Consider the following 70,853-nt stretch of genomic DNA (forward strand, 5'->3'; position numbering starts at 1 on the left):
CTCTTTGCTAATGATTCACATTTAAACTGATGGCAAATGTCATCAGTGCTTACACCTATCCAGCAAAAGATTTGTTTAAAATGAGTTAGGGCAATGCTGGTCTCAGTGTACCTAGTATGAATAAATGCACTCCTAGCAGTGCCTTGGAAAGTCCACTATATGGCAATCAAAGGATTTCTCATATGGCAATTTATACGTAGTTAAAATAGCCTGTCTTGAACAGGGAAAGGCTTATATAGATCGGGGCAGTCATTTGTGTGTGGCAAGATGTGATTTAATCCTGAGTCAGGATTTGAAAGTCTTCGGGAATTCCCTGACTTGAATATCTGAGCTGGGCCAATGCTTGTTTCCTCCCCCCCGCCAAATGAAATATAAATTAAAATATATAGAGCATCATCTGTTTGTGTTTGGTTTGTCACCTGATAGTCTAACCTGAATGTGTAAGGAACTGCGTTTCTAAGCTCCATTGGAGTAAGTGTCATAAGAGAACATGGTGCAGGGTTTTCCTTTCCCTCTCTGATATAACATGTTGACGGCAGCAAGACTCTGGAGCCAGAGCCATTCTTTGAGATCTGTTCCTTAAAGGATCTCAAAGCATTTCCCAGACATTAGTGAATCAACCTTAATACCTCAGAACAGAGTTGGTCAAAAAAATTCACCACCACTTTCACTGCAAAATGCTGTTAGTCAGATTCAATGTGTTAACTTTGACAACATTTGAGGGAAAAATTCAAAGTGGAGTATTTAATTTAGACATTTAATTTTGATTTTAAAAAATTAACTTTTTAAACTTCATTTTATAAAGTTTCAACCTTATTGGCTAGAGTGTTTTGACAAGGTCATTTTGATGTTTCTAAATCACATTATTTTAGAATTTCTTTTGTGGAATATTTCAAGATTTGACTTTGTCCTGATTTGGGATGAAAATAAATTTCAGAATGTCTGAATTTCCTGGGGGACAGAAATTCCATTTGCTGGCTAGCTCTGAGCTAGGAGAAGGTGGTCTCTCATTTTATTAATGGAATAAACGAAGCTCAGAGAGTTGAAGTGACTTGCTCCAAGGTCACACAGTAAGTCAATATTGCCAACCCTTGTGATTTGAGCTGGGACTGGAAGTTGTCTTGCCACAATTGTGAGAAGCTTCAGCCCTGCCTGGAGGGAAAACCTCTTCTGATTAGTTGCTTTCCGTTCCTGCCCACCTTCTGGGGAAGAGTAGCCAACCAGGACTGGTGTAGGAGTTAAGACACAAAAATTTAAGTCTCACAATTTGGGGGCCAATTATGGTTTTTGTTTTTTTTTTTTTGTCTGACATTTTTGAATTTGTGGCATGGGCATGGCTGAAGTTCCAGATAGCATAGAACTTTTGAGCTCAATTATTGCATCTATGCCATTCCCATTGACCTCTCTGGGAATTGTATGCATGCACCAGACAATAATGGGACCCCTGTAGTTCTGATTCCCAGGTTCCCATCCTAAACACTAGACCATGCCATCTCCTACAGAGGTTACAAAGAATAGCTCCTGTACTACTGTCGGTCCAGAGGTACTATAGAACAATAGCTGATGCCAAGCAGGCACTTGCCAGCACTGGTTTTAAATGATAGAAAATGAGTAGAGTGCACCAAGCAAACAAATTTAACTTGCAGCTGTTCAGAGAATATAGACACGTGGTCATAAATCTAGGGCTTCTGCAAATGCTTCTGACGCTAGTATGGCATAGCTATTACCTTGTATCCATCTATGTGCTTGTGTGCAAGCAATATTTTTACTATATAAGCTTGAAAGTGCTATTTTAAACAAACATTGGAGTGTGTTGAGGATCCCTGAAGTGCATCTTTGATCCTCAGGATAAATATTAATTTAACAACATTAAGTGTAACAGTCGAGTAACTTCTGTAATGATTCTGTGGCACAGCATAGAGTACACCACCTGAGAGACAGGCACAGTGGTTGCTGGCTAAGACCATCTTAATACTATTTTTGCCAGCTTGGCCAGATGGACACCATTCCGTCCTAGAGCTAATGCCCATGGACCATCAGGCTCCCATTTTGTGACTTGGATAATACCAGGCAGGACACATGGAGTCTAGGCACAGTGCCTTCCAAAAGAGGACTGCTTAGTGAGTGAACAGCTCATGTCACTGGTTCCCTCCGACCCCACCCTTTCTTTCTGCCTTATTTGGGAGCTCCAGCCATTGATCCTACACATGCACAGAAACTATGTAGCAGAGATAAATTTATCCATCCTCATACCACCCTTTGCACCTATGGATTATAAATCTTACTGCAAAGACCAACCTGGCCAGTTGGCATCATTAAGCTCTTTTATTGGCAGCCCTGTACAGATATCCATGTGCACCCATCGAATCTGAGCTAGCAACCATATACACACAGGGTTTGTAGGTCCTTGTGCAAATTGGTGGGAAAAGGGAGAGTGCAGCAAGCAGGAGCTCAGATACAGGATCTGCCCCTGCTTCTGCTGAAAGCAGTCCTTCAAGTTCTAGCTTCAGTGGGGAGATGATCAAACCCAACATTGGTAATACAACTTTGGTTCAAAAGTCCTTCTTGTTTTTGTTCATAGGCACTGCTAGTTACTGAAGATGGAAGCAGAAAGGAAAAACTCTCCAACACTGAGTAAAAGCAAACAGCCTGTGAAAACAGAATGGGGGTCTCAGAGTGTTGTATTTACTTACTTTCAAGGGGACCTTAACAGTGTGATAGATGAACACTTTTCTAGAGCGTTAAGCAATGCCAAGAACCCACAAGATCTGAGCACAAAGCACAAGAGTGAGGATGTTACCCTGAAGAATGGTGAGCAGTTTTCCATCAGTGTGTGTGTTTCAATGCAATGCTGCTGTTTAACTCACTAGAGAGTTTTGCTGGGACATTTAGACACTGAGGACCAAATTATCACATTTACTTCTATGTAACCCCACTTTCACAAAGGAGTCCAAATTCTGATCAAGAGTGAAATCATTCTTTCAAAGCCCTGAGCTTGTACCTAGGATTTCATGGGTAAGCCATTGGGCCCGCCTGTGTGGATTCCCAGTGAATCTCTGCATGGGTCCAAGTGCAGGATCAGGGCCCTACTTTATGAAGAAAGTCTCCACCTGTCTCCGATGTATTACATCATTTTAGATCATTTTTTTTAAATTAAGAGAGTCTATCTTGCCATGACACGAGAAGCTCCAGCCCTCCACCCAAATTTCTGCCCTGTCTGCAGGGAAACCTCCTCTGATTGCCTTCTCTTCCCCAGGAGGTGGGCAGGTAGAGAAGGCAGTTAATCAGAGCTGCTACAGGATTTAAGACAAAAAATTTCAGACATTGAGGAACCCTATGCCACCCACCCTTCAGAAAAAATGCCTGAGATGTTTCACGTTCACAGTTAGAGGTGGTAGTGACTTTCTAGGCTAGTCTATTTTAGTGTAGATTTGTTTTTTTAAAACTAGTATTGTAGTAAATAAGTCAACTATTGTAAGTTTCCTTTTATGTAATCTGGATGAAATTTTGCAGACTTTACTTAGGTAAAATTCCCATAAAAGTCAGTTGGAATTTGTCTTGGAAAAGTAAATAAGAACTTCAATAACGCTTCAAACACTCTTTTCTTTAAAACTAGATAGCCACATGTCTCCCCATCAGTGGAATTTCTCTTCTCATTGGACCAAGTCATATCAATCATCTCCTGCTACAAACACATCAAATTCTGATCCGAATTTGTCGGCTGCTGCTACAGACCACCATCAGGCATCAGTTTTGCGGAATCCTCCTATTCAGCCTGCAGATTTGTGGCACTTCCCTTCGATAGCTAATCCAAGTCTTACTGATTCAGGATATCCTCGCTCCTTGCCTGACCCTCAGATAGTGCAGGGACCAATGTCTGATGGGAAGTATGGTTCTCTTCTTGATTTTCTGCAACAGGAAAGGTGCCCAGCATCTAGCCAGGAATCTGTTGTGAAGCAAAGCTCTAGCTCAGCCTGTATTACTGGATCAGCTAGGTTACAAAATATGAGTCAAAGTTTAACTCCTGGGGGAGGTAAGAAAATATTTACTATTCCTTTAACTGTGATTTGCCCTTGTAAATGAAAAATAAAAATCTATGCCTGAAGGTGGTAAAAGCAGACTCATTCAGTCTAGCTCCTCTTCAATCCAGTTTATGCTGTAGCCTGATCAAATAATGAAACTATAAACCTATCCCACACTTACTGATTTTCACAGGTTCTTTCAAAAAAGTGGGCTATACAGAAGTTTCTCTCTCATTACAGGACTGACTTGATTTGCAAGCGAGATACACATATTCAGTTGACCCTTTACATAGAAACCACATAATTCTACTCATCAATATAAACCAAACAGCAGAAAGCCTTATACATAGCAACTACTTTTAAGCCATAAGATACGATAGCATACTTACAACACTTAGAGATAGAGATGAATACACAATGAGCAGAGCACTCCTGAAGGCCACGCGTTAGTTGACACCAGTCCAGGAAGCCAAAAACCAGGGAACAAGACTGGACTAGACTTTTATACCCAATCTTTGTGTGATGTATCGGACCATAACAAGATTAATACCAGTCTCTTATTCATATGTGGCATTCTGGATCTCTGTAAATTATGCTTTTAATCATTAATAAACATCTTTTCTTAATTCCTATGCATTAATGCAGTCTAACTGCCTAGTTACTGATTGCCAGAACTCCCTTACTGCAGAATTACTTTTATAATTCTGTGATGTATTGTACCATTGTGGTCACTTATCTCTCTCTCTCTCTCTCTCTCAGAATAAGAGTGCAGAATTAATGACCTAGGCTTAACTTCTTGGGCCTGCTAACTTCTAACTAAAACTCAGCCTTTAGCATAATTACTTCCACAAAGTCTCATACTAATAAAATCAGCCTTTAACCATAGCAAAGCCTAATAACCCAATTACTTGTGTTCTCCGACTTGCCCCCTTATGTTTAGCACAATAAGCAATACACAATCAATATCACACCCCAATAATGTCCCTTTTACAGCAAGCTAAAATGATACACGAGACAAGGGCATAAGTTAACAATTCAGAGCCCTTGGCTGGAAGTATTTTCAACAGAGCATCAATGATATGTACTGTAGTACTTGGGAATTGTGTGTTGGCTGCATAGTGTAGCACCATAATTGTTTCCTCTATAGTTTCTTGCACAGCTCTTTCCCCTCTGTTATGTTGCGGCGATACCGAATATGTAACTGAGCTACAATATATTCAGAACACACATAAATAATTGAGTGCCCCTAGCTCTTATATATCACTTTTCACCAGTAGATCTCAAAGTGGGTAACAAACAGCTGGGTGTGTGCTGGAAGCTCCGAGTATGGCTATAAATGGAGTGGAATGTTTAGATATTATTTGAGCAATCTGATTATACCGCGTATATAGTAACAAACCACAGCCCCCATAAAAAAAAATGTCCATGTGCCTAAGAGTTTTTCCCCCCTCCCCATTACAACAATAATTGGGGTAAAAGGCTGGTCCTCGAGCCATGCTCGTCTCCCAGCCAGACCCAGGAAACGGCACGAATATTCATTTCAAACACTACTGAATAAATATTTAACATGAGGTTCAGTAGACTCTATAGACAGCGTGTAATTCACGCTATGGCTATCCCTGTTCCTTTCCAAAAGGGGTTAAAGTAGTCCAGGGGTTAAGACGCTAGGATTTGGAAGACCTGGGTTCAAGTCCCTGCTCTGCCACAGCCTTCCTGTGTGACCTTGGACAAATCAGTTAGGGAACAGAGGGACAGGGAAGCGATCTGTAAAATGGGGTTGATAGTACTGCTATGCTCCCAGAGCTGACATGAGGATAAATACATTAAAGACTGTGAGGCGCTCCAATACTATGGTGATGGGGGCCAGAAACGTATGACAGAACAGCTTCAGACAAACTCGGTCACCAGGGAAATCTGGTAGTTAGTTATTTGTAACATGGTTGCACCCATAGGTGATCCCATTCGGATAGGCACCAGTCACCGAACAAAAAGATGGTCCCTGCCCTAAAGAGCTTAGTGACCAAAATTTACACCATTCAGGGACCCGTGAGAGAGGAGTTTAGTCCATTTCCCTTGCGCCCACATCACAAAGTCAGCCACTGCAGTTGGGACTAATTGGCACCATTATTAGTCTCAGACCCACCTAGGACTGAACAAATGTGGACATTAAAGCTCTCCCCTCAATGTCCCTCCAGGCTAGGTTGGACACACTGGTGGGGATGCTGGCACTGCTGCTGCCTATGCTATCCCTGTTCTCTGGGTTAATACAGGACTTCTCTAAGCAGGGCTCTCAATCTGGCCCCTTCTCCCCATTAATTTCACAAGAAAATGGTTTTTAAAACTCCTTAAAGAGACACTGGAGAATGTGTAGCACATCTGCTATGGGCCAGAAAGCGGAATGTCCATAGCAGGAAGGGGCAATGATATATTAACAAAGCAATTTAGAGTAGGGGGTGTTTTTAAAAATATCCAGCCATGAATATAAACTGGTGAACACTCAGCTTCCTGTCTGCCTGGACAGGCTGCCATCCCATCTCTGCAAGGGCTTCCATTATTACTAACATTAGTGGAGCTGGAAAGGAGAGATGAGATTCTCAAGTCAGACTGCAGAGTGTGTCTTTGTTCTCAGACCCCATATGGAAAACGCAGTGTTTATTTCTGCAACAGATTTTTTGCTTTAGGTCCATTAATAGATGGATTTAGCTTTGTGTTTACATTGCACATGTATTTCCTAGATTTCTCCTTGCAGGGTGTAATGTTTGCCATTGTTAATATTTGCAAATACTAAGTGATGTTCTTACTATATTAAAGATGCGCTCCGGATTTATAGGATTCTAATCAAGGCCTGGCAATGTGGGTCTGGGTATTAAAGCATATGGAACTCACTCTTACACTAGCAGGAAGCATTTCATGGAGGCTGGGTGAGTGAGCATAGGGCCAGGGCAGAGAAGCAATACTGCTAACACCAGAGCTGGTTGAAACTTTAAAAAATTCAAATTGTCAGGGAAAAACTGTTGGGGGAAAAAAACGGTTGCCATTCTCCAACTACTGTCTTCCCTTTGAGGATCTCAGGAGGCTTTAATATGTTTGAAAAACTCTAACAGCCCTGTGACATATACCACTGTGCAGATGGGCAATCTACAGCACAGAAAAATTAAGTTACTGGCTCAAGTTCACACCGTCATTACAGCTACTCCCCTTGCAGTCTATAATCAGGCCCTGGGAATTCTGACGTCTAGTTCTTGGCTCTAACCAAGAGAGGATACTTCTCAATGCACTAGGGCCTTTTGTATGGATCTGCTGATATTTACATTTCTAAAAGCACAGAACGCTGTGCAATGGTCCTGCAACATCTGTGCCAAAAGCTGGGTTGCAAAAGCACAATGTTTCACGTAAGAACTACTTTTAGTGTTGTACCACTCCAGCTTATCATGTTTTTTCCCCTTAAAATTAAGAAAGGAAAGCCAGCTCCTATCAAAACCCAGGAAACCCCAGCATCACTCTTGACAGTTCAGGTAGGTAATGGAACCAGCAGTTACATTAAAACAGTGTAAATGAAATTGGAATGAGCTCTTGTAATCTTCAACAAGGTGTAGTTCCAGGTGTGTTACATACTTCTAAGAATAGTCATGTTTCTTTGCGGAGACGGTGGTTTGCTATGCTAGTCGGGACACTTCATAGCTGTGTTTCTCAACTGTCTCCCTCTAGGGTAGATTTACTTTCATCCTACACAACTCTAGTTTGATCTCCTTGTTTTAGTAGAGAGGTTAGAAACACCACACCCTGCAGCAGCAGTTACAATGTTAGTGCTAGCAGAGCAATAATCCCCAGATCCTTCAGGCTTCCACTATTATTGCCTGTATCTCACCTTAGGTCGTTGTCCCACATTTGGGAGGTTGCTCTGGTCACATGGCTTCTTTATGCTTTCAGTGATGTGATTTATCTCAGAACTAAAATAGCCCCAATGAAATGACCACCAGGTGCCAAAAAAAGAAAATTTCTTTAAAACATTTTAAGAATTTATGTATGCTCGTGCTGTACTGACTACTTTCATATTGCTGTATTTTTCAGGTATCCAGTCTCAGGATAGAAGACGAGACTTATACTTTTAGCCAATGGACATTTCTGCTTTATTCCTAGAGAGTTCTTTCTGTGAACTTTTATAATTGTGAATCAGGAGGAAATAGACCACAGCCGTTCTGTGTTTTTTCATCAGCCAGTTGCATGACTACACATGCTAATATACTATTTTGTAAATGAGTGATTTACTTCTAAGTAAATAACTTCCAACCTGTGTGATTCTACCATAGTAGTTTGCCTTGTATAAATGAAATACATTTGACTAGAGAAGAGTTGCCCTTGGGCCCCCTAAAGACTCCTAGCACTTTAAAATCCCCCTACAACCAATTGTTTACCATCCTTTGGAAAGAATTACCATCCATTACCATTATGGAGGGATGCATTCAATGCCACAAGCTTTTATGTCCTCACACTGGCAAGTTCCCTGACTTGGCAGCTGGATTTGAACTTGTTTAAAATAGCTCAAGTGAGTCTGTTTACAAGGGGACTGAAAATGAGAAACAAGCCAACATAGCCAAGTTCATTTCTCCCCCGTCTTTAGAGATTTGGAAACATTAGGGATCCAATACTTGGATTCATACTTTCAATTCATCCATTGGAGACTCAAGGCTATACAGAGGCAATGCAGGGTCAATGGGCTATGCAGGGTCACGTACCCCCCCCCCCCCCCCACCGCCTCACTGAGTCCCGCGCAACGTGCGCAACACCACTGTAGACCCCTGCCCCCCCCACTGCCCCCCCCCATATCAGCAAGGATGGGTCATTTCTGAGGATATACTTGTCCCTTAGTGACCAATTCCGTCCTTGGTATATCTATGCAGCTCCTTTGGGCTTCAGTGAAGTAGCATTAGTGGATCTGGTAGGAATTTTGGATCTTTATTGGGCAAGATGAAAGTGTTCCACAGCGATAGACGTTAGAGCTGGGGATGGCCTATTAAGTCATTGGCCCAGTCTTCCTGTTGATAGTGACTTGTATCCTCCAGCGCTTTACGTGGTTTAATTTTAAAGCAACTTAAGTAATATGACTTCTGAGTAATTATTGCTGGGCAGGTGGCAGTACATGGTAATCCTCTGACCTTGGAGGGATCTTCTTTTCACAAGCATGTCCTATTCATGAATTCCCACCCCCCCCTCGCCCACTCCCCTGTGCTGCCTGCCCAGAAGACATACTGCATGTTGATATTACACACTCATCTCTTAACTTTCACACTGATCATCTCTAGCATACATGTCTGCTGCACTTACTGCATGGAAAAATCTCACTGGAACAGTGTTCAAGTTCACATGTGTAACTAGTGCAGTATCTCATGGCAGAAATACTGTACAGGAGCTCTTTCTACCCTTCATGGCATTTGAAAGAAGCCAACTCACTAATGTAGGGCAACTGGTAGTGCTTTCTACTGGCCTCCGAAAGTATTCAGGAAGTAAAGAGCCACAGTATCTTTTAATGTGTACATTTTCCTAATGATAGTCATGCCACTAATTTCTCCCATTCATAAGGTATCTTGAGCTGAATAAGCTCAGAGGACAGGGGACTGAAAATATTCAAAAGTTATGTGGACAAAAAGACGTGACCCAATACACAGGGCCCCTCGCACACTCCCCTGGGTGAGTGGTTCTTCTCATCCGTAATCCCCATTTGCTTCAATGGAATTCGTGAGCAACTACTCAGTAGCAGGAATAGGGAGGTCTTTAACTCTGACCCACTATAGTTGCTTAAGCTGCTGAATGGTAAATCATTGGGACTTTTATAAGCTAAGAAGCCCCTCACTTGTGGACATTTCCCCTCCTTCCCCCATATCTACTCTCTGCATTGAAAGATAACCCATTTAATGCACCCGAGGGATACTTCTTTCATGTGCCATCTCTACATAACCAATAAGCAAATTTTACACTTGAAAATCTAGAGTTTGCAACTGATAGGCCAGATCCTCAGCTCGTATAAATATGCCTAGCTCCATTTACACTAGATGACAATCTGGGCCATGGTCTTTAAGGCCTGCGCTACCCACAGTCATACCTATTTAACTAAGGGTTTTATTATATATTGATTTAGTTAAGAGTGTAACACACAAAAAGTTGTTCATCACTGTTTAATCCTGGTTTATAGCTGATTAGCTTGCACTAAATTTGCACTGAGCTAAAGACCAGTGACCGGTTTTAAATCCATAAGAATTTATACACAAAAGTTGCACCAGTTTGACTGATTTGTTATATCAGTGACACTGCTGTGCAAAGACAAAACACTGAAAACTAACACTTCATATTTAGTCAGAACTGTTTTTCTTCTTCTGATCCAGCATTAGGTGTAGCTTTCCAATAAGTTTCTTCTTTGATATTACTACTACTCTGGCCATTCCAGCTCACATTGCAATGAGTCTTTAGCATAGCCTTAAAACATATGAATGAAATCTACTCTGACTTCCTGTCTAACACAGGCCATAGAATTCCATCCAGTAATTCCTGCATCAAAGCTGATAGCAACTCAGATGAAGTTACAACTTTGAAATTGCAATAGTTAAAATGATTTTCCTTTAAAAAACTGAAGATATAAAGATGATATTATAAAACTGTGAATGTCAAGATTGAAAATAATTGTAAAAATATAAAAGGTTGTTATATTGCCACTGTCTAGCTTTTTATTTGTCACCAAAACATTTTTAAGGTGTGTATCTTTTACTGGGATGACATGAGGCATGCACCCCTCTCTCATATATATATTATATATATATATATACACACACACACACACACACACACACACACACACCCCATATCAGATACCCATCAACATCCCACTCAGTAAGAGGATATTTTAAGCACATACAAAGCAGTGCACAGAGTACCATAGCTATGTGAAAACACAGGGATTCAAGCAGAAAGCAAATTTCCAGGATACTGGGATTTTCTCTTTACTTGTATGTACAAGAACTCTGAGCACTTGTATTTATATCAGTAATGGGTAAGGATTGTAGTCTCCAACCTTTTAAAGCACAAGATCACTTTTTGAAGTTAAAGTACAACCCAGGATCTACTTCAAAGAAAATGTAGAAACAACATTAACCACACAAACACCCTTGCCCTGCCCCTTCTCCGAGGCCCCGCCCCACTCATTCCATTCCCCCTCCCTCCATCGCTTGCTTTGCCTGGGCTGGGACAGGATTGGGGTGTGCAAGGAGGTGTGGAGTCTGCAAGGGGCTCCAGGCTGAGCCCGGGGCAGGAGGGTGGGGTGCAGGGGGTTAGGGTGCAGGATGGAGTGTAGGGTGCTGGCTCCGGGAGGAGGCTCAGGCAGCAGGTTGGGGTGCAGGGTATAGGCTCTGGGAGGGGGTTGGGGTGCAGAAGGGGGTTCAGGGCTGGGGTGCAGGAGAGGTTCAGGGTGTGGGCTGCAGCTGGGCGCTGTTTACCTCAGGCAGCTCCCAGGCGGCAGCAGCGCAGTGGGGCTAAGACAGGCTCCCTGCGTGCCCTGGCTCCACGCCGCTCCCAGAAGCAGCCGGCATGCTCGGCAGCAGCTCCTGGGGTGGGGGGAGGGGCAGATGGCGCCACATGCTGCTCTCACCTACAGGCACCACCCCTGAAACTCCCATTGGCTGGGAACGGGGAATCTCAGCCAATGGGAGCTTCGGGGGTGGTACCTGCAGGTGAGGGCAGCGTGCGGCGGAGCCGCCTGCCCCACCCCCCGCCCCCAGGAGCCACTGCTGGACATGCTGGCTGCTTCTGGGAGTGGCACAGGGCCAGGACAGGCAGGGAGCCTGCCTTAGCCCCGCTGCTCTGTGGGACTGTTAGCGGCCAATCTCCCCGTTTGGCTGCAGGAGGGTTGGCAACCTTATCGTGATCGACTTGTCAATCGTGGAGCCTCTGACAGTCTCTCTCAGTCTCAGTGATTGCGATCTACCAGTTGGTGACCACTGCTCTAGGAGGAGGAATTTCTTCCCTTGGCCATCAGGGAGTTGTCAATACTTCTCCAGATTTGCCCCACGTTAGCTGGAGGTAGCATGCCTAGTTTTACTCTTCCTCTAAACAATGTTAGAGAGACAAGATGGGTGAGACAATATTGTTTATTGGACCAGCTTCTGTTGGTGAAAGAGAAGCTTTTGAGTTACACAGAACTCTTCCACAGATCTGGGAAAGGTACTCAGCTAAATATAAGGTTAAACAGCATAAGTATAAGCATTAGCGTAAGTACTTAGCACAGACTATGGGAACCATTCAAAGTGCAGTGGCCCATTGAACACTCCTGTAGTCATATGACAAACCAACAGAAGTTGGTCCAATAAAGGATAATACCTCACCCACTTTGCCTCTCTAATATCCTGGGACCCACACAGCTACAATGCCTCTGCATTTCAACAATGTTGGTGGTTGAGGGTAGAGTGCATTTTTTGCTGCTCCTTTTGACTTTTCATCCACAATTGTATTTCTGATTATACTGATGTACTGTTCCCTCTGGAGAGGATGTCTTCATTCCCATGCACTACATATCCTCTTCCTAACAAAGACCTGGCAAAATATTATACTGCATTCTGTAATTACCATCTGGTGCTTCCCACATTTCTGTTCAGTTTCAGCTCCAAATGATTAATCACCATGGTGATGAGAAGAGTACTGAGACATGTCCACTCCTATCTAATAATGGACATCAACCAATGACTTCTGATTTTCTTAAATACTAGTGCAACCTCTCTATTTCCTCTGCAGAAACTGTTCGGTGGGAGTGAGAAGGGGAAGTGGGGTCAGAAATGGAAATACTCTCGGCATTAAAGTCACAGGTAACATCTTGATCAGCACAATCTCAGTAGCAACCTCCCGTTTACTAAGGAAGTGACTTTTCCAAGTCAGAATATGCACAAAAACATTGATCCAGTCAGCAAAGCATATGGAAGACATGCCATATTGTTAGAAAGACAAGGTGGGAGAGGTGATTGTCACATACCACTCCACATGAGGTCTCATTAAAGTGTGGTCTACATTACAGAGTTTGTAAGCATCTATACTATGTTGCTCCTGCTAATGTAAGTTGCCCATTACCAGGGGCGGCTCTATGTATTTTGCCACCCCAAGCACGGCAGTCAGGCGGCTTTCAGCGGCACGCCTGCAGGAGGTCCGCTGGTAACGCGGATTCGGCGGCATGCCTGTGGGAGGTCCGCTGGTCCCGCGGCTTCGGCATACCCGCCCCAGAATTGCTGCCGAAGCCGCGGGACCAGCTGACCTCCCGCAGGCATGCTGCCGAATCCGCGTTACCAGCCGACCTCCCGCAGGCACACCGCCAAAGGCTCCCTGACTGCCGCCCCCACAGTGACTGGCAGGGCCCCCCCCGCAGCTTGCTGCCCCAGGCACGCGCTTGGTGCGCTGGTGCCTGGAGCCGCCCCTGCCCATTACACCGACTTAACTCCACCTCCACAAGAGGCATAGTGCTTAGGTTGATGTAGTTAGGTCAACGCAGTGTCAGTATGGACACCGTTACTTATATCAGACTGTCAGCCCCGGCCGGTGGTGGGGCTCTGGCTGTTAGTCCGCCCCCCACACTGACAGTTAAATCAGTGGAAGTTCTCCTGGGAGAGTGGGAGGATGTGCACTGCCAACAGAAGGAGCATAGTGTGGTCATGTAAAACCGATTCTGTGACTATACGTTGACATAACTTAAGTCAACTTAATTTTGTAGTTGAGACTTGCCCTTTACAATTACAATCCATACTCAATGGGGATCATATCCTGAAAGATTTATTTCATGAACCTCCACTTTTGGCCTTCAGACAACCCGCAAGCTCTCCAAGCACCATCAGAAGCAAGCTCCCTACCAATTCAAAGAGGCATTAGACCAGTGGTCTCCAACCTTTTTAGCTCAAGATCACTTTTCGAATCTAAGGGCAACCCAAGATCTACCCCGCCCTTCCCCAAAGCCCCACCCCTTCCCCAAAGCCCCGCCCACTCAATCCCCCATCTCCCTCACTCATTTTCACTAGGCTGAGGGTTGGGGTTCAGGAGTGGGTGCGGGCTCTGGGCTGGGGCCGAGGGGTTTGCCGTGTGGGAGGGGGCTCTGGGCTGAGCCTGGGGCAGGGGGTTGGGTGCAGGAGGGGGGTGAGGGATGCAACATGTAGGAGGGAGTTTGGGTGCAGGTGGGAGCTCCAGGCTGGGGCACAGTGTTGGGGTGCAGGAGGGGGTACAGGGTGCAGGCTCTGGGAGAGGGTCAGGGCTGGAGCAGAGTGTTGGGGTGCAGGAGGGGGTTTGGGGTGCAGGCTCCGGGAGGGGGCTCAGGGATGGGACTTGGGGTGCAGCCTCCCTCCGGGCAGCACTTACCTCCCGTGGCTCTCAGTCGGCGGCAGGCACAGCAAGGCTAAGGCAGGCTCCCTGCCTACCCCGGCCCTACGCCGCTCCCGGAAGGGAGCAACGCACCCCTGCGGCCCCTGGGCAGGGAGCACATGGCTCCGTGTGCTGCCCCTCTCTGCAAGCACCGACCCCACAGCTCTCCTGGCCAATGGGAGCTGTGGGGGTGGTGATTGCAGGCAGGAGCAGTGCACCGAGGGAGACACCTGCCCCCCTCATCCCCGGGGCCATGCTGGCTGCTTCCGGGAGCGGCATGGGGCCGGGATAGGCAGGGAGTCTGCCTTAGCAGCAACCACACTGTGCCGCCAGAGATCGCGATCGACTGGGAGATCCTCTAGAATCGACTACTTGGTGACCACTGCACTAGACCTTGCCATAACAGATGCAAAACCTGCTGACATATCTCCACTGCTATGATGATCAATACACCTTCCTACCCTGCAACACACCTTTCAAGATCCCTGGGTCCTGCACATGCCTATCATATGTGGTGTACCTCATCCAGTGCATCAAATGCCCCAAAAACTCTGTAGGTGAAATGAGAATCATTATGCTCTCGCATGAAGCACTCACAGAAAAGTGATGACAAAACTACCATATCACCCCATGGCAAACACTTTTCACAAAACAAATCACTGCATCTCTGACCTCTGTCCTTGTCCTCAAAGAACCTGTATGATATCTGCCAAAGATGATCCTAGGCACTTAATTCATAACTTTGCTAGATACTAAAAATCATGGACTTAGTAATGACACTGGATCAATGGCTCATTAGAACAATTTGTAACCTGCCTTTGTCTTATGACTGCAGTGGTGTTAACTGCCCACTTCACCTTGAATGGTCTCTTGCACTGCAACATGTGTTAACTCTTCATGATTAACACTCTGTTTCTCCTTGCATTTAGCGATGACACAGAGTACCTTTCCCAGAGCTGAAGAAGAACTTTTGTGTGGCTCGAAAGCTTCTCTCTTGCCAACAGAAGTTGGTCCAATGAGATATATTACCTCACCCACCTGGTCTTTCAAATATCCTGGGACCAACACAGATACAACTACACTGCAATCCACATCATTAGGTTTTCAGGCTCCTGTAAACTATCCCAGAAAGGAAATCCCTGCACTCAGTCTTTGGGGAAAAAAGAGAATGTAGTGATCTAAAATACCAGTTTGCTGAGTATTTGTGTTTATCAATTTACAAACTCTACATGATGAGGATCAGTGAAGATCAGATGAAGGCTCTCCATATTTATAAACGGACTTGTTATAAATTCTTATAAAGACTCATGACACAGTATTCCAGACAAGTTCTTACACACTGTGGCAAAGCGATCTGCTCTGCCAGCCCTATGAGAAGGCATCAAGTTGAAGAATTGTTAAATTATTCACAACTGTTTCATATGTAATCCCGGTGATCGCTGTATATGAAGCTACAATACACTCTTGCCAAATGATCAAATTAAAAGACTATATTACCAAAAAGTCTGAAATTTTCTTTTGCTTGTTTATATTTGTAGACAGGCAGGCAGATTTCTGACTCCTTCATGGGTGAGATGACTATGTTCCAACTCCTGCTGTTATGATGTGATAATTTTCATGGGTGACTGGAACCTGGTTCGATATTCCACCCCGTCTTCTAATCGCTTGTTAACAGTGTTAAAAATAGTCTCCTGCTGTAGTTGCAGATAGAGAGTCTCATTACTAGCAAAACAAGCTGAAAGCTTAAGGGGGAGGGGAATATGCTATTGGGTAAATGTGTCCCATTACAGCAAAAGCAACCAACTTTGACAGTGGGCTGTATTGGCAAATTTATTGCCTCTTATTACCACATACTGCCTAGTTTTTAAATTAGTGCACAGTTAGTCCTGTGCTGAAATTTACATTTCAATCCTTTCTTTCACATCGACTAGCACTTGTTTTAGTTTTGGCTCAAAGCCTCTTATGCTGTAGAACGCACTTGACAAAGCAAGCGGGCACTCACAGAATTATAGCCTCTTATACTGCTAATTCACTCATGCAGTAAGACTCTGGGCCTAATTCTGCTCTTCCACCAGTGTAAATCAGGAGTAGTTCCACTGAAAGCAATGGAGGAACAGCAGTGTAAAATGGAGGCAAACGAGATCAGAAGCAGCAAGCGCCTCAAACAGCTTTCAGGTCAACGATGTCTAGAGGCCCCACTCGATGGCACAGAAACCTAGCACAGAGAGAGCGAGCGCACTTTTGATCACAGGTTTGCTAAAACCAGTATCCATCTGCTTGATTGACATGGTCCTAATGTGCTGAAGCCAACAAAAATACTGCAATTTAAAGAGGAACAAACTGGGTGCTTGAGAGTTCAGATACAGTGTACTTTGCCACAAATTCTAGGTCCATCCATCCATCTTAAGTACTTATTTTTCTTGCCCTATTATAGCATCTGAGTGCCTCAATCTTTAGTGTAACCCCGCTGTGAGGTACAGGAGTGTGATCATCCCCCTTTTGCAGATGGTGAATGGAACGCCCATCTCCAAAGCCAAAGACTTGTGTCCTAACCACTGGACCAAAGAGTATCTAGAACCAGGCCCCTTTGATAAAGTATCTCAAGCTGGGCACACAAAGTCATTTGGTGCTTTGGAAACACTAAGGGCTTGATAGTCCAGATTAGCTATCACACACTAACTCCCCACATGGACACTCATTCTACACTGAGTGCCTTCGTCCAGTTTGGCTTAATCCACTTTGGAAGTGGATTACAGTAAACCACAGTGTGAAAAGAAATGTCCACATGGGGAGTTAGTGCAGGATAGCTGCTACGCATTTAAAAAAAAAAAAAAAAAACACTCATACCCCCCCCCCCTTGTTTCTCAATAGCTTCCCTGTGCAGGCAAGGCCTTAGCCCAAGTGCCCAGCAGGTGGTACCAACTATGTCAAGTTGCGCTCGTTTACCAAACAGCTTTACCTGCATTAGTTCCCAGCACCTCTTATTTCACTGTGCTGCTCTAACATATGTGGCATGGGATACGGCTTGGAGTAAGTTTTGTTCCCTCCTACGCAGGTCCAGGGACAGATAGGCGTTACTGCTTTTCTCTCCTGCTGAGATTGATCCAGCTACAGGTGAGAGTGAGATCCAGCTGGACCCTAGTCCTTCCCATCCATTACCAATGGAATTGTTAGCCAGGCTCCAACAGCACAAACTTTATCTTGAGATATACAGTTTAGATTGCAACCTATTTATAGGTGTGGCTGGTGACTAGGTATGAGATTTTTTTTTTTTTATTAGCTCATCACCTCAGCTCCAGGACACTAGGCTGAGCTTCTGAGGCTGGCTGTTTAGAAATTCATCATTTACACAAGCTTCTCAAGGCTTGGTCTACACTTAAAGCTTATATTGGCTTTGCTATGTCAGCCCCAGAGTCAATGCAGCCATGCTGACAGAGAAGTGCTTTTGTCGGCATAAACAACATAATTCAGGTGGTGGTGTTTCTTCACTGGTAGAAAAGCTCCTTCTGTCAGTGTAAACTGCATCTATGTCAGGGGATTATGGTGACATATCTATACCAACAGAGGCTGTGTAGCATAGATACAGCCCAAATCTGCTTTAGTGTCAGAGAATCAATAAAGATGGACACTCCTGACTAAACGTTTAGTCACTTTTCAGAGTATAACTGTCAAAGTTATCCGTAATAAATGAGAGACAAGGTGGGTGAGGTCATTTCTTTTACTGTTCCAACTTCTGTTGGTGAAAGAGATAAGCTTTCAAGCACCAGTAGAATTTGGTCCAATAAAAGATATTATTTCACCCACCTTGTCTCTAATATTCTGGGATCAACATGGCTACACCACCAGTGTAAACCCATAATCAATGTCATAAATGACCGCACAGTGCTTTGAAAATAAGTGGTATGTTATTGCTGAGTATTATTATTTCTAAGATTAATTCCCCCCCAGGATGCCTGATTTTTTTTTTAAATTAAAGAAAGTTAACTAAAAGGAAGCTGTGATTTGCCATAGATTTATTTTAAATCACTTTATGTAACCTGTTAAAAAGGCACATTCCCATTAACCTGTCCCTTATTTTAGTGCGGAGTATCAGATTTAAATGCCGATTACTACTCCCAGTAGTTGTCATGGTTGAACATGCAACCCATCAAGAACAGACGACCTTTAGCTAAAAAAGGAAATATTTTTTAAAAAAGAGGGATTGTTTATAAGGCAGGCAGTAGGCTTGACCGAACTACAAAAGTCAGCTAGGAAACGAAGTTATTATTATAATGCTCCCCTGTTTAACAAAATTAAATGTTTTTAAAAGGAATAGCCCCATTTTCATAAACATGCCATTTTTATGCTTCAATAGTCATTTGAATATCCTTTGTATCTGTCTGGAAATGACAACTGATGCATACAGCTAATTTAAATAGAAATTTACGATGCCCCAGGCTCTTTACAATGCCAGCTATTGGATACGTGCAATCTGCAGATTCTACTATCCTTCTTCAGAATGAGATAGTACTTTATTTTGCAGAAAGTCCCATTGAGGAATAAGATCAGGCCTTGGAAATAGCCAGTACCACATACCACCACTTCTATAAAGAGGTTTTTAATGGAGAATAAGATAACAAGTGTCTAGCTCTCATGGTTGTGAAGGAAAACCTCAAACGTGTGACCCGAGTATAAACAGATGCAGGGACATCTCAGAGTATGTCTTCACAACCGGCCGGCAGCGATTGATCCACCGGGGATTGATTTATTGTGTCTAGACTAGACGTGATAAATCGATCCCCGCTGGATCGATCACTGCCCACTGATCCAACTGGTAGTGAAGTCATATCCTCAGAGGTAAATGGCCCCATTCATTTCACTGAGGGCGTACCATATGTCTACACTGCATAAGCCTGGGCTCTGACTCAGGTTTGAGCCCAAACCTCCCTTCTGCCCACACACAAGTCAGGCTGACTCACATCAGCAAATGCTCAGGACGTGGGTCCTGGGACCCTGCTAGGGGATGGGTCAGAGCCCAAGTCTCCCTGTGACTCAGGTCCCAGCCCTGTCATTTTGCAGCAGGCACACAGGTCTGTGTAGTGCAGCATGGATTCATTAGCATGGCTGAGAGACCCAGGTTTACATTGTGGTGTGGATGCTCAAGTGAGGGCTTGGAAACACTGTGTCCACAAGCCTACGTCCCATAGACCTTGGCTTAGCGTGCAGCATAGACCCCCTCATTGGGCATGGGGTAATTTGAATGTCAGCATTGTTAACTATTTCATTCCTCAGGACGGGTCTATCCCAAAACTTAGGTCAACCTAGCTACATAGCTCAGGGCTGTAAAAAATTTCAAATCCTGCGCGATATAGGTCGAGCCAAACCCCACTGTAGATACAGCTGCTTGATAGAAGAAATCATCAATTGATTAGCTACCAACTCTCAAGGGGGTGGATTTACTATAACTATGGAAAGCCCATTTGGTCACTGTATTAAGTGCCATGTACACCAGATACACAGTAGATTTCAGGTCAAGTTTTTGTGCCAGATATGGACTACCAACAGAGCCTCTTTGTCAGACAGATACACTGGAGCCGTGTCTGCCAGGAGATCCTTTAATGTACTGCTCGATATGGCTGTTGTACGCAGTATTGCTGCAGTCATGTCGGTCCCAGGACATTAGAAAGACAAGGTGGGAGAGGTAATAGTGTTTATGGGACCAACTTCTGTTGGTGAGAGTTTAAGACGATTTTGACCTTAAGAAGAGCTCTGGGTGACTCAAAAGCTTCTCACCAAGAGAAGTTGGCCCAATAAATATTACTTCCCCCACTTTGTCTCTCTAGGAATGGCGGTTGTGAGCTTAAGTTGAATAGGTCAGTGGTTCTCAAACTTTTCTTTTCCGTGGACCACTTGAAAATTGTTGAGGCTCTTGGGGGACCACTTAATGATCTTTCCAAATGTTGTTTGTACCATTAGCTAACTATTGTAAAGCGCTTTGGATAAAAGTGCTATATATATATAAAAAACCAACAAAAAAACCCCACCTTAACTTGTTTTGTTCTATAAATAAAAACACACAACTCATTTTAATATCAGTAGTCTTACCTTTCTAATGCGATGGATGTGCCCTCTCTCCCCTGCCGCAGCAGCCCCCGAGCTGGGGCTAGGAAGGGGGGGGGGATGTCTCTCCCCCTCCACAGAGCTGAGGCTGGGAAGGAGGACCATCTCTCCCTGGCAGCCACAGCCCTGGAGCTGGGGAAAGTCGCCTCTTTCTCTGGCCGCCGCAGCCCTGCACATCCCAAATTCCCCCCACCCCCTCTTCACCCCACTGCCCCCTCCCATCTATCCGCTACTCCTCCCCAAGGCCACCACCTCACCTTACATGTGCATCTTCTCATGGGTCCAGGCACCTAATTAGTGGAGACACGCCTGCATGGCTCCACTAATTAGGTGGGTGGCCCTTCATTCTGTTGGCACGCACCTTAGAGGGAACTATCCGTGGACAGACCTGCGGGTGGCAATTTTGCAACAAAAAAAGCTTCAAAAACAGACTCCAACGAGAAACTGCTGAGCTTGAATTGATATGCAAATTAGATACAATCAACTTAGACTTAAATAGAGACTGGGAATGGCTGAGCCATTACAAACATTGAATCTATCTCCCCATGTAAGTATTCTCACACTTCTTATCAAATAGTCTGTACTATTATCACTTCAAAAGGTTTTTTCCTCTTACTTAATTGGCCTCTCAGAGTTGGTAAGACAACTCCCACCTTTTCAGGCTCTCTATGTGTATATATATCTCCTCAATATATGTTCCATTCTATGCATCCGAAGAAGTGGGCTGTAGCCCACGAAAGCTTATGCTCAAATAAATTTGTTAGTCTCTAAGGTGCCACAAATACTCCTGTTCTTTTTGCGGATACAGATTAACACGGCTGCTACTCTGAAACCTACACTCCAGCTGTGTTACTGTAGCACTTGTGCCTTAAATAAGAAAGGAGAGGGAGAATCACCAGTCTCATTTTGTTACCAGAAGTGGGTGGCACTGGGGAGATATCACCACATATTCCCTCTTTACCCCATGGGCATGATCATTCCACACTAAGTCTTAATGCATGTTATATATTGTAAACTACATACACTGAGCTCAAAATAGCATCAGTATGCCACATTGCCAAATGGAAAAATAAATTGAATTGTTGGAGGGAAGCTGGATGTACTAAATGTCTAAAGTACATCTCTTGTAATCAAGCAGAGTCAAAAATAATCCTGCCTGGATCAATTATTACAAGCCTTCATTTAGTTCTTGGAGAACTGTCAGTTAATGCATTGGTATAGACTAGTTATACAATGTTCAGTGCTCATTACCAAAATATGGATAATTTCACTTTTCATATTCGTGTTTTAAGTGTATTGAAAGCTAATTAATTATTTTTTAATCAAATTATACATTATATTCAATGCCCAGGGTTCTGCCCTGAGATCATACAGCAGTCACGGAGTTCATTGCCACAATCTCTGGTGGAAAAAAAAAGTTTCCTCCTTTTCCATCAGACTTTATTCAACTCAATTCTTTCCAGCTCTTGGGCCATTTCTTATCTTCATGACACCTGATCGTGGTCCTATCAGAGCTGTCACTCAACGCTGCAGATCACCTTAAAGTTTCTCACACACACACCCACCCCTCAACTGGAGGAATAGAGGGTTCAGATACAATTGGCAGTGGGCTAGGAGACTTCTGAATCGCATCTCTTTCTCTGATCCATTCCTAGACATGCAACTAAGCTTTTGCCTCTTACTCAGAGCTACTCCCATCTCTAAAATTGAGCTCGGTACATGGCAGCACAGTCTAGTTTGTAGAACAGTGTTGTGGGAGATGGAGACCTCTCACTGAGTTGCCATGTGACTTTAGGAAAGAAGCTCCTCGTCATGGTCTCCAATTCTCCTATGGAATGTGGATAAATCTACCCGTGTGATTGGCTTACACAGCAGATCTCAAAGAGCAAGTTATTTCAGAGGATGTGCTTAACAATGCTTTTTGTTCTTAAAAAAAAAAAAAAAAAAAAATAAAAAAAAAAAAATAAAAAATATTTTTTATAAAAAAAAAAAAAAAAAAAAAAGGCAGTTCTCACAGAAGCCGACCTCTTCTTCGTCCATTCATCCTGGTTTAAGCCAATCCTATATTCTAGCTGTGTCTATTTATAGTATAGGTGGCACAGGTAGTTCTGCGTATAGCTAAGGTTGCCTCAGACTTTCCATTATAAGACCCTGTTTTCAGTCATTTATAATTTTGCCAAACTTTAACCATCTGGGTGGAAGTTCTCCCATGCCAGGTATCTGCCTCTTGCTGAATTTTTTTTTTTTTGGGAAAGGTCAGCTAAATATGGCAGTGGCGCCTTGGTCAAAGAAACTACTCTGCTGTGGCTTCATTTCCCCACCAGTAGGTTGGGGCTCTCTAGTTTGCAGTGAGATCCTCTGAAGGTTTACCAGCACTAAAGTAGACTCCATTCCACATTCTGAAATGGAACCAGAGTCTCAACATCCCTTCGCTATCCAGGCAAATTAGACATTTCCTAACTTCTGAGTGCTTGACTTTGCCATCTTAATGTTCTTTACATTTAATTTTTTCCACCCCCAGTGTAATATGCATTTACTTGGTTTTTTTTAAACATATTAAAAGAAATCCATGAAACTCACAGCTCTTGGTGGTCTCATGCAAGTATAGACAGCTGTATCTGTAGTACAAGCACTTGGAATACAAACATCAACACCTGTTGTGCCACTGGCAAAAAGATAGATACCTCTAATTTCCTAACATCTCCCATGCAGCTGGTCACTTCCCTTTGTCACTTGAACAATGTATCCTTGTGAATAAAGCTCATCTTCTGTAACCCAATTTGAACCTGGTTAACGCAGCTGGGATCCAAACTGCACTATGTAACACATGTAACTAAGAGCTCTTTACCCCCTGCTCTGGGGTCTCTTAGTTAAATGAATGAGTGCACCAGGCACTGGGCACCCAATCCTCAGTTGCACCCCATAAGCAGTAGTGGGCACAGTTGTGGGGAAGCTGTCACTGCTGATTGCAGGATTGGTTCTATGCCAACCCTACACACCATGCCGTTTAGAACAAACTCCCAGGACAGTGGAGTGTGCTGGGTTTCTCTCCCTGGTCCATGCCAAACCAGTAGTGGGACATGTTGCATGCTGGCCTTTGAGGAACAGATGTCAGGATCTCTTTTAAAGCCCTGCTTCCCTAATAAGCTTGGATTTCACTTACTAAGGATCACCCCTCTTATCATTGCAGTGTCCCTTTTGTTTGCATATTGTTTCCAAGGGGAGAACAAGTCTGTGGGGATGTGATATATAGGAAGAATAGTTCAGGTGCCTCCCTTTCTTTTGTCAGGAGTTTGTATAATAAGAATCCTGAGCGTTACTGCTGAGCAGACACAATGCCAACAGACCTGTACTCACATCACGCGGACCCCTGTGGAGTCTTTGAGCATCTAATGAGAGAGACAGACACTGAATCCGTCCATCCATTATCATTAAATGTCTCCCCTGGAACTGATGCAGGGAGCCAGATTATTCAAAGACAAACTAAAAATAACTTTGTTCTAAGTTTTAACAAACATTAGTATTCCTGTTTACTAGAATTCTGCAGGGGCTGAGTAATGGGCATTGGGGTTCTAATGATTGAAAAAATTATAGATCTGGCACTTTATAAAGCATCACATTGGTGCTTAACCAAGCTGTGCTCTTTGAAGCACAATGTGGAATTTGGTTAATCAAAAGGTTAATACATGTCAGTTACAATCCCCCAGGTAAACCGAGTCTAGACTGCTAACCTCAGTCATATTTTCAACCCCACTACCTCTCAGATCAATGTAACGGGCTTGTTTGCACATGGGATATACTAAGAAAAGGGACAAGAAGAATTTTCTCAGAATTGAGAGAAGAGCATTAAATAGGTTTATTTGCTACAAAATCATAAAATACTTGTGTTTAAGAGGGAGATTTTCATAGGGCAGTTAAGTAACCAACTCCCATTGGGAGTTAAGCACCTGACTTAGGTTTGTGCCTTTGAAGAAATCTCCTACATTTTTCTACACTGTCTTATGGTTGTGACCTGAACGTGCTCAGAAGTGTTGGGATTTCAGAGCTCCACACATGCTCATTCTTTGCCCAAAGGATAGGGGTAGTAGGCTGCGGCTAGTTTACACGGAGAGCTGAGCAGGCCCCTGTCTGCATCACACTAGAAGGAACACAAAGATGGCTTGAAGCTACCTTTGCCTTCTCCCCCCACTTCTGTAACTGAGAAGTGGGCCCAGTTTCTTAATACAGAGCATGTGCAGGGACCTATGAATAATTGCAAAGAGGAAATTAGACCACATGCTAGTGTTGAACAAGCCATTCCAGTTGAGTAGTGAGATCTTAAGTCTAGACAAAAGTATTTCAAGTTTTACAGACAAATGCCCAGGATCCAAACACATCGATTGCTTGGCGGCATTGGGGTACAATTTGCTAATGGTTTGAGCAGAATAAACTGGGTACCACTTCAAGAGAGTCTGTAGTTATTATACTTGGGTTAGTAGCTACAGGTGGGTTGTTATTTGCAAACTATTTAAAATCCACTCTTCACTCATGGATAGTTTTGAAGTCTATTCAGGAAGTACTTTCTCACAGGCAATCGGACAGGCTGTGATGGTGAGTTGTGTTTGAAAACTCACAGCTAGGAAAGGGTGCATGAGACAAAAATCTTATGAATGGTTATTTCTGAGTTAAGGGGATATTGAGATCAGACTAAGCCAAGCTACTCAAGCCTATCTGCATTGTCAGTAAATTATAGTTTCTATCTACGTAACGGGGTACCTATATGACCACCTGTCACTGTACTATCTGGCCAGGTGACAGGCAGTTTGGCCAAACATTTGCAGAGGCCTTTGAACTGGATTGCCCCTTGATATAAATGAGAGGGTGCCTCTACTCTGCTGCAAAGCCCTATGGCTAGGGCCCTACCAAATTCACAGTCCATTATGGTCAATTTTACGGCCGTAGAAATTTACCAATTTTGCAAATCCATGTTTTCAGATGTTTAAATCTGAAATGTCATGGTGTTGTAACAGTGGGGGTCCCAACCCAACAGAGGACTGTGTGTGGGGGGGTGTTGCTGGACGCTGAAGGCAGCAACCGTGGAGCTTCCTGCAGCCACAGGAGGTTCCCGGAGGTGGGTCTGAGCCAGGGGCGGCTCCAGGCACCAGCGCCCCAAGCGCGTGGGGGGGCAAGCCGTGGGGGGGGGCACCCTGCCAGGTCGCTGCCAGGGCGGCAGTCAGGCAGCCTTCGGTGGCATGCCTGCAGGAGGTCCGCTGGTCCCGCGACTTTGGTGGTAATTTGGAGGCGGGTACGCCGAAGCCACGGGACCAGTGGACCTCCCACAGGCGTGCCGCCAAAGGCAGCCTGCCTGCCGTGCTTGGGGCGGCAAAATACATGGAGCCGCCCCTGGTCTGAGCTCCCCCCCCCCCCCCAGAGCAGCTGTGCAGGAGATGGACAAGTCGTGTCCCTTCTCAGCCCAGCGGGAGCTAGGAGCCCCCTGGCTGGGGTGCTCCTAGCAGCAGGGGGAGATCAGATTTCACAGGGAAGGGCTTATTTCACTGCGCATGATGTGATTTTTACATCTGTAAAATTGATAGGGCCTTACCTAGGGCCTTCATTCTACAGTGCCATGTGAACAGACCCCCAAGCCTGCCTGGATCTGACTGTGGCATCGGTATCTGGGGGCCTGTTTTTGTCAAGTGGTGCATAAATGTTTTCTCACAAACACATAGTAAACTAGTCAAGCCAACTTCCTGTTGGATTGTTTTCAAGGGGGGAGGGCAGGGCATGGATATTCTAGACCTGCCCAACTCTCTAGAATTGCCCAAATGAGAGACAAACCTCAGCAGCATATCAAGGATGCAATAGTAAGATGGGGTAGGTTTAACTCGGAATAACAGAGGGGTTAATAACACATTGGTCTCTTCTTCTCACAAGTACAACCTATCCGAAGTCAAGCACACTGGGCTGATACTTCGCCAGTCCATCTGTATACATATTCAAATTGCTTCATTGAAAAATATAAATGCTAATTAAAAACAATTACTGTAGACAATTAAAGTTAGTCCCTCGCTGGACCTTTCAACTTAAAACAAAACAAAACAAAACAGATTTTAATTAAGGTCTCTTGGCTTTAGTGCAACTACCAAAGAAAATACGATATTTCAGATGTATGGTGACATTGTAGTAGTTCTCCTTACCAGGCACCGTTTTATTGATGCTGGATTAGTGCCATGTTTTCAAAAAGCATTAGCATCAAAAGAGTCTTTTTTCCCCCCTAAGGTCTCAACAGTTATTGAGAATTGTAATTATGCAGAGGGCTGTATGTCCCAACTTCACTTCTGAACTATAAAATGTATTTTAAACAATAATTCAGTAGAGGATTGCATTTTTTCCATAGATTTTTAGTACTTTGAGCCTCGTTTGATATCAGCACTGTATTAATATAAAGCAATTTATTTCTGAGTAAATGACATATAGGGCCAGTCTTTGCAATCAGTGGAAAGATCCATTCTAGTCTACACAGGTTCTTATACCACTCTCTTCACTGAAGTATTGGAACACTTTCAAGTAGTGCTTTAAGCAAGGTGACTAACCTCTACGATGTGTTTGTTCTCTTTTTGTTTGGGTTTGCCCAAATAAGGGATCAATCAGGATCAAGATTACATGCACATTATACAGAATTTGTTCTGTTTCCTGTGATAAAATTAGCATTTGGTAGCCCAAGTTACAAAACTGGACACTAGCTTATAGATTTTAAGGGTACAAAAATGCAACACATGTACCATTTATGCAGTATTCCTATGCATGTTGAAAAGAAATTGTTTGTAGGAAAAGCACAAAGTAGCCAGCAAGTTTTTGTTTGGCACAGCACCCAGGAGTCAGACTTCACTTGAGTTTTAAGACTTGACTTAACTATAATCTAAGGTTAACGTTAAGTTTAATGGCTCCGCTTTCCCAAATTAGATCTAAATAACACACTTCATCTTCTTAACCTGCACACAGTGTGTTCTCCCTTTCTAAGAAAGGGCCTTCTTCCTATTGCTTGTGAATGCAGAGCAGTAATCATAGACAAAGTGTGACTAATTCCTAAACACAAGCTGTAGTTTGAAGCCAGTGCAGTTACTCCAGAGATTAATTTGGCCTAGTGAAAAAAGTTATTTTCATAAACAAAAAATGTGTTTTCCATTTGTCACTCGAGGCCTCTTTCAAAAGAGAGAATTGATTATTTGAATTGCAGTAACACCCACAATACAATGCATAGGATAGACACCTTCCAAACACATACAAAGAGACAGTCTGTAGAGAAGTGGACTCACCGCTGATTCAGCCCCTCATAGCTGGGCATAACATAGCAGGCTCTCTTCATCTAGCACCCCCTGCTGGCGGTCACTCCAGCCCTGCAGTGGTCTGCTTCCTCTCATGACTCACCCCTCCAACCAGGTCTCAGGCTCTCCACATCACCTTTTGCAGTGGCTGGTAGGGGAACCCAGGCCCTCTCTCTTCTCTGAGTTCCAGCCCAGAACCCCTGTAATAAACAGGCAAGATCTGGCTATTCAGGCCCTCTGCATCCTCTTCCTACCTCAGCTGGACTTCAGGTCTTTCACACAACCCCTCCCTGGGCTCACAGAGTACCAGGGTCAGGCTCCCTGAGGCCTCAGGTTTCACCTTTCCTTCAGGGCTGTGGGTCACAGGATTCCTCCCTGGAGTTCTCCAACAAACCCCAAACCAACAGCATAACCACAAACCACTTCCATCCCTCCCAGACTTGAACGCTAGTCCTCCCCAGTATGCAGCCCCTCACCTGAGCACCAGCACTCCAGGAGTGCCTCCCAAGAGTCATGCCCTATAGGAGCTCATTCTGCTTTCTCAAGCTTTTCCCCAAGTCTCCTGATTTCTGCCATCCCAGCCACAGCACACACACACAAACTTCCCCTCTCCTGGGTCTCCCCTCACTGAACTCTCTCAGGAAACCTGACTCCTTTCCAGGTGGACCTGCTAATCCACCTGCTTAGCACCCAAGTGCCAGCTGGTGGGTTGACTGAGCACTCAGGCTCCTGTTAACTCTCAGGACCAGCGTAGGCTTTGCACCACTTTGAGACTATAAGCAAGGGCTGTGCAAAGACAGAACTACAGATAACATCTAAGCAAAATATCACAGATAGAGTCTTCCCCCACCCCATTCATTTTCCCCCTGTTTCAAACAATAGATTGTGAGTCCTCTGCTGTTAGATCTCCACAACAGCAGCCCAAAATAAAGTAGCCCAAAAGCTGAGGCTAAATGAACACAGTCAACTTGAACTCCAGCCAGTTTTGAAAACAGAGTTAGAAGTAGTTTAAACGCCTCCTCCTGCCCCTGAGCCATCTGGCCTTGTGAGGGGGTGACCTGTGGTTTGAGGCTATGGTTATTAATGAAGTCCTGAACCTGCAGCTGACCACGTGATGGCACGCGAGCACAGCCCACGGCAGGATCAGCACCCAGTGTCGCCACTTTCCTGATCTGATCACAGGGGCTCCAGATCTAGGTTTTTCTTAAAGCCCCAGCTCCTGGAATTAGATTATTATTAATTATTTGTATTGCAGTGACACCGAGAAGTCCTGGTCAGTAGCCAGGACCCCATTGTGCTAGGCACTGCCCAAACACAGACCAAAAAAAAAAAATGATCCCTGCCCCTAAGAACTTAAGTTATTATGGGAAAACCTGGCTTTTTTTTTTGTTAAAGCAAAGCATTACTCACCTTCATAGCCGAGGAGAAAAGCTTGAAAAGGTGAACTCTAGAGGTACAAAACCAGAAGGCAAATCATCCTAACCCAAGATGTATTATTTAGAGTCTCCTAATGTTTCAGCCACTCTCATGGTTTTTTAAACACATGGGGTTGCGTGTGGACACAAACTAGGTTTAAAATCATTGCCACCAATGACCGATTGCAAAGTCAGTTAACATTTGAAGTGCAGGGACAGGGCTGGAGCAGGGAGCTGAGTGCAAGAGTCAATCAGGAGCTCTTGCTGCCTCAACGTAAGGTTTTACCCTGAACAATAGAAAGAAAATAGACCATCAGAACCCCCAAAGATGTGGAATGTGGTGTTACCACTCTCACTCGCATCATTGGATCTTCTTCAAACGGAGGGACACCACACAGGCAGCTGCACCTACCAACCCTCAGCTGGAGGAGTTCTCTGTCCCAGCATCGCAGGAGCCAATTAATTACAAAGAACATACTTTCTGCTGTGGAAACCATCCCATCTGTGACAAACAACACAGAGGAAATCTCTGCTAAATTTACTAACCTGAACACCGGGGGAAAACAAACAAGGGACTTAGCAACGTCAAATTAATGGAATGCCAGGTCTCTGAACAGGGCAGATTACTGGCCTAGTTGGGAGCAGGAAGCCTGCAGTAGGTCAAATGGAATAATAACCAGAGCTGACATTGGTGTTTTGTAGATGGTGGGGACTGGCCAGGTTTGGGAGTGACTTTCTTGCAGAAGGCCACCTCCTCCCTCTCTGACAGAACAATGCAAGGGAATCTCCACAATGCTACTTGCAGTTTCTCTCCCAAACAGTCCTGTCCTGACAATGTTGGGCCACAGCAATGAAGTGACTTGCAAGTAACCCAGAAAGTCTGTAACAGAACCAGGAAGGAAATCTCTTAACTCACAGCCACATACCTTAGGCACAAGACCAGCCTTTCTCCACCATCACTCCTGAGCTTTATTTGTCCTTTCTCCCCCCCAAATTGGTAATAGCTCTATTTAAGTGATTAGTGTCTAAATCAGATCTGTCTAACCACATGTATAGCATTCTTCTTTTTTCCTCCTACTCTTCTCATCTGTTTCTTTTACTCACTGCTTTTTGTAATTAAAGTGCCTGCAGCTAAGATCTGCACAGGTGTAACACAGCAAGATGTTCACCTGCTGCTCGGTACTTTTCTCTGGAGAAGATCTCTTTGCTCTCAAAACGCTTTGCTTTTGAAGCAGCAGGTACAATTGGGTTACAATAAGACTCGCTAAATGATCAAACATTGCTTTCAAAAGTATTCACATCAGATGTCACCCAGAGGTCAGCTCCCAGACAGCGATCGTCATTTTAATGATGGAAGGAAAGCGTAGCCTTCTCAGACACCTTTGGGACAATGGCAATAAAGGGATCTGACAATGACCATTTCCTGGGGATAACTGAACACCACACACATTGGGGGCTGGTGTATTTCCTACCATTGCTCCCCCTGAGGCAGCCCCACTGGGAACATGCAATGTGCCCCTCCCCGGGCTGAAGTGAAACAGTGGCCTGGCTCAGTGTGAGTGGGGGCATGTTTATAAGTGCTTACAACCTTAAAGCAGGCAGACTTTCCAAGAGTGTGTGATCATTCTAAGAAACTGACATGAGCCCTGACATACAACCTCATAACATCAATCTGGCTTCATCTAATCATCATAAAACCAGTCTGGCTCCTGTCACTCTCAAGAGACACAGGACGAGCTCCAGCTACTGCCTTAGCAACATGACCCATCTTTTGGAAGGGATGTTCTGTCAACCCCCCCCCCCCCAAATCATTCTGCACTTCCTCACTTGCAATCTTAAATCATATCGTGTCCTATTCTATACTATGCCCGGTTCCAGTATAGGAAAAAATGGGCACGAACTTTTGAAAGTCACAGTTCAAAAAAATGTATTCCCTTTGTCTCCCCCACTCAGCACTCCCCTGACCTCAGTCCCTGGTTGATCTCTAATGCTATCTTTCTTTCCCAGTCTACAGTGGAGTTTTGCCCTCGATAAAGCTAGTGAAAACATAACATAACTCTGCTGACTTCACTGGAGCTAACCCAGTGTACCAAAGTTTGGCTCCTAATTCTGAATCAAGCAAATGCAAAAATAGTGGCCTTGATTCTGCTCTCAAACTGGTTTTACACGGGGATAACGTCATTGGCTGGGATGGCATCACCCCTGATTTACACCAGAGTAACGGAGAGGAGAATCAGACAGACCCAGATTCCCTTTTCCCTACTCCCTCACTGCTCTGATAGCCTCACATACAATATCCTACAGGATAGAGAGAAGTATCTCTCTGGCCAGGCAGTGCTGACCCCACTGTAAACCCCAACATGTGAAGGGCAAAGAACTCGCACGTGGCACCTTCCCCTGAGTTCACCTTCCTGACCTCCAGGCTAAGGGAAACCCCAGAATACATTACACTTTACATTTCACCAAAAATGCGCTGGTTTATTTCACGCTCCGATCTGCTCAAGTTACTAGTTAAGATCCCAATCGTGCAAACAGTTTAATAACCTTGCACACACGAGTAGTGCCCTGGACTCAGTGTGTGTAAAGTTGCTAAGCTCTTTCCCTCTGCCAGGGAAACTCTGGGAATCTCAAGCCCCACGGATCGCCTGCCTGCCCGCCCCGGGGAGAGCTCCCAAGGAACCCCACATCCGCCAGCGAAAGCCGGCTGAACGCTCCAAGCTCCACTCGCTCCATACTGGCAGCGCAGACTGGTGTCCGCATGTGTCAGAGCAGGCAGGATTGCTCCAGTGTTTGCGGCTCCTTTCATCGCTATTCTGCTTTGCCGACGTTTGAGCCCGGGAAGGGCGGAGGCCGAGGGCCACCTGAGCCCAGGGTCCGGAGTGATGGACGCTTGCGCGCAGGGAGGTGGGAGAAATCCCTCCAGATCCTCTGCTGCGCCAGGGCAGGTCCCTGCCGCGAGACAGGGGAGTTCTCTGAGGGCGGGGTGCCCCGGGGGCCGGGGCTCTGTGCCTCCCCCTGGCCGGAGACGGGTCCCCCATTCCCGCCCCAGGAGTTTCTCCGCCTGCTTCCACGGTGCATCTTGGCAGCAGCGAGCACCCGCTAAGATATAAAGCAGCCAGCGCCTAGGACTCTCTGAGCCAGCCACCGCTTCCAGCCGCCGCCGCGCAGCCCCGCTGGCTCCGGGCTGAGTCTCCTGCTATCTCGGCCGGGTGCTAGGCAGAAGCGCGCAGGGCGCCGCGCCGCGGGGCATCCCCTTCTTCCCTTGGGCGCTAGGGGAGAGGTGCGCAGAGGTCTTGGACACCCCCCCCCCCCATTCCCGGGGGGTTGGGTGCAGAAGGAAGGGCGCAGCAATCTCGGCCCTGCAGGCGATAGGGGAGAGGCGCGCAAGGTGCAGAAGTCCAGTCTCCCCACCAGGAGCTGGAGGAGATGCGTGGCAGGGGGACCCTTTCTGAGGCCCTAGGGCAGAAAAGGGCTGGGCGACGCGCGCCGTGTGCTAAGGGAGAAGGACGCAGCGGTGTCAGGTGCCCAGCGCCGGGCAGAAGCGCGCAGGGCGCAGCAGTACCTGACTGCCTTGTAGGCTAGAAGGGGCAAGGTGGCGAGCTGCAGCCTTCCTTGGCGCAGCGAAGAAGGGCGCAGGGCGCTCGGGGAAGAAGGCGCAGCTATACCAGACCCCCGCGCAAGGGAGAAGGGCGCAGGGCGCTGAGGGAAGAAGGCGCAGCTGTACCAGACCCCCCGCGCAAGGGAGAAGGGCGCAGGGCGCTGAGGGAAGAAGGCGCAGCTGTACCAGACCCCTGCGCAAAGGAGAAGGGCGCAGGGCGCTAGGGGAAGAAGGCGCAGCTGTACCAGACCCCCGCGCAAGGGAAAAGGGCGCAGGGCGCTGAGGGAAGAAGGCGCAGCTATACCAGACCCCTGCGCAAGGGAAAAGGGCGCAGGGCGCTGAAGGAAGAAGGCGCAGCTATACCAAACCCCCGCGCAAGGGAAAAGGGCGCAGGGCGCTCAGGGAAGAAGGCGCAGCTGTACCAAACCCCCGCGCGAGGGAGAAGAGCGTAGGGGGGAGCAGGCAGCGCCACAGACATGAGGCTGGTCCTGGCGGAGCGGAGCCTCAACCTCACTAACCACAGCTGGGCTGGGGGTTCCGGCAACCTGAGCTTGGAGGGGCCGCTGCTGGCCTGGGCGGCTGGGGCCCTGGGGCGCACGGGGCACAGCGTGGTGGCCGTGTGTCTGGGCATCACCCTGGTGCTGGGCTGCCTGAACAACCTGCTGGTCCTGCTGATCTTCCTGAAGTTCGAGTCCATCCGGACCCCCATTAACCTGATCCTGCTGAACATCAGCCTCAGCGACCTGCTGGTCTGCATCTTCGGGACCCCCTTCAGCCTGGCCGCCAGCGTGCGGGGCCGCTGGCTCCTGGGCGATGCCGGCTGCAAGTGGTACGGCTTCGCCAACGCCCTCTTCGGTAGGTGCGGCTGCCCAGCTCCCCCTCGCAACTAGGGGAGGAAACAGCCCTGCCGCAGCCCACAGGGGCAGGGGGAGCCGCACGACAGTGCCCGGGGCTGAGTCACGCTCCCTCTTCTAGGGCGCTGGCAGCGTAGTGCTGACGGGGACAGAGCCCCCGGGTTCCTTGGGGGTAAGGATCCCCACCTTGCATGCAGCCATCTCCTGAGTCGGAGCAGAAATATACAGACTGGCAGGGAAGGCGGTGTGTGCTTACACCCACTGGAAAACCTGGCCCCAAAGACCTGTTCGGACAAGACAATTAGGCCCTCTTGCTAGCGCTGGTTTATTCTGTCTTCTCTAGGCCAAGATTTTCAAACAAGAGTGTCTACATTTGGGCTCCTAAATCCATAATTAAGCACCTAAATAAAAGTTTGGGCTGATTTTTCAGAGATGCCCAGCATGCACAAGTCCTGTGAATTTCAGGGCAGTATGTCAGTGCTCAGCACCTCTGCAAATCAAGCCTCTTTTACATATGGGTGTAGGAGACGAACTGAAGGCACCTAACTGTGGAAGTGTTGGCTCTAGTGTTTGGTGGAGGGTCTGATTAATAACAGAGAACAAACTGCCTTGCTTGACTGTGGTTTGGGGATGGAGAAGGTGAAGTCGAAGGCAGGTGTTGTGGAGTGTGCCCTGTGTGTTGGTTTCCAAAGAAGAGTCTGGTTGCTATGGGTTTTAGTAATCCATCATTGTCTAAAAGGTTTCTTTTAAATCCTTGCATGTTGGGCCATAGTTCTGTGCACGTCTCCAGCATTGTTCAGTGGCAGAGGTGTGAAACCCTACCTCCATCCTGCTAACCCTCTCTCTCTTTCTGCTCATTTGTCACTTGCCCAGTAGAGTTCCTTATGGGATGAAACTGCATATGCCTGGTCTTGCTCAAAGAGGAGTTGTTTCTGGGAAGTTTGAAGACCTGTGCCCTTTGAACTTAAAACAAGCAGGAAGAATGCTCTTTGCTTTAACAAAAAATTCTATCATGTATCCCCCCCTTATCCTGGCAATGCTTTGCTAGACACGTCATCTATAGATGTTCTGAGTTTTAGGTGACCATGGAGTTTTGGGGCTGCCTCGACTAAATGTATACAACTGGAGCCTACTCATCCTGTCAGTTGACGTCAGTATGGATTATGGGCACAACTGAAGGGCTAAGCAGGCACCAGATTCTCCTGCCTGTAATTTACTGTTATCACTGGCTCACAGGCCAATCACACTTACTATTATTGATATTTATTTGTATTGCATAAGTGCCTACAGGGGAGACCAGCACATGGCTCTCACACTCCTGTGCACTCCAGCCCCCTTTCCTCCAGGCAATCATCCATTAACCCTTATCACTTCACCCAGACTCACTCACCTTTAACCTAGTTCCCTGATACTTCACATTCACTCCAGCTGTTGGAAGAGTCCTTCCATGCCATCTACCACATATCAAAATCCTCTGTGAAACTGAATTGCTTTTCTCCACCCAGCTCTCTTACAGAGAGAGGTCTGCATTTAAAATGGCAGCATTTGCTAACAGCTACCACCTAGAGGTACCAAAGCCAACACGGTTTTCCCCCCCTTTACTTAGGGTTTGTTTACATGGGGTAATAGACCAGAATGGCTGTTTTGTGGTCGCTCCCCAAGAGGATACTATATTCTGGAATAAATCACTTTATTTCAGAAAAATTAGCGTGCTTCCAAAGCAAAGCAATTATTCTGGAATAGAACGACTTATTCTGGAATAGAGTATCCACATGGGAGCTATCTGCAATAGCTATTTGGGTCAATTTCCTCATATAGATAAGATATAATAACTGTGACCACTAATGTAGCTATGAGTTACGCAGATTTGGGATTTTATAGCTAAAACAAACACATGGGAACAATGCAGAGATGGTCAATATGGATGATAGTCTACAGCAGGGGTTCTCAAATTTCATTGCACCGCAACCACCTTCTGACAACAAAAATTACTACAGGACCCCAGGAGGGGGGACCGAAGCTTGAGCCCACCCACACCCCACCACCCCGGGTGTGGGCAGGGCAAAGCCAAAGCCCCACTGCCCCAGGCTGGAGGGCTTCAGCCCCAGGCAGGGGGCCTGAAACCTTAGCCCTGCCACCCAGGGCTGAAGCCCTCGGGCTTGGGCTTGGGCTTGGGCTTTGGCTTTGGCTCCGGACCCCAGCAAGTCTAAGCCAGTGATCCACTTTGGGGTCCCAACCCACAGTTTGAGAACCGCTGGTCTGTAGTCAGTGGGAGTTTCACATTGACCTCTGTGGAGGCAGGATCAGCCCCATGGTCTGTCAACAGAAATAAACAAGTGATCAGCAGAAAGTGGTGCTGCCAGGAGCAGCTTGGCACTGATATTGTTATATCCAGGTGCATTTTACTGCAGGCATTCTGATGGGTTTTTTTTGTTTTTGTTTTTGTTTTTTGTGCTGTTGCAGCAGGATATTTGTTTGAAATTAAAAATCTCAGATTTATTGCACGACCATTTCAAATGCCTGATCCTGCAGCTGTTCTCTTCACTGAGAAGGGAGTACTCACGAGAGGGAGGGCATCAGGATCGGCCCCAAGGGGTTCAACTGGCTGCCTGGTCAGAGACTGTGCACTTTCCATCTATCCCTACCCTGCGTGCTTGTTTCTCTCCTAGTGGGAGAATCTGGAAAAGCCTATACTGAGCAGTAGTTCTGACAGACTCATGGGGTGAATCCTGCAGGGCCAGAGTCAGCAAGAGTTGACATGTGCCTGCAGTGGGAGTCATGACTGAGTAAGGACTGCAGGACTTGGCTCCCTGGGAATAACCCCTTTCATCTTTCTGACTCACTAACACCAAGCCCATCTCTTTCCTTGCAGGCATTGTCTCTCTGATTTCCCTTTCCATCCTCTCGTACGAACGCTATGTCACAGTGCTCAGGAGGCGCATGAAAGTGAACATGTCCAACTACTAGAAATCCTGTCTCTTTATTGCAGGCTCTTGGTTCTACTCCTTGTTTTGGACTTTGCCTCCTTTGTTTGGTTGGAGCAGCTACGGTCCCGAAGGCCCGGGCACCACCTGCTCAGTAGAGTGGCACTCCAGGTCTCCTAACAATATCTCTTACATCATATGCCTCTTTATCTTCTGCCTTATATTGCCTCTTCTGACAATGATCTATTGTTACGGGAAAATAGTGAGAGCAATCAAAATGGTAAGTATCTTCTCTCGCTGCTCTAACATATGGTGGTTGTAACTGCATTCTTCTTTTCTCTGTACTGAATGGGTATATTCTTAGAGTTCTGCCTGTTGCAGGACATGTGATACCCATGTCTGCCTATCAGGAATGAAATCTGCCATAAAGCAATATGTGGGGAGCTATGATCCAGCTCCCACTGAAGTCAATGGGTGTTTTGACACTGAGTGATGCCAAATGCTGCACGTATTGTGGTAGTTCTGGGAGGCTCCATCAGGGAATGGCCCGCCCCTTTATGTAAATAAATGTAATAGAAAGGTGATCCCTGCGCCAAAAAGCCCATGGTCTGAGTCAGCCTCAATCTACTTTAGTTGTGGTTTGCAGCTATTGGTCTAGATTCACTATCTGCTCCTAGACTCAATGCAGCTGTAAATCCAGTTTAACTAGCCGGGGAAACTGCTGTGTATCTCTGGAGCATAGGTTGGAGAACTAGCAATAAAGACTGTATAGAATGCAACAAATATTTACCAGATTATGGAAAGTGAGGATAATGACTATTATGATATAGTTAACACATTTCTTGCTGCAGTATCCAGGTGCTCCTGGGTTCTGGGTGGCTCAGGTACTTGCTGCTCACAGGACCTAGTAGATTGCATTGTTGTACATCAAAACAGGCTTATCCTATTCCAGTAGAGGTCACTGTTTACATGTATTCTGTGCTAAGTTTAGCTGTATATGTTCTCAGCTTGTTACACCCTGCGATAAGGAAAAATGGCACAGATAAACGGACTTCTTTTATACAAAAGATTTCATGTTGCCCATATGAGTAGGAATATTAGTGACAGAATAGCTGTGCCATTGCAAACATCAGGATAGTTACGTGACAAAATCATTGGCATGTGTCACATAATCCTTCAGCGTCTATAAACTTGTTGAATTTAGGACTGAAATAACCCCCACTCCTGAGTTTCATAAAACAGTACTTTATTTTAGCAGGTTTCTAGGTTTAATATGACAACGGTTCAGAAGAGGGAACACCACATACTTTTTATGGTGGTATCCATGGTTACCTGCTACCTCCTCTGCTGGATGCCATATGGGATAGTATCTTTGATTGCAACATTTGGCAAACCAGGAATAATCACTCCAACAGTAAGCATTGTCCCATCCGTTTTGGCAAAGACTAGCACATTTGTTAATCCTGTTCTCTGTGTGCTCTTGAACAAACAGGTAAGAATTTCACTTTGTTTATTTATTCTGGAATACAATTGCTCCTTCATATTAGATTTGTGATCAGTAAGTACTATTGTTAAAATATATGTAACAACTTTGTATGGGGACCTGTCTGAAATGAGTTGGGGCGTCTCAGTCCCTTTCTAGTGGACCGTTACAACACCCAGTCTTACAGCTGGGCTTCCTTAGAAGTGAGTTTCAGATAAAATAGCAAAGGTTTAGCTGAGTTGGCATATAGTCCGTCTTTTCACTCCTCTGGAGGTGATCATTAGGAAGTAGGGCACAGTAGTGGGGTCACTTTGGGGTAGCTTGCACTGCCAGTGCCCATTCTGTGTGTGCTCCGTTTGATAAGACGTAATTGCAGTGGTGACTTGTTCTGGAGTCCCTTTGTCCCCTATTTGTGACATCACCCGTCTCATAGTGATGCATGCAGTGCAGTTATGCATTAACAATCTGTAACTAATATGCTTTGTCCTGCATCACACACAGTAAATGCATTTTCTTATTGCACTGTGCTCTGGTGTTAAAAAAAATAGTTCTTGTCAATAAAAGTAACCCAAGAGAAGGCTAATAATGTCCTTGTGTTGCTGACTTGCTCTCCCACTACAGATGGGGAGTAGCTTTCTGTCCTCATTTTAAGGTTTTTTTGGAGAAGGTCCATAGAATGGTCCCTCCCATTTCCACTTTGTCTATAGCTCCCTAATCCTGATTCACAGTTGCCCTGCGAGTTAGACATGCTAGTTGCAATGGAGGCAATAAGCCACATTTCTGATTTCCTGATCCTCTGGCTTCTCAGCAGTGGGCTAGTTTTCAGGCACAAGCAAGAGCAGCCTGAAAGCTGGTTGAACATACATTGACTTCCAATGACCCCAAGAGGCCAGAATGCCAGCTGGGGTTTACAAGGACGCATGGGGAGACCCTGCCAGGGAAGGGGAATGTTGTAGGACCTGCTACAGTGGCCCCCTACTCTGTTCAAAGATAATCCTTTTGTTGGGGCAGACCTCTGGTGGTCACCTGAGCCACTTTCAGGGCAAGTAGTTTCTAGCAGATTAGCACAAACCTACCTAAATGTACTACCGGATATGGTCCCACCTCCATTCTGAATTGACTATGCACAAATAAAAGCGGGGCAAAGGGCTGCAGAAATAGGCAGTGCACAGTGAATGCTGAGAGGTTGTCATTGCTTGCAGCATCATTCTCAGGCTCTTTCTTTGCCCAGACAAATCCTTCCCAGCAATGGCATGATCTTGAGGAATGATGATGCATTGCATATAGCCTCCATCATGCTAAAAATTGGTGTTGCAAAGATATAAATAGAGCTGATTGTCTGTGGAGCTGGATGGAGTGACTCAGATGAACAGAAAAAGGAAAATGTTGCACAAAGAGCAAGCAGAAGAAAGACTTAAAAAAAACGGAACTTAAAAGTGGTAACACAGCAAGTAACTGAGTGGGGGAATGACAAGCAGACTCCACTCTTCTGATCAGCACCACAGCGTTACATAAACAGAAAATACACTCACACACACACACAAAAAGGCAACAGATTGTTATTAGAGACTAGACAGGAGGAAATGTCTAGAAGCTCCTTTTGGTATCATTTCATTTACTGGCAAGTTAGTCTCATAGACATAGAACATGCTAGTGTGCACACACAGTAAAGCTTCCAGCAGTATATGGGAATTTTGATATTTATTGCAGTAGTGCCCACAATGTGCTAGGCGCTGTCAAAACTGATCATTCCCCACTCTTCGGCATTGGTGAGGCCTCATCTGGAGTACTGTGTCCAGTTTTGGGCCCCACACTACAAGAAGGATGTGGAAAAATTGGAAAGAGTCCAGCGGAGGGCAACAAAAATGATTAGGGGGCTGGAGCACATGTCTTATGAGGAGAGGCTGAGGGAACTGGGATTGTTTAGTCTGCAGAAGAGAAGAATGAGGGGGGATTTGATAGCTGCTTTCAACTACCTGAAAGGGGATTCCAAAGAGGATGGATCTAGACTGTTCTCAGTGGTAGCAGATGACAGAACAAGGAATAATGGTCTCAAGTTGAAGTGGGGGAGGTTTAGGTTGGATATTAGGGAAAAAAAATTCATTAGGAGGGTGGTGAAGCACTGGAATGGATTACCTAGGGAGGTGGTGGAATCTCCATCCTTAGAGATTTTTAAGGTCAGGCTTGACAAAGCCCTGGCTGGGATGATTTAGTTGGGGATTGGTCCTGCTTTGAGTAGGGGGTTGGACTAGATAACCTCCCGAGGTCCCTTCCCACCCTGATATTCTATGATTCTATGAAAATTTTTAGGAAGGGCCAGTCCATGCCCTGAAGAGCTTACCATCTAAGGAAAGGTAATTTGCATTATTTTCCCTTGAGCTCCCAGTGCTCTTACATGGATATATATTGACATCCTAGTTATAGTGAGTGGGGATGGAAGAATGCACTGTATTGAATATTGCCCAGAGTAAATTAGAGGCTAAAACCAACAGGAAGATTCAAGTTTAGTTTCGTGAGAGGAAGTGTCTCAGTGATCTGAGGAAAGGAAAGAATGGAAGAATCATAGAGAAGGGAATAGAGAGGTGGCTAACATGGGGATGAATGTGATGGGCTGTAGGGGAACACCAAGAGAGAGAGGTAGAAGGGAGCAATTCCATGAGAATGTTGAAAGCCATGAGGGTTTTGCCGAATGTTCAGTTACACTGAAAGTGATAAAAGTTGGCGGTGATAGATTTGTAACTTGTGCTTCTCTGGAATGGTGACGTTTCCCAGCCCTGGTTCTTCTTGTCCTTACATCAAGGTTCTCTTTCATACAGGGCTTTCTTTAGGCACCTTCTTTGATTACATTAACAAAGTTCTGGTCAAGGGTCAACCATATTCTGAGCTGTCATCCTGACTTGTAGCCTAAATTCAGTGTTAGTGATGAGGTTCTATTACTAATGTAAACTGGCCTCTTTGGTTTTAGTTCGGTTTGGGTGGTTTTGTATGTGGGTTTCTTTTTCTTCAGCAAATGGCCCGTTCTTGTTGCTATCATCTCTATCTGTGTCAAATATGTAATGCTTCAACCAAAGCCTGCCACATTTCCTAGACCACAGGGGTGGTGTTAAAAGAGGGGTGAGGTTCTTTTGAAAGGGGATCTTCAACCCTTGCATCAGAGTCAGAAGCCTAGTGAATGGGCTGCATTAGGGTCTGTTCAGTCCATGTTTATGAAGAGTTCCTTTTGAGGGAAGTAGATCCTAAAAACAAGCAACCTATATTCTCTCCTTGTGCTTCATGTGGAGCTGAGCTCTAGCTTGCTAGTGAAGTCTGAACAGAAGATCAATCAAAATAAAGGGAAATCCATCTTTAAAGCTGTATATCTCTGAGCAAAGTTGAAAAATTCTAGTAGGGAGGTAGGGATTGTCTTGGGGTCTGCATTTGGTTTTCCATTGTGTGTAGTGGCATATTGCTCCTCCACAGTGACTCCTCCTTCCCTTTTATAGCCGGCTTCATTACCCCATCACCTCCTGCACCCTGGAGGGTGCTGCTTTTGAAACAGTCCACATTTTGTCAGCTGATTTGGTAGCAAAGCTGTGATTAAAAAGGGGATGGCCCTCATATTGGCTGACAGTAAGGATTAAACTGGGGACTTCCAGAGCTAAAATCATGGGGCTCTACATCTTGAGTTAAAAAGATGGGCTATGTAAGTGGGGGCTGTAACACAGTTGTGTTCTCTGTGAATGGCGCATGGAGTGGGACCTGTAACACACATTGATGAGTGGGTTACATTAACAGGCTTCTCGGCCAGTTCCTCAGATTTATTATGCACCGGATAAAGTGCAGGGAGTTAGTAATAATATGAAGTTTATTCTTCCTCTCTCAGGTTTGTGTGATGTGATCCTTAAGGGGCTGCTCGAGACTATGTTCTTAGCATACGCTCGCCTGAATTTCAGTTTTTCAGTTTTTCTTCTTCTTTAGTTCTACAGGTGTTTTATCACGTTAGTAAAATGTGGACCGTTCCCTCAGCGTACTGAAAACATTCTCAATTCAAAAGAGAGCCAAAACGTTGAGATAGCTGGCCGGATAACAGAGATTCCCCTGGCTCAAACGCCGGAGGATGAAAGGCAAATCAAAAATAACACTCAGTGCTCTTCAAAAAACCAAAAGACTCTTGTGGTTCATTACAAAGTCTAGATCAAAAAGTTGCTTTTACAACCCTCCATTCGACCTCTATGTTGGCCCAGCAATGAAAGAAAGTCCCAATTCCCAATAGAAATGAACAATAGGACGAACATAGAAGACAACACCGAGGCCCATAGGACTTTCACTACTCAACGATGTTAGGTTTATGTCTGCCAAGAAGAATAAGATGCAATACAGATCACACTTGGAGATTGTCGGCTAGCAGCCTTTCACACTTCAGCATGCATGCCTTAAATCTTACACATTTAAGAACACCACATGTATGCAAGCTACTGGAATAGATTTCAGCTTTGCCAGTAATACAAACATTACTGGCAAAGAAACATTTCTACCTAGAAACATCAACAAAACGTTTGTGACCCTCTTAATTCTGAAGTAATGGTTGTTCTGTAATGGTTTTTTCTATATCATTTCTGGAATGGTAGATGACCTGTTATTGCCATCAGAAGCTCTGATTCACTAGCACTGAAATCATCTTTCCTGGAAATACCTCTTCTGGGCCAGTGACACTGCAGCATGGTGAACTGAGAGAAATACCTGTGTTATCTATGCTACCTAGTCACAGAGTGAGAAACAGGCTCCTAAAATCCCTTTCTGTATTTATTTCTAGTGATTTTGTCTCTATTCACCTAGCAGCATTTTGTTCATGAACATGTACAAAAATGCTAGACCCCAAGGCTTGAAATCCTAACATGGGGAGCTGCACGAGCACTGGCTTATCAGCCCCTCAAATCACAATTCTTAGTGTCAATGCAGAAATGCAAATTGTTTTTAAGCAAAATGACTGTGACTCCACTACACCAATTGCTTAATTGAACCATCCAGCTTTGTGTGTTAGAGCTTCAAAGGCTGTTTTGTTGGTTTAATGTTTTTATCCTCCTTTGCCAGTCAAGAAATATGCTGATCTGAAGTCTGCCTGATATTGCCTGTGTTATGATAAGCTACTCTGATCTCTTCTGGCCTTAAAATCTAGGAAACAATAAAGAATGGTTTGTCTCGCATTATTTTGCACAGCTTAATTGTCAAAATGCCAATGGTGTGCTAGGCCCCTGTACATACAGGACAGTACCTGCCCTAAGGAGCTAACCATCTCTGGCTCTCTCTATGCTAGAGTTTTCTGCTAACGTTTCCTTCCATTGCTCCCAGCTGCACAATTCCACAGGTGGTAGCAACAGTGAGAGTGCTAGAGAAGACAGTGCGGCTGCTGGCATTTAAAGCATTGTGTCAGGTAGCTCTGTGGCCACCTGGAGTCTGTATTAGGGCTGCAATGGCTGGAGCTGAACCGGCAGTCACTGTGGTGGGGAAATTTGAACAAAGGCTTGCCAATGTAGACACTCGCTAAATGCCAAGGCTGCTTGCACTGCCCTCCAGTCAAACCTGATCCTGTATGTTTTTGGAGGTGGGTGCAGTAAAGGATGTTCCAACTCAGGAGTAAGGTGAACATCAGCAGAAAAGTTTCACTCTTTATTCCACATAAGCTTAAAATTGCCATTGTTTCCTTCCCATTTAGTTTTGTTTGGGAGAAGTGCTAAATAAATTACTGTCCCACATCCGACGAAGTGGGTATTCACCCACGAAAGCTTATGCTCCAATACGTCTGTTAGTCTATAAGGTGCCACAGGACTCTTTGTCGCTTTTTACAGATCCAGACTAACACGGCTACCCCTCTGATACTTGTTCCACTATTGTTCCCCGGGCTCCAGTTGTGTGTGTGAGCTACTGTAGAGGGTCTATTACAGCTGATATCAAGGCTGCTGTTAGAACCGCAAAGGCTATATAAAGTCCCAGACACTCACTGTTCTGGTAAAAGACTTCCCCACTCCACGTGTAACATTGTCCTTCTGTCTCCCCCATTCCTGTTTGTGAATAAGGTGCAATCTTGCCTAGATGAAGGAGAGTTCATCCAGCTGGACTTCTCACCTCCTGCCCTCTGTTAGCGCCTAGGGTCCTCTCCACCCATCCCACTCTACTTTCCCTCCCTGTAGAGCAGAGGTCCAGCCTGGTACCCCAGAACACCAGCTATCCTTCCCCAGCACCAAGGATGGGCAGTCATGCCTTCAGACAGCTAGCCCCACCACTTTGTCTGCCCGAGCTATCTCGCCTTGTAACAAACACACAGCCAGCACTGTCCTATTCCTATTCTTAGGCCTGGTCTACACTACGACTTTAATTCGGATTTAGCTGCGTTAATCCGAATTAATCCTTAACCCGTCCACACAACGGAGCCAGTTACTTCGAATTAAAGGGCACTTAAAATCGATTTCTGTACTCCACCCCGACGAGCGGAGTAGCACCAAAATCGATTTTGTTAATTCGAATTAGGGGTAGTGTGGCCGCACACCACCGAATTAATGTGGTTAAAATTAATGGGGTAGTGTGGCCGCACACCACCGAATTAATGTGGTTAAAAACTGAATTAATGTGCTTAGTGTGGCCGCGCACAATCGAATTTATACAATCTGTTTCCCAAATTCGAATTATCTAAATTCGGATTAATCCTGTAGTGTAGACATACCCCCAGTGTGGCTCCTAACCCCTCTATAACCCAGACTGACCCTAGCACACCAAGCCCTGCGAGGGACATGATTTCTTACCCCTCAGGTCAGTGCATAGGCACTGCAGTTGCTAAGAGCAGGATGCTCATGGCTTTTCCCTGAGCCAGCTGCTGCAATTAACGCTTGTGCCATTTCTCTCATGATTTAGTACTAATTAAACAAGAAATTCTTGGCCAATGGAGGGCTGTCAGCTTAGCTTTGGGACTGAAAGCAACCAAAGAAAATGCAGTCTTGCTGCTGCTCTCCACAAGCAGGTTCTGAGAAAAGAGTACGGCAATCCTATTGCTGATGGCTGTGTCCAATTGCACTAAATACTAAATTCCACATATGAAACATGCATCGTGGCGTGGATGTGTTATGTAAATAGTTTAGCATTGTGTTCTGGGTCTTCTGGCATCTTTTGATGCTTTTTTAACACTCATTTTAAATTAATGGAGTCAAAACTCTAAATGCTGTGGGTCTGGCAACACACTCTTCTCTACCCCTCCCGGAAATGTTAGGCCAGTAGGGAAAAAAAAGAAGAAAATTATTGATAGATATATTCAAAGGGTTATTCCTTTCACCCTTGTAATTTTGACCCAGATGGAGCTGGGTGTTGTTAAGGAGGTTCAGACCTTAATAAAATACTGCATTTGTGGTACAGCCTGTGCATAAATAGGCTAGTGCAGATAGGGCTGTTACCATGTCTTTAGCCGCCTCATTGTGTCCTCTGCTTTTAACTGTATTGTTTCAACACCCATCAGATCAGTAAATATACTTCCTGCCTGTTAGCAGAATCTGCCCTTGTTACCGGCGGTGAAGGAACACCCACCAGATGTTAGTGTACGGTCTGATAAAAAAAAAAAAATTAATGGAGATATCCTATCTCCTAGAACTGGAAGGGACTTGAAAGGTCATCAAGTCCAGCCCCCTGCCTTCACTAGCAGGACCAAGTACTGATTGTTGCCCCAGATCCCTAAGTGGCCCCCTCAAGGATTGAACTCACAACCCTAGGTTTAGCAGGCCAATGCTCAAACCACTGAATTATCCCTCTCCCTGATCCTGCAGTCCTAACTTAGGCAAAATTCCCATTGACTACAGTAAGTCGGTCATATTTTAGATCAGCCCAAAATGTGAGAATGTAGGTGACATTCTCGTCTCCTCAGAAAGAACCCAAGGGGTAGATGTTGACCTAATCCAGCTGCATGGGAGAGAAAGACATCTTCATCCCCATGCCCGGTTGTTAGGCGGCTGCTTGCACAGCAGATCTGGGAACCCTGAGGAACTCAGTGCTTGTGTTTTGGCTTTTTCATCCATTCCCTGGCAGCAAATGGATGGGGAAGGGGTGGAGTCTTTGTCTAAGCCTTATATATTTGCTTCATATAATAGGGGTGAAATTCACCCACTGGCAGAGGACATTCCCCATCCCCTCCCCAGCTCTCCAGTAATGTGCCAGATGGTAGAGATGGCTGGAAATAAGAGGGTAAATAGGTTAGACCAAACTTGACTTCCTTGTTCTGGCAAAATTCCATGGAGAATTATGCAGGAGCAAGGAATTAAGCACAAGGTCCTAAAAGCCTGAGCCTGCATTGCTTTGCTTCTGAGTCAGATCCCAAACACCTTATGCATTTTAGGCTTTGAGTTTGGACCCTCTTTTCACTCTCATCTGGATCCATAAACCCATTCCCTTGGCCAGTTCCTGGTTAGAATAAGGAATAGATGTGTCTCTTAAAGCCCCTCACCTGCTGACTGGTGTTGATAGCTATAGAAACAGCAACATGCTGAGATACTAAACCGGTAACATGACTGCCCTAGCACCCATCAGTTACAGCTGTAGAGAAATCAGAGCGGCAACCCCTAGCTCTGAGGATATAAATGGAATAAGGGTTATTCTGGTGGCAGCATGTGGAAATGCAGTTCTCTTCTCTAGCAGGCCTCACCAAATCCTTTGCTACATTCAGGGTTGGAGTTTGGAGGAGCCAGCTATGATATTTACCACCTGATTAATGTGGTGTGTCAACAAAAGACCAGAATCAAAAACCACCTCTAAGTTTAGAAACTCTTGGATTTTTACAGGTTGCACATGTAAAGAAGAAGAGGGGAAAAAAGAACTGGGAAAAGGAATCCCTGTGTGTATATAACTGAGTGTGTGTGTATATAATATGTTTATTACACAGAATTCATCAGTATACATTACAACACAGGTTTTGAGTTAGAAAACACATTATTTCTCATCTTTGTAGTATCAAAGTCATTATCACAACTCCATGTAATTCCAAATGTCTCCAGCTGTTCCTTTCTTTGACACATATGCCCTTTTGCTTTTGAATGTTGGAAGTGTGGAATGGATCCAGTGATGGATACTTAATTTTGGAGATGTCGCCCTCCCTGCAGTGGCAGGCTGGTTTTTATAGCACAAGGACTGAGAGCTTTTTTCTCTATTTTTTATTTCCAATGCTGCAAATGCTGGTTGATTTTTTAATATTAATAAAAGTAAATCCAGTGTTAACCTCATCTTCTCCTTTGTATTTTATTATTTATAAACTAAGACTTATATTTACTTCACAGGATAATGAGAACTTCACCCGCTGGCATTGGTTTTCTATGCTGTAGAGCTCCCCTCATAGTAACTCTGCAGGGGTGGAGCTGCGGCACACTGGACTCTGTGGGAGCTGGGGTTAGTGTCACCTCTGAATATGCCTAATAAAGGTTTTAGTGCCAGAAGGATGTGGATTCAAGGGCCCGTCCTTGCCACTTCCTCTGTGTAAACCAGAGGGCTGTGACAAAATCCCATCCGCTAAAATTCTTGCCAATGGGTTAAATGATAATCCCATTGAAACCAATAAACTGTGTTCATTTGCTTTGCAACATTAGTTATCCTGCAAGCAGGTGCTGTTGGGGCCAAACCAGTTCTTAAGCAAAGAGAACTGGATTTGGGGGCGTGTGGCTGCTGTGCTCTGCCATCCTTGGAGAGGATGCTGTGTCAGCTCCACTCTGAACATGAAGCCTGATCCATAACTCCATGAAGTCAATGGCCCAATGATTTCAAGGGCTTTGGATCAGTTCCACTAGTCAGGGCAGAGCAGAGGCATAGCCCTGCCCTCTCCCTGTCCGCTTTGGACAAGGGAAGTAGCCTTCTGAATTCTTCGGCTCCCTGGGCCCAGGGCTGCCACTGTGACCAAGTCCCACATTGTAGTGCAGAGAGGAGAGCACCCCCGCATTCTCTGCCTTGCTGTGTTTACACTAGGGTGACCAGGTAGCAAGTGTGAAAAACTGGGACAGGGGGTGGGGGGGTAATAGGCCTCTATATAAGAAAAAGCCCCAAATATCGGAACTGTCCCTATAAAATTGGGACATCTGGTCACCCTAGTTTACACCCATGTGTGGGCAGGACACAGTTTTGCCCAGCTTGCTCCCAGGGAGACAACACTCACAGTAAATTGTGCAGATCTGTGACCCTCCCTGTCCTTTCCTCCACGAGCAATTAAAGAATTAACAAGCTGCATTTAAATTATCCTCCTGGGGCCCCTGAGTTAACCCCTCGCTGAGCTGACTGGAGCAGTTCACACCACTCAAAGCTGTTGTTCCAGGCCTTCTGCAGACTGAGGCCTAGTCTACACTTAAAATTTAGATCTACATAAATCTACATTTAGAGTCACACCTTTGAGCACTGTAACTATGCTGACCTAACCCCCAGTGTAGATGCAGCTAGGTTGACGGAAGAATACTTTAGTCAACCTAGCTAGAATGTGGTGGAGAGATATTGAACCTGGCTGAGTTTCCTTCCCCAAGGGACAGTTCTGCAGTCTATCCAGATAATTCAGCAGCCTTATGGGAGGCAGCCAAGATTCTCACTTGTTGGTGGAAGGAGGGATCACAAGCCTCGTGGCCCATTCTGGGGAGGGGAGTGCACGGTGCTGCTCTCCTGCAATTCCCTTTCCCACCTTCATCCCCTCCCACCACCAGCCTTTGGAATGGCACAGTCAGCGGCTGAAGGGCTCTATGTGCTAATATGAGAGACCAATGGTTGCCTCAAGTGGCCTGTGAAGATGGCAGAGGGGAAGTTAAACAGCGAAAATGGTGGAATCCCTGCAAACCCCTTTTCAAAAAGAATGATCTTTAAAATGTTTTTCTTGGGAGACCACCACAACATCCCAGGGACATGTGCATTGTGCCTGATCTTGTGGTATGCTGAGCAATCCTCAACTCCCACTATATTTAGCCTCACAGGACTGGGCCTCAGCTCCAAAGGGCAAATCCTCGTAAGGGCAGAGCACTGGAAACTCTCATGGACGTCAGTGAGGGCAGGAGCAGGCCCAGACTTTGAGATGTGCTTGAAGCGTCACTTAACCTCTGGACTGAGTGGTAGAAAGTGATTTTGCCTGCAGCAGCATGCATGTTGATGCAGCTTTATTTTATTCTTCTCTTAACAGAGCCCCTTGTTTGCAGTTTTAAAACTAGCCTGAGGCCAGCACTCTTTTTCTTGTGTACTTCCAAGTGTCATCGTTAGACAGCCTTTGGAAAATGAATTTACTTGTGCGTCCCACTTTAGAGTTTTCCCCAGCGTCACTTGGTGCATCACATTTGCTGCACTGTTAATTTCTTTTCACCAGCCACTTTCCTTAGCAAGCAGTGTGTGACTAAGTGTGAGATGGATGGATGGGTGCATGATAAGTCAGTAGGTGGCAGAGCTGAGCTGGCATCTGACATGCTGCTAGCGATTTAACATTTGTAGTCAAGCATCTTTACAAGGGAGCTCTGCTAGCAGAATCACTTTCTGAAGGCAAAGGATAATGAAGGGTTATTGCAATCTCAGGCTAGTGCCTGGCTTTGGCTGAGAAGTCTGCCATTCCAAAGGCTGGTGGTGGGAGGGGATGAAGGTTGGAATTGCAGGAGAGCCTGTGGCAAACCAGCTGAGCTGGAAAGAGCATGCAGGCATTAAGTTCTGGCAATAGTAGTGGCAGTGGCGTTCAGAGCTTCAGCTCCTTATAAAGAAACCCTTACACTAGTGGCCACAAACGCGACAGCTTACAGTACTAACACTGCAGTGTTGTGGGCTATTATTACGGTATCAGTCATATTTGTTGTGCCCCAGCCTTGTCTTGCAAGTGGTCCTGTGATACCGGAGCATTAGCTTTGGCTCTGATCATGCTTGGGTTGTGTTCTCTGTTTGGCTTGAGGTACTAAATGGAGCACTCTCTGGGGATTTCAGCAGCATGCAAATTGCCATTTTAGTGCAATGATCCCATCTGCCCCCATACTAATCCTCATGTTAAGTCCCAGACAGGTGGTGAGGCTTTTATGGAGAAGCTATTTGGACATGAAGGTTTTCCATCATCTTTATGGCCAGGGTCTATAAGATTCAGCCTGTGGGTCTGAGTTGCACTGACCCTGGATTGTCTGCCTTTTCTAGTGGGCTGAGCTCCATTTTTTAACTCAGGAATATCTCATGTTCATGGAAATATTATTGTACGTGAACCTGAGCAGGGGCCAAAATCCAGGAAGAAAGGCTGCCCATGCACCACCGTTTGTCTGAGCGCCCCTCAGTGCAAAGTCACCCAACCCCTTCACAAGAACTTTTGAAATGATTAAAATGCTTGGGAAAGTAGATGAATGGTGGCCTTGCGACTAAGGGCATGGCTACACTGCCATCAAAGACCTACAGCCCGGCCAAGGCTGGCCCAGGTCAGCTGACTTGGGTGCATGGGGCTCAGGCTGCAGGGCTATAAAACTGCAGTGTTGACATTGGGGCTCGGGCTGGGATCTGAGACCCCATGGTGGGGGGACAGACTCAGAGACCGGGTTCCAGCTCGAGCCTGAACAGCTACACTACAATTTTATAGCCCCTCCGCCTGAGCCCTGCAAGCCTGAGCCAGCTGACCCAGGCTCTGAGACTCGGTGCAGCGGGTTTTTTATCCTAGTGTAGTAGACAGTCCCTTAGGTGTGTGATGGGGACACAGGAGACCTGTTCCTGACTCAGCTACAGACTCCTCTGGAAGACACAATCTCTGTGCCTCAGCTCCCCATCAGTACGACGGGGACAATAGCGCTACCATGCTTTTTTTACCTTGTCTGTTTAGATTGAAAGCAGAGACTGTCTCTTTTGTGTGAACGCCCAGTGCCTGGAAGGGGGTCCTGACCTCCGCTGGGGCCTCTAGATGCTCATTTTAAATATTAGTAATAATAAGTGAACAGGTGCTGGAGTGATCATTGGGTGGATTTCTTTCTTCACAAAACAGCATCCGCTCCTCAGCAGGCTGGCACACCTGGACCCTGACCTGGCTGAGCCATCCAACGTCCGAGGGATGTTCTGGCATGAAGGGCCCATCTGGTCCTTAGCCCCTCTGCTGAAGTGTGGCTAATGGTGGGGGTAATTTTCATTATATGGAAATCTGTCCACTAGAAGATGGAGTGAAACTGCCCACTCATATCACAGAGATGCCAGAATAGCCTTCAGATGGAAACAGCTTTCTAGGAGCAGCCTGTTGCACAGACTCAGATTCCTGTGTGTCCTTGCTCTGTGCAGTTCCCCTCCCATTCCTGGCTCCATAGTTAACCAGCTCTCTCAGACTGAGGCCTGGTCTACACTACGGGATTAATTCGGATTTAGCAGCGTTAATCCGAATTAACCCTTCACCCGTCCACACTACAGAGCCAGTTAATTCGAATTAAAGGGCCCTTTAAATCGATTTCTGTACTCCACCTCGACGAACGGAGTAGAGCCTAAATCGATTTTGTTAATTCGAATTAGGGTTAGAGTGGCCGCACACCACCGAATTACTGTGTTTAAGTTAATGGGGTAGTGTGGCCGCACACCACCGAATTAATGTGGTTAAAAACCGAATTAAGGTGCTTAGTGTGGCCGCGCACAATCGAATTTATACAACCTGTTTCCCAAATTCGAATTATCTAAATTCGGATTAATCCTGTAGTGTAGACATACCCTGAGTGCTGGTCCTGTTCAGGGGTGCGGTCCTGCCCTCTGTGGCAGCCTCTCCACTGGCAAACCAATCACTGCACAGACCTTTTTATTGTCCTTCCCAGTTCTTATTACTCTATCTGTTGTATGTGCTTACCTGGCCCCCATCCCCCTAGTATCTGAGAACCTCCGCATCTTTAATGTATTCATCCTCACAACCCCCTGTAAGGCAGGGAAGTGCCATCAGCCCCATTGTACAGATGGAGAACAGAGGCAATGAGAGACTAAGACCCAGATCCTCAAAAGGTATTAGGTGCCTCACTGAAATCTATGGCACCTAAATACCACTGAGGATCTGGGCCTGTGTGACTTGCTTACTGTATAGCTCTATGTCTACGGTGGAGCAGGGAATTAAATGCAGGTCTTCTGAGTCCAAGGCTGCCATCTTAAGCACTGCACCATCCTTACTATTATTTTATATTACAGCAGCACCTACCTCACCTGTTATATTAGGTGAGGTACTTGCACACAGTAAGGGACAGTCCCTGCTGTGAAGAGTTTACACTCTAAATTGATGAGCTACACAAAGGAACTATTATCCCCATATTACAGATGGAGGAAAACACAGGGAGTCTGTGCCAGTGCAGGGAACTGACCCTAAAACTCCTGAGTGCTAGTGTCATGTCTTAACCCCAAGGTCAGCCTTCCTCCTTAACATGTGCCAGCTGTTTATGTAACCCACACCCACCCAGTGTGGCTCTGTCCCCAGTTAGTCATGGTTGGGCCACCCACAGGGGTTGATGAGCATACTATGGCCTTGGCTAACACAGGTAAGTATTTGAGCTCAAGCAGCAGAATCTCATGCTTTAATCTCATGCCCTTGCTCACCCACCCTGGGGTCTGTCCTCATGTTAAAAAGAAGAAAATTAATTATTAATATTTCTGCAATGGTTTCCAGAGCAAAGCTAGCATTTATTAACCTAGTGGGGGAGGCCAGGAAATGGATTGAATGCTGAGCCTAAGAGCTCGATCCTGCAGCTGGTCCTATTCCAGCAAATCATTTAAGCACATGTTGATCTTAATGGGGAGTACTCAACATGTCATATTTAAGAACATAAGAACGGCCATACTGGGTCAGACCAAAGGTCCATCTAGCTCAGTATCCTGTCTACTGACAGTGACCAATGCCAAGTGCTTCAGAGGGAATGAACAGAACAGGTAATCATCAAGTGATCCATCCCCTCTTGCCCATTCCCAGCTTCTGGCAAACAGAGGCTAGGGACACCATTCCTGCCCATCCTGGCTAATAGCCATTGATGGACCTATCCTCCATGAACTTATATTGTTCTTTTTTGAACCCTGTTATATTCTTGGCCTTCACAACATCCTCTGGCAAGGAGTTTCACAGGTTGACTGTGCATTGTGTGAAAAAATACTTCCTTTTGTTTGTTTTAAACCTGCTGCCTATTAAAATTTCATTTGGTGACCCCTAGTTCTTGTGTTATGAGAAGGAGTAAATAACACTTCCTTATTTACTTTCTCCACACCAGTCATGATTTTATAGACCTCTATCATATCCCTGCCCTTTGTCATCTCTTTTCCAAGCTGAAAAGTCCCAGTCTTATTAATCTCTCCTCATACAGAAGCTGTTCCATACCCCTAATCATTTTTGTTGCCCTTTTCTGAACCTCTTCCAATTTCAGTATATCTTTTTTGAAATGGGGCGACCACATCTGCACGCAGTATTTAAGATGTGGGCGTACCATGGATTTATATAGAGGCAATATGATCTTTTCTGTCTTATTATCTATCCCTTTCTTGATGATTCCCACCATTCTGTTCACTTTTTTGACTGCCGCTGCACATTGAGTGGATGTTTTCAGAGAACTATCCACAATGACTCCAAGATCTCTTTCTTGAGTGGTAACAGCTAATTTAGACCCCATCATTTTATATGTATAGTAGGGATTATGTTTTCCAATGTGCATTACTTTGCATTTATCAACATTGAATTTCATCTGCCATTTTGTTGCCCAGTCACCCAGTTGTGAGAGATCCTTTTGTAGCTCTTCGCAGTCTGCCTGGGACTTAACTATCTTGAGTAGTTTTGTATCATCTGAAAATTTTGCCACCTCACTGTTTACCCCTTTTTCCAGATCATTTATGAATATGTTGAATAGGACTGGTCCCAGTACAGACGTCTGTACAGATTCCCATTGAATCTGCAGGAGTTGCACTCACACTGAGTGTTCCTGGTTTTGGTCTTGACATCTGAAGGCAGTAGAAGTTGGGGGATGCTCATCACCTTGCAAGATGGGCCCTAAATAAGCTACATTGTGTGACCAAACCCTGTCCGCCGTAGATTTGCTGTTAATCTTGTGTCTTTTGCTACTTCATCTATGGGTCAAGACAAAGGAGTTAATACTAATGGTAAACCCTTTAAAGATGTGTGACATACTTGATTTGTGGAAAAAACTTTTGTACATGCTAGGGATGGTGACAAAACAGTCCCACAATCATGTTGCTTTTCAGCTTATGCCTGTAAATGGGCTGGAAGCTTGGCACAGAAGCAAAAGCATAACAGGCCTACGCTGCTGTGTGGAGGGGGAAACTGAGGCACACCGCCTCATGGCATTGGTGGCTAAATGCCAAGACTCCTACACTTTAACCAATGTTGCTATCTGAATTCTGTTAATGATACTACACCCCAACATGTTTTCAGGCACCCAGGGACGAGGAACCCAGAACTTTGCTAAAACACCTATGAATGATATCATAAGGTTTAAAGGTACTGGAAGGGGGTGTGACTGGAGACAAACAGGGATTTTACATGTACTGCCTCCACCATGGACAGTGTCCAAGTCTCTGGCCGTAAGTTCAGGAGGAGGGTGTGACGTTGCACCCCATACTGTTTTATGGAAATATGCTTATGAATGTAAATATGACAACTGGAATATGTTTTATGCTACATATGCCATGTAACATATCTCTGCAAAGGTTATGATCTACTGAATATATTCATCCTATTTGTATGCATGTATAATTTTAATATCTGAAGTTATGAGCGTTGGCTCTATGCTTGTATTATTGGCTGTAGGAAGCACATAAGGCAGATTTGGTCAACATAGTGTTAAGGGGTTCTTCAAGTAATGGGGAGTACTTAACTAGCAATGGACTTTGGGAGCTGCCAATCCACATCTGAGCTTTCCTGGGAACATTCAAACTAACATATAAACAATGGCGTTGGCCTGCAAAAAACTGAATCATTCATAGATGTGGGACTTGCCCAGGTGGCTACAGACTCCATCTTGTTACTGTGATTTTGCACAGGAGAACAAAGGGATTTCCACCCACAAGAGAGAATATAAAAGTCCTGGAAACCCCTCCATTTTGTCTTCAGCTGGCTCCGGAGATAGCCTCTCCACTCCAAAATGATGCCTGAAAGAAACTGGAACAAAGGACAGTAACTACGCGGGTGTGAGTAATTGCTGGACCCAGATTAGGAAGGAGTCTAGTCTGTGAAAGAATTTATTGGAACATCTCTGAGGGTGAGATTTACCTGCATTTAGTTTCCTACTGTATTAGGCTTAGACTTGCGTGTTTTTCTTTTATTTTGTTTGGCAACTTACTTTGTTCTGTCTGTTATTACTTGGAACCACTTAAATCCTACTTGTTATACTTCAAAAAGTGATTTTATTATTACTTAACCCAGAGCAAGTAATTAATACCTTGGGGAGCAAACAGCTGTGCATATCTCTCTATCAGTGTTATAGAGGGCGAACAATTTATGAGTTTACCCTGTATAAGCCTTATACAGAGTAAAACGGATTTATTCGGGGTTTGGACCCCATTGGGAACTGGATATCTGGGTGCTGGAGACAGGAGCACTTCTTAAGCTGTTTTCAGTTAAGTCTGCAGCTTGTAGGAGACGTAGTTCAGACTTGGGTCTCTGTTTGCAGCAGGCTAGCGTGTCTGGCTCAACAAGACAGGGTACTGAAGTCCCAAGCTGCCCGAGAAAATGGGCTCAGAGGTAGTCTCAGCACATCAGGTGGTAGTCCCAAAGGAGTTTCTGTGACCCAACCGGCCACAGGGCCCTTATTGGTTTTGTGTCTCACCCACCATGTAAGCAAAGGAGCCTTTCCAAAATTCTTTGGGCCTGATCCTGCACTGTCCTGCACCTTGTGTTATCACTTACCCTTGTGAAAACCCAGAGCCAAGTGGGTGTAAAATGCTCCCACCATGTAAACAAGTGGAAAATTCTGACCTGGTAGCATTTTACACCCACTTTGCAGCAGGTGTAAATCACTACACAGAGCACAAGGCAGGGGTTAAGCAGCCCCTGCATTTTGAATGTTATTTCCAGTGTGTGGACAATCCCATGTACAGGTGATGGGGTCACAACAGAAAACAGCTCTAAGTACATTGTGAGTGACCCGCTAACTTTGGAGAAGGGGCACACCTAGTCTCTGGCAGGTTGTTGCAATTGCTCACTCAGCTTGCGTCTTCGTTCAGTCCTCTGTGTGTTTTTGTTTTGCTGGTTAACACGGCAGAGATAAAAAACACTGTCACGTATCTATTTCAGGAAAGGCCTAGGAGTAGGAGTGCCAGCGTAATGCTGGGACCCTCCCCGCCCACCCTGCAGAGTTGCACTGTAGGAAGATGGCGTTGGCACTTAGAAGGGCTGGGGGCCTCCCGTAGCTTTTGCTCTTCCACACACCTACTCTTTTCTGTCACAAGATAAAAGGGCAGAGCCCCACTTGCGCATTTCAGTTTGGCTTTGATGCGCGCAAGCCTGTGAAAACTGTATTGGTGAAAGCTGCTTTCGGCATGTGCTACGGCTGGCCACGCGCTGCTTGGGGAGCTCGTGGGGCGCTTCTGCCTGACGGGTTCTTCCCCTATGACTCAGACAGCAAGGCTTTGGCAAGGCGAATGCCACAGCGTGGAGCTTTTCCAGGGTCTATTTTTAGGAAGCAGGGAGTGGTAGGTACAGCCGCCTCAGCGAGCAGTTTCTGATGCTATTTGTGTCTCAGTAGATGCAGTGGGATGCAGCATCACTTTTGAGCTGGTGAAAGTCAAAGGTGCCCTCCTGGTGAAAAGATGGTGGGTTTAGTCTTATAATCAAGAAGCTCAGCCAGCGGCACCAAAGCCATGTAATGAGCATTTGGAGGCTCATGTTCTGCTCTCATCAAAGCCAAGTGTGTGGCCTGAGCTACTTTTCTGTGCCTGGCCTTGGCTAGAGAACAAGCCACCATCTGGGGGCCTTCCTCACGCTCCCTGTGACTTGAGCCCCTGGAAGCAGCACTGAATAAACAGACTGCAGTCGCTGTCCCTCCAGACAGATGGGGTGCAGAGTAAGAAAGGTTGGAAGGAAAGAGGAACAGAGATATCTTCCTTCCTGCAGCAGTCCAAAGAGGAGAAGAGGGGCAGGGAAGAAGACAAGATTATGGGAAATGTAGTTGCAAAAAGCCTCAGAGTGATTGGGGCATAGTATTCTGATGCTGCTGTGTCAGCACGTCACTCTGCGGTTCTTTTTAGTTGCTCTCTGCAACTCCATTTGATGACTGATGGAGTGTTTCTCCAGAATTCAGCCTGGCTGCTTTGAAATGTGGAGCCAACCCTGGGACCAAAATATAGTACGGTAGATAGGGCTGCATATGCACCATACTGGCAGAGCGTGTGCTGTGTTCCCTAGAGGAGAAAAATCTATTACTGCTGCTAGCTAGCAGAGTTACTTCTTTAGGTCAAGTGGTGGAGGTCTCTGCTGCAGTACTGAAGGCAGAGGTTTCAAACTTGCTGAAGGTTGTTACACATTCTTATATCTACATGCACCAATTATGTATTTCCACGTTCAAATGACAATTTGCAAGTGCAATACTTGGTTTGTACATGGCCATGATAATGATACTTTTTTTAAAAAAACACAGGGCTGAGACCTTTTCACAATCACTCCTGCATGTCCTTCCTGTGCTAATGTGGACTAGATATAACTTTCTATAGTTAAACTTAGGGAGAATCAAACATAACATTTCTCTTTATGCTGATGGCATTTTGCTGTTTTCTGGCTATATTTGTTCCCTGTTTGCAAAGACCATCTTGAAACTTGGGGCTGATACCTGGTTTTCTAAATATATTGTTAAACTGAGGGCCTTCAAATTCATGTGGCAATAAGAGAGAGGTGCTATAAAAAAGTTACAGCTGGGGAAGCTAAAATATTAATGCCCTCCATACCCCTGAATCTACATCCTCTTAAAGATTCTATACCTTGTATCTCCCTCAGCATTGCACCAAATCGCCTTTGAGACTCAAAATAAAATCCTCCCTTTCACTGTATTGCTATTAGCACGTTGCGCTATGGCATGTTCATTAAATGCAGGACACGATAAAGCATCAGGGGGGCAAGCGGTATATATCAGCTAGCCAGACGCAAACCACTAGTGAGAACACAAAATCACACCTTTCATCAGCGTACTCAATGGTGCGCTGCAGCAACCCTACAGTATTTGCCAGAACATCAGGGGAGGCTACCGGATATTTTCTTAGTAAACAAAGCTGAATGCTCTAACCATAGCTGTGACAATTTGCTGATCAGTGGAAATACCCTAAGTAGGTCACTCAGCATCCAAGCGATGGATCACATTTTCCCATCCTGTCACACAGCAGGCGGTGATCTGGCTGTGAGAGAACCCTGCCTGGTTTTGGTTCAGGAGGGGGTTTGTGACTTGGGCCCTGGGATTCTGTTCAAAGGGGTTTGGGCGTGAAACCATCCCAAGCCCTGCAAGTCTGCATTGAGGGGTTCAGCTCAACAGATTTCAGTTCCCGTGGGGGAATCCGACACAAACTAAACCCTCCCCCACCCTTCACATCCTCCACTGGGGCCTTTCTGTGCTCCCAACTGCCCTTCCACCTCAGACAGTTAAACCACCCACTGGGCCACAGGGCCCTTCTGTTACATCCACCAAGTCTTCCATACTGCCGGATGACTGCTTCCGCCAAGCATGGTGGGGAGGCGTGCAGCATGGGCTTCTGCCTTCTCAAGGGCCCTGTGAGGACAGGGTGTACCTCCTCATACCCTCCACTGCCCTGATCTCACCAAACATTGGGCTGGGCAACTGAACGCTTTGGCAGGGTCCAGGGGGATGGAACTATAGGACCGGGTGTTTACAGCATACTAAAACCACTGCAACCTCCTTCTCCTCCCTAGCCTTCCCAGCAGCCCCATATACGCACATTGATCAAGAAGAGTGACAAGATGGAGCCATTTGGAGACTCCCAGGAGAGCTCCCTCAGTTTGGAGGAGCAAACCACCTATTGAGAATGCTCAGTCAGAAAAGGATGGAGCCTCCCAAGAGCAGCTTTGCCCAGCCCCACTGAAGTCCACAAAAGAGTCACCGCCATCTCATGGTCAAGGGTGTCAAAGTCAGTCAGCAGATCTACTGCTAGCATCACTACTCACTCAGCCAGAGCAGTCTCAGTGCCACGCCCCGGTTGGTACTCAACCCCACAACAGTTCAAGACCTCAGGCTGCCAGACACTCAGTTACTTGGCCACCAGCTTTTCAATAATCTTAATCAGAAAAGGTAGATGAGATACAGGATGGTGATTGGCCAGACTGCCAATTTCAAGTGAGCAGAGGCCAGTCTTCTTTAAGAGAAGTTGTCAACCTTCCCTCTCTCACGGGGGGCATTGGTAATTGCTGCCAGAATCCCAGATGTACTATTCTCCCATAGAGTCATTGTTCAAGTAACTTTGTGCCAAGACTTTCAAAAGTGACTAGTGATTTTGGGTATTCAACTTGCAACACCAGAAAGGGGCCTGGTTTCAGAAAGTGCTGAGTACCCACCTTTGTAAGTCAGACCCCTTTAAGGGTTTCATGTTGGGCACCAAAAATGGAGGCCACCCTAAACCACTTTTGAAATCCTCTGCCTTTTGAGCTAAGTTCTAGAAAGCACCATCTCCTCCCTGCAGGGTGCATGTCAAGGGCTTTAAGAGTTTCCGGTGTTATTCAGAGGCTGTGCTCATTTCGGTGAAATAGCTGCTGGTACTTATCCAAACGATGATTTGAATGAGTTTCATCTGCAGGTGACAGCCAGGGTTTAGGAATATCTGTGCAAAACCTCAGCTGCTGTTCTTTATAAAACGCTTCGCTGTGGTTTCACACATTATTGACACTGAAGGATTCGGGGAAAGTATTAAGTAACGACTTAATGTAGCACTTTTTTCTCTCATTTAAACAGTTCCTTTGAAAACTAGTCTTAAATTCAGAAGAAACTTTGAAGAAGTCAGGAAAATGGAGGTTATTATCACATGTGCTTAAAGAGCAAGGATGCCCTTGTAGTAAAGGCACTGGGCTGGAACTCAGGGACCTGCGTTTGATTCCAGGCTCTGCCACAGATTCCCTGTGTGACCAAGTCACTTAATCTCTGCGAGCCCAGTTCCCCATCTGTAAAATGGAGATAGCCCCACTGAACCCACTTTCTGTCTGCATTGTCTATTTAGATTGTAAACTCTTTGGGGCAGCAACTATCTCTCAGCACATGTCTAGAACACGCACACACATTTGTGTCCTAGCACAAATCTTTGCTGAGTGTCTAGTTTAGCATTTGCAAAGGTCTCAGGCAACTTGAGTTTAACAGGAACAAAATGCTAGTCTCCAGCTACTCTCAATGTGTGTGTACAATGCCTAGCAAAATGGGGCCTTGAACTCAGTTGGGACCAATGGGCCAAATCCAAAGCGCATTGAAGTCAACGGGAATCTTTCCACTGATTTCAATGGGGTATGTGTCAAGCTCTCTATTGCTACCATAATACATATAATAATAATAATAAATAACTGTAGCCGGGTGGTTACTTGCTCCTGCTCTGAGGGGTTTAAAGACAGTCCTTGGAAAGGGCTGGGGTTGAGTCAGAGAGAAAACCCTAGGCTGATTGGGGAAACAGCCGCAGCTGGGCCATGCCCCAATCAGGCCCCAGCTGGCCTGTATAAAGATGCTGGGAGCCAGGAGCTCAACAAAGTTTCTCTCTGTTTATAGAGGGAGCTGGGCCTGGCTGCAGGGAGCTAGAGACAGAGAACCTGAGTGGAGCAGGGCTGGGGAGCTCCAGCCTGGAAAGCCCCACGCTGCGGCCTAGCAGAAGGCTGAGGGGTACTGGGGGTTACAGAGGGCAGCCCAGGGGTAGGCCAAGGCAGCAGGTCCAAACCCAACCTTGCCAGTGATGAGTAGGCTGATACTGCAGTCTGCCCCAGGGTGTGGGGCTAGATGATGACTGGCAGTAGCCTTATAGTGAGGTGGGGATAGTGGGTGGGGGTTCCCTGGGGAGGGGAGACCCTAAGACTGAGGGGTTACTGCCAGGGGGCAGCACCCCAGCTAACAGGGCACCAGAGTCCAGGGAGGGACATGGGCCAGTGGTAAGGCGGATCACTGGCCTGCAGAGGGTGCTCTGGGCTGGAAATTGAGCTAATTCCCTGAGAGACCAGTAGGAGGTGGTACAGGGGTGAGTCGGCACTGCTACAATAACAATAAGATTTAGTTCATACAGTGGGCTTATCCATGTATAATATGCAAAAATAGTAGTAGTCCCATCCCCGAAGAGCTGGCTGTCCAAAAGAAAGACAGCCCGAAGACAAGATACCCCACCTCTGGGTTTCCCAGTGCAACTTGGGAAGGAGGGGGCTCTCTTTATTTGCGTCTTTTAAATTATAAGCTCGCTTCCTTTGGCCTTGGCAGAGGGTGGGGTGATTCAAGAGGCTTTTGAATGAAGAAGGGGCTGTAGTTTGGCTAACTGGGATGGGGAACTTATGTCATATAGAAAAGCAAAGGTGATGTTTAAATCGGATTCCACTTGACCTGGAACAGTTCGCTGCAGCAAGGGTTTTTGTGAATGAGCCCGGGATTGCTGCTGTTTGTATTATGGTGGTGCTGAGAGGCCCAAGCTAAGATCAGAGCACTGTTCTGCCAGGAGCTGTAGTTGTCTGTATAGTAAGACAGTCCCGGCCCTGAAGATCTTACAATCTAAATAGAGCAGGATAATCCTCATTTTACCAATGGGGAACCCCGAGATAAGGGACTTGCCTGAGGCCATGCAGGGAATCTGTGGAGGAGCTAGGAATTGAATGCAGACCTCCCGAGTCCACAGCTAGTGCCTTAACCATGAGGCTGGCCAGCCTTCCTCTGCTATTCTATTACATTCATATGCGATAAGCCTTAGGCAGTATTAGGGCATCCATTTTACTGATCCTAAATTTAGGTACAGAGAGGTTCAGTGACCTGCCCAAGGTCAAGCGGAGTTGGTGGGACTGGTACTTGTGCTTACCAGCATTTGCATTTGCAGCAAACAGCTCCACAACCACACAGGACAGGATGCTGGAGAGTGGGTGTATAGTTGCAGGAAGCTGTGAGCTCAGTTCTGCAAGGTGCTGAGTACCCCTGCAAGGCACTGAGCATCCTCCATTCCAAATACAGTCCATGCAAGTGGCGCAGCACTCAGCACTTCACAGCTAGCTCTCAGACTCCTGCAGGATCTGGCTCTTTAATTGCCATGTGCACATCAGATAAGATTGTTACATTTAACAACTTTATATGATGGTTTGATTGCTGCCTGAACAAGAGACCTAACCCTTTGATTTACATTGCAAACAGCTAATCCCACATTACAGCTACTGCAGACCTAGCTCTCTGCGATGGTGTGATCCACTTTCAGCTACCACACAAAATCCGAGCACTCCATCCCCCTAATTGCTAATGATTTAGGTGCCCACAGGATTGCCATGATTTTGTTACAGCAGTGCTGAGAGGGTCCAACTCAGCCCAAAGCCTTGTTGGGCTGGACACTGTACAAACACATACTAGGAATCAGTCTCTGCCTTGAAGAGCTTCCAGTCTAAACAGACAAATGAAGGGATACCATTTCCTTGTTACAGCTGGAGAAGTGAGGCTCAGAGAAATGAAGTGACATTTGGATCTACATGTTCAAGGTCACACAAGGAGTCTGTGGCAGAGCCAAGAAATGAATGCAGATTTCCTGCATCCCAGGTCAGTGCATTAACCACTAGACCAACTTTCCTCTCTATGAATAGAGGGGCTTGTTGTTCATGATTAGTGCTGATCCCACTCCCCCAGCTGCTAGCACTCATGCACTTTGGTTGCTCCCTAAATGGGTCAAGCTGCAGAAAAGTCATGGAAAGGATCTTGATACCAAGAGTGTCTGCTCTATAACTCCTCTCTCCACATCAGGCCATGGGGTGGGGTGAGGCAGAGGGGAAGGAGAGGAGTATGGCCAGTGAGTTTGCAACAGCATGAGGTCACTCATCAATGCTTTCACTCCCAAGACAGCAGGAGTAAAAGGGTGATGCTTGTGGATCGCTTCTCCATACCTAGGTGGGGGGACTACCCCTCTTCCCCCAACTTTCTTGGGGATACCAGTGAAAAGCCTGGAGAGTTTTGCCTGAGCAAGGACTCCAGGATTTGGCCCTCCGATTATTGAATATTTGGGACCAGATTTCCAATGTACTGTCTCTCTTTAAAGACCTGGTCTTATTGAATTCAGTTATTAAACATCCACTGACTTCAATGTGAGCAGGATTGTTACCTAATTGTGCAAGTGTCATGGGGTCCACTCACCACTGGAGCACCTCCTACTGGTTGCTCTGGAGATTAGCTGGTTCCAGCTCTGATGCCCACTTCTGTGAGTTCCTCGCCCCATGGTCTCTCTTTCTGTGGGACTCAGGGTGCTCCTTCATGACTCAGCCCTCCAACCAGGTCACTATAGTCCATCCCTTCTGGATATGGAAGTCCCTCCCTATAAAAATGGCAGTCTTCCCTTCACTACCCTGACTGTGCCACTCCTCCAGTGGCTGGTAGGGGAACCCGGGCCCACCCTCTACTCTGGGTTCCAGTCCAGGGACCCATTCTCTAGGAAAGGTGGCCTACACACTCCCAGACCATGTTGCTCTTCCCCTGGACTCCTTCCTACTTCCCAGCTCTACCTTCTGGCTCCAGGCTTACCAGCCCAAACTCCCTCCTCCCAGGGAGTAACCACAGGCTAGTTGGCACCATAGCCCCCAAACACACCTCCCTCCTCTGAGGGAGTGACTACAGACTACTTCCCCCACAGCTCCTTTCTGCAGCCAACTTCCTATCTTTATAAACCCAGCCCAGGTCCTCCACCAGCTGGACGTCATCAGCAATTAGGCCTTAGTACACCCGGGCTTTACTCCAGTTGCAGCCTATGGGTTAATTGGCCTAATTTATCCCTCTCAGGCCTGGTGTGGGGTGGACATTCTGTCACACAGGGCAGACCTTATGGGTGGGTGATGTGGGCAACCACCCAGGGTGCTGTGGTCAGGAGGGCGCCATAGTCAAGAGGCAAGGAGCAGGGTGGGCATGGGGTTTGAGGCAGCAGAAGTGAGCTTGGGGCAATGGGGAGGGGAGGCAGCTGGGCCCTGGAGTGATGGGAGGGGTGGGGAGCCGAGAGAGGCATATATCACAGTGGTAGATGTGCAGATAGACCAATGTGATATATGCCATCATGTGCCAGCAATGCCCCTCTGCCATGTACATTGGCCAAACCGGACAGTCTCTACGCAAAAGAAAAAATGGACACAAATCTGACATCAGGAATCATAACATTCAAAAACCAGTAGGAGAACACTTCAACCTCTCTGGCCACTCAGTAACAGATTTAAAGGTGGCGATTTTGCAACAGAAAAGCTTCAAAAACAGACTCCAACGAGAAACTGCTGAACTTGAATTGATATGCAAACTAGATACTATCAATTTCGGCTTAAATAGAGACTGGGAATGGCTGAGCCTTTTACACACTGAATCTATTTCCCCCATGTTAAGTATCCTCACAGCTTCTTGTCAAACTGTCTTAAATGGGCTATCTTGATTATCACTACAAAAGTTTTTTTTTCTCCTGCTGACAACAGTTCATCTTAATTAATTAGCCTCTTGGAGTTGGTTGGGCAACTCCCACCTTTTCATGTTCTCTGTATGTGTATATATATCTCCTCACTATATGTTCCATTCTATGCATCCGATGAAGTGGGTTGTAGCCCACGAAAGCTTATGCTCAAATAAAGTTGTTAGTCTCTAAGGTGCCACAAGTACTCCTGTTCTCTTAGAAGATTTACTGAAAACTTGGCTATAGAAGCAAATAGATACTAGAAGACATAATACCCAAGACTATGGCTGTTGATATGATCGCACATAAAGGCCCCAGCCAAGCCTGGCTGTCCATTTGTCTAGGTGCTGTACAAACACATGGTAAGAGACATTCCTTGCCCTAAAGAGAGACCATCAAAGCAGACACAAGAAGTATTATTACCCCCCCCCCCTTCACATGCGGTGAGGTCAGGCATAGAGAGATTACGCAACTTGCCCATGGTCACAAAGGGGGAGACTGTGATAAAGCCAGGAACTGAACTCGCATCTCCTGAGTCCTATCTAGGTCCTTAATTACAAAACCATCTTTCCTCACTGAGGAAAACAAAAATTAAAGTAAGACTTTTTGGGAAATAGTAAAAACCAACACACACAATCTTTTACTCCCCACATTGAAATTCAACAGCTTTGCTTGTGGATTTGTTTTCCTCATTTCTTTGAAGCCATCAGCCATGAAATGTTTGTCCTCCGTAGGAAAAAAATAAAGTTATTTTCTGGAGCATTGCTAGGCAAGTATGAATACATGGAATAAGAACATTCAACTGACTTCTGATAGAACAATAGGAAAAAGTATGGAAGTGAATGAAAGAAGAAAGTTCAAGTCACTTTTTGTTGTGGGAGATGGCAATGAACAAACCTACCCACTACGAAGGGTTTTTTCCAGGAAGTGTAGGCTGTCACATCTATCTGTCCCTTAACTATCTTGAATAGTGTGCTAGCGAGGCAGTTCTCATGCTGCTCCTGCACCGTGCTTTTGAAGGGGAGGCCACAGCCACTTGAACACAGAATGAACGAACCTTATAGTCCAACGACGCCTCGACCTATCAGTACCAGCTCACCTAACACCATGAAAATTTTTATGTGTTTTCTTATTGTATTTATTATAGCACAGACTATTGGGACTGTACTTTTTTGCTTATATCTTCACATGAAGCTGGATAAGGTAAGGTTAGAAATCCGATCATGTTAAATGGACTGATTCTAACAATGATTTACATTTAGCTCAAAGAAAACTAATTAACAGTGGAAAATGAGGCAGAATAATGCAAATAGTTGTACTTACATAGAAGCAGCATTTATCGCGTAAACCTTCTTGTTTATGCCTTAATTTTCCACTTAATAAAAGATACGTTGTCATGAAGAGTTTTCCCCTTTAATTAACAAAATGATAATAGCGTAGCAAAGGCCACTGTGGATTATACCAAACCAAGCTGCTTATTTTATCAGTTTAAATACAGTGACAGTAGAATGATATATTTGATGGGTTGGTATGAACAGTTTGACAATTATTCTATGCTCTTTGTTGGGAGTAAGGTGAAATATTTTATTTTGTGATAGTATTTTAGATTCAGCAGTAGTGAGCGTTACAGTGGTACCTAGCAAGAGGAAGAGATTTCAAAAGCTTTTTTAATATTTGCCTGTGATAATTTTATAGTAAGTTTCACTTTAGGGGAGGTTTTTTTAAATAAGCCTAATCCAAATTATTCTGCTTCATGCTTCTAACTATTTTTTAAAGAATTCAAAATTTCAAAACTGTTCAAGTTTGCTCTTAGTCAAACTGCAGACAGACTATGCTATGCTTATAGTCGCTTGCCTAAAACTAATTTTTAGTCAAGTAAAAGAAATGATAAACAGTAAGTGAGCCAGTAAGTGTGCTTCATATATCAAGTAAAACTACTGAATTGGGTATAGAATAAAGTATATTCTCCTTAAAGGCATGCAGACAATATTTTCTCATTGAAATTAAAAATATACATTTTTGCATATTTATAACTTAATTTTAAATGAGTTAATACTGATCCCTAATAATGGAATGTAGAGCTGGGCTCCAAATGTTAAAGTACAAGAGGCAAAAGTTTGGAAGATTAAGACTGGGTTAGTTTGCATGCGGTGGATCAGTTTGTAAATTCTGCACTCACCTTGAGTGGTACCTTACTATGCAGTAGTCCCACTGATTTGAATGGAACTACTTGTGCAGTACGGTACTACTCAAGAGAAACAAAGCATCACAGTCTGTCTGAATGAATGTAATGACTAGTTATTACAACAAAATATTTCTTCTCCGAGTTATGATATCGACTGTTTTGGTCTAAAAGGATGAAATGCAGTCGTACACCATAGAAAGAGTCTGAATCTGCCACCCTTACTCACGAGGAGTAGTGAGTCTGACCCTGCATTTGGATCCACCATGCAGAAGTCTGTTCCAATCACTGAAATGTGTATCGGCACACAAGTCTGTGTTCTTCCATCCCAATACAGCCTCAATGATTTCAGTGGGACGACTTACCGATTCAAGGTTCTACTCCACAGGAGTAAGGGTGGCAGAATCAAGCTCTTCGTCAAGATTCATACAGATACCTAGAGCAACTGATGAAGTCTCATCTTCTGCCTTTTGAAAAGGGGAAAAATGTAAATTAATTAGAGCTGTCAAGCGATTAAAAAAATTAATTGCGATTAATCGCGCTGTTAAACAACAATAGAATACCATTTATTTTAAATATTTTTGGATGTTTACTACATTTTCAAATATATTAATTTCAATTACAACAGAGAATACAAAGTGTACAGTGCTCATTTTATATTTATTTTTGATTACAAATATTTGCACTGTAAAAAACAAAAATTGTATTTTTCAATTCGCCTCATATAAGTACTGTAGTGCAATCTCTTTATCATGAAAGTTTAACTTACAAATGTAGAATTATGTACAAAAAAAACCTGCATTCAAAAATAAAACAATGTAAAACTTTAGAGTCTACAAGTCCACTCAATCCACTTCTTGGTCAGCCAATCACTCAGACAAACAAGATTGGTTACAATTTGCAGGAGATAATGCTGCCTGCTTCTTGTTTACAATGTCACCTGAAAGTGAGAACAGGGGTTTGCACAGCACTGTTGGAGCTGGCATTGCAAGATATTTTACATGCCAGATGCACTAAAGATTCATATGTCCCTTCATGCTTCAACCACCATTCCAGAGGACATGCTCCCATGCTGATGATGGGTTCTGCTTAATAACGATCCAAAGCGGTGTGGACGGACACATGTTCATTTTCATCATCTGAGTCAGATGCTACCAGCAGAAGGTTGATTTTCTTTTTTGGTGGTTTGGGTTCTGTAGTTTCTGCATCAGAATGTTGCTCTTCTAAGACTTCTAAAAGCATGCTCCACACCTTGTCCCTCTCAGATTTTGGATGGCACTTCAGATTTTGGACAGCACTTGGGTCGAGTGCTGTAGCTATTTTTAGAAATCTCACATCCGTACATTCTTTGCGTTTTGTCAAATCTGCAGTGAAAATGTTCTTAAAACGAACATGTGCTGGGTCATCATCCGAGACTGCTATAACATGAAATATATGCAGAATGCGGGTAAAAGAGCAGGAGGCATACAATTCTCCTCCCAAGGAGTTCAGTCACAAATTTAATTAATGCATTATTTTTTTTACGAGCATCATCATCATCATGGAAGTATGTCCTCTGGAATGGTGGCCGAAGCATGACAGGGCATATGAATGTTTAGCATATTTGGCATGTAAATACCTTGCAACGCCGGCTACAAAAGTGCCATGCGAATGCCTGTTCTCACTTTCAGGTGACATTGTAAATAAGAAGCAGGCAGCAGTATCTCCCACCAATGTAAACAAACTTGTTTGTCTTAACAATTGGCAGAATAAGAAGTAGGACTGATTGGACTTGTAGGCTCTAAAGTTTTACACTGTTTTGTTTTTGAGTGCAGTTATGTAACCAAAAAAAATCTGCATTTGTAAGTTACACTTTCACGATAAAGAGATAGCACTTCAGTACTTGTATGAGGTGAATTGAAAAATACTATTTCTTTTGTTTATCATTTTTACAGTGCATATATTTGTAATAAAAAAATAATATAAAGTGAGCACTGTGCACTTTGTATTCTGTGTTGTAATTGAAATCAATATTGAAAATGTAGAAAAACATCCAAAAATATTTAATACATTTCAATTGGTATTCTATTGTTATAAGTGCGATTAATCGTGATTAATTTTTTTGAGTTAATCACATGAGTTAACTGCGATTAATTGACAGCCCTAAAATTAATACAAAAGATCTGAGAGCAAGTTTCAATTGCTGTTATTCATTTTATACAGAAATCTGATGTGGTGCCCAATCCCACAGCCATTACTTGGACAAAATTCCCATTGAAGTTAATGGGAACTTTGCTTGAGTATGGACTTCAGGATTGGGCCCTTGAGGTATGGTGTAGGGATCTACTGTTTCATGAGACGTTGTTTCAGAACACAGTGAGCTTATTTTCTTTTGTCACTTGGCCTCTAGCATTCTGTTTACCCTCTCTATTATCTCATTGACAGTTGGAACAGGAGTTGAGCTTACAGGAAGATTATTTGTTCCTCCGAAGAATACAAAAATGTCGGAAACCAGAAGGTGCGGGCTCATCACTATTGGACTGTAAGGAGATCATAAACAGATTCCAGGATCTGCTAGTCAAAGTAAGATGCTGTTAAATAAATAAAGATACTGATAAAGATTTGCAATGCCACATATGTATGTGTACACACACAATATTGCAAAGCTGTATTTAAAAAGTAATATTTGTACACTTCCACATATTGGACCAGATTCTAATCCCATTTTAACTGGAGTTAAATTCAGAATAACTCCATTGAAGTAAATAGAATTATTATAATGTAAGTGTGATCAGAATCTGGCCCACTAAAACAAACATTATAGAGCCTGATTGTACAAACACAATCTGCCCCAGTTGACAGTGGAATGTTTGTCTTAGAAAGTTTGACAATCATTTGCATTGAATGAAACTTTTAACAGACAGGGATAAAATGAAATTTCATTATTTATCATGTACTGAAGACAAAGGTATAGGAAAGGCTCAATTATATTGGAGTTCAGTTACTGTGTCTGTTTAGAGTGTGGGCTCGGATCATGTCTCCTCCATGTTAAATATAGTGCATGGCAGTGGCGTTGGAACAATGTTTATAGAGGGGAAGCTGAAAGCCATTGAACAAAGCTATAAACCCTGTATATGATGGAAACCACTTCAAGCCAAGGCGTGGTGCCGCACTTCCTGCACTCTTAGTTCCAGCACCCCTGGTGCATGGTATACCAGTGGCACTTAACACATCGTAATTATTACACAGGAGTAACATTATCCATAACAATATTTGCAATCCACCAAGCATGAAAAATATAGATGACAAAATACTGGGTCCTCTAAGCCCTTCACAATATTTGCTCTCTTTTACATTAAAATGAGTTAAATAATGGGTAAGATTGTTGTTACATAATGTAACAAACAAGACAGTAGCTACAAAAGGGTACACGAGAGGTTGTGTTCTCAGTACCACACTCAGGACTTTGACACCCTAACTCTCATCGGCTTAGTGGGAGTGTTGGAGATGACGCCCTGCAAGTTGATCTCCTATCAGGACCGGCTCCAGGCACCAGCTAAGGAAGCACCTGCTTCGGGCGGCCAATACAAATGGGCGGCAGTCCAGCCACTCTTGGGGCTGCACGTCCGGTCTTCGGCGGGAATTTGGCAGCGGGTCCCTCAGTCCCTCCCTTCCTCTTTGAGCTGCCACCAAAGTTCCGCCGAAGAGGAAGAGAGGGAGTGAAGGACCCGCCGCCTAAGAATGGAGCAGCGCGATTGAGCTGCTGCCGAAATGCCGCCGATCCGCTTTTTTTTCCGCTGCATGGGGCAGCAGAAAACCTGGAGCCGGCCCTGTCTCCTATTGTATCCAAGAAAAATTGTTCTCCTTAACCTTTGAGGATAGGACAAGGAGCAATGGGCTTAAATTGCAGCAAGGGAGGTTTAAGTTGGATATTAGGAAAAACTTCCTAACTGTCAGGGTGGAGCACTGGAATAAATTGCCTAGGGAAGTTGTGGAATCTCTATCATTGGAGATTTTTAAAAGCACGTTAAACAAACACCTGTCAGGAATGGTCTAGATCAGTGGTTCTCAAACTAGGGCC

At 45.2% G+C, this 70,853-nt stretch overlaps 2 protein-coding genes and 1 pseudogene across 2 annotated transcripts in view; all 3 read left to right on the forward strand.

Moving 5' to 3' along the window:
- Positions 1-2,600: 2,600 nt before the first annotated feature.
- Positions 2,601-8,134, forward strand: VGLL1 (vestigial like family member 1). Its single transcript, XM_024203085.1, has 4 exons — positions 2,601-2,811; positions 3,617-4,033; positions 7,478-7,537; positions 8,094-8,134. The coding sequence occupies exons 1-4, from the start codon at positions 2,601-2,603 to the stop codon at positions 8,132-8,134; spliced, it is 729 nt and encodes a 242-aa protein (XP_024058853.1).
- Positions 8,135-33,291: 25,157 nt separating this feature from the next.
- LOC112108833 lies at positions 33,292-42,341 on the forward strand (annotated as a pseudogene).
- A 23,317-nt stretch (positions 42,342-65,658) lies between these two features.
- CD40LG (CD40 ligand) overlaps positions 65,659-70,853 on the forward strand; it is a 14,341-nt gene continuing 9,146 nt past the window's right edge. Inside the window, exons 1-2 of the mRNA XM_024203093.1 lie at positions 65,659-65,814; positions 69,218-69,355. Of these exons, the coding sequence (XP_024058861.1) occupies positions 65,659-65,814; positions 69,218-69,355 (294 nt within the window). The remainder of the gene's footprint in view (positions 65,815-69,217; positions 69,356-70,853) is intronic.

The sequence above is a fragment of the Terrapene carolina genome, unplaced genomic scaffold (genome assembly GCF_002925995.2).
Source record: "Terrapene carolina triunguis isolate 2854851 unplaced genomic scaffold, T_m_triunguis-2.0 Scaffold131, whole genome shotgun sequence".
Lineage (NCBI taxonomy): Eukaryota > Metazoa > Chordata > Testudines > Emydidae > Terrapene > Terrapene triunguis.

Coding starts and splice junctions, on each gene's coding strand:
- VGLL1 (XM_024203085.1), top strand. CDS start 2,601: ATGGAAGCAGAAAGGAAAAACTCTCCAACACTGAGTAAAAGCAAACAG. Junction 2,812..3,616: donor GGATGTTACCCTGAAGAATG/GTGAGCAGTTTT, acceptor CTTTAAAACTAG/ATAGCCACATGTCTCCCCAT. Junction 4,034..7,477: donor AAGTTTAACTCCTGGGGGAG/GTAAGAAAATAT, acceptor CTTAAAATTAAG/AAAGGAAAGCCAGCTCCTAT.